The sequence below is a fragment of the Carica papaya genome, chromosome 1 (genome assembly GCF_054855325.1).
Source record: "Carica papaya isolate Zhongbai chromosome 1, ASM5485532v1, whole genome shotgun sequence".
NCBI lineage: Eukaryota > Viridiplantae > Streptophyta > Magnoliopsida > Brassicales > Caricaceae > Carica > Carica papaya.
Window position 1 is genome coordinate 16,431,212 of NC_142309.1, and position 72,089 is coordinate 16,503,300.

The 72,089-nt window shown below is 34.5% G+C and overlaps 3 protein-coding genes, 2 long non-coding RNA genes and 1 pseudogene across 10 annotated transcripts in view; 4 read left to right on the forward strand and 2 right to left on the reverse strand.

Moving 5' to 3' along the window:
* LOC110813300 (Regulator of Vps4 activity in the MVB pathway protein) overlaps positions 1 to 1,462 on the reverse strand; it is a 3,065-nt gene extending 1,603 nt beyond the window's left edge. Inside the window, exons 1-5 of one of the 2 annotated variants that reach the window (XM_022040373.2) lie at positions 1,303 to 1,462; positions 977 to 1,113; positions 351 to 483; positions 177 to 280; positions 1 to 60 (exon numbers count right to left, since the gene is read on the reverse strand). The exon at positions 1 to 60 is cut by the window's left edge and continues 112 nt beyond it. In XM_022040373.2, the coding sequence (XP_021896065.2) occupies positions 1 to 60; positions 177 to 280; positions 351 to 483; positions 977 to 1,026 (347 nt within the window). In that variant the 5' untranslated portion in view covers positions 1,027 to 1,113; positions 1,303 to 1,462. The remainder of the gene's footprint in view (positions 61 to 176; positions 281 to 350; positions 484 to 976; positions 1,114 to 1,302) is intronic. The other variant, XM_088220539.1, reaches the window with a different exon arrangement.
* Positions 1,463 to 2,906: 1,444 nt separating this feature from the next.
* ATPD (F-type H+-transporting ATPase subunit delta) lies at positions 2,907 to 3,945 on the reverse strand. Its single transcript, XM_022040273.2, has one exon. It carries the CDS (start codon positions 3,715 to 3,717, stop codon positions 2,986 to 2,988), a length of 732 nt encoding a protein of 243 aa, XP_021895965.2. The 5' UTR covers positions 3,718 to 3,945; the 3' UTR covers positions 2,907 to 2,985.
* A 24,576-nt stretch (positions 3,946 to 28,521) lies between these two features.
* LOC110807335 (transducin family protein / WD-40 repeat family protein) lies at positions 28,522 to 41,003 on the forward strand. Of its 3 annotated transcripts, none has more exons than XM_088220550.1 (12): positions 28,522 to 28,720; positions 28,811 to 28,858; positions 29,103 to 29,144; positions 29,855 to 29,974; positions 30,180 to 30,325; positions 30,404 to 30,551; positions 30,679 to 30,762; positions 31,122 to 31,237; positions 32,153 to 32,211; positions 39,174 to 39,264; positions 39,495 to 39,722; positions 40,949 to 41,003. In XM_088220550.1, the coding sequence occupies exons 1-11, from the start codon at positions 28,630 to 28,632 to the stop codon at positions 39,720 to 39,722; spliced, it is 1,173 nt and encodes a 390-aa protein (XP_088076676.1). In that variant the 5' UTR covers positions 28,522 to 28,629; the 3' UTR covers positions 40,949 to 41,003. The 3 variants fall into 3 exon arrangements, with proteins under 3 accessions (XP_088076676.1, XP_088076673.1, XP_088076670.1); XM_088220547.1 differs by lacking the exon at positions 40,949 to 41,003 and adding an exon at positions 40,684 to 40,819; XM_088220544.1 differs by lacking the exon at positions 40,949 to 41,003 and having other exon boundaries at positions 28,524 to 28,720; positions 39,495 to 39,972.
* Positions 40,852 to 42,012, forward strand: LOC110813263 (aspartic proteinase CDR1-like; annotated as a pseudogene).
* A 1,759-nt stretch (positions 42,013 to 43,771) lies between these two features.
* Positions 43,772 to 44,783, forward strand: LOC148270367 (uncharacterized). Its single transcript, XR_015821120.1, has 2 exons — positions 43,772 to 44,102; positions 44,351 to 44,783. It is a non-coding gene; the product is annotated as an uncharacterized LOC148270367 (long non-coding RNA).
* Positions 44,784 to 45,683: 900 nt separating this feature from the next.
* On the forward strand, positions 45,684 to 49,787 carry LOC148270368 (uncharacterized). Of its 3 annotated transcripts, none has more exons than XR_015819375.1 (2): positions 45,684 to 46,353; positions 49,559 to 49,787. It is a non-coding gene; the product is annotated as an uncharacterized LOC148270368 (long non-coding RNA). The 3 variants fall into 3 exon arrangements; XR_015819376.1 differs by lacking the exon at positions 49,559 to 49,787 and adding an exon at positions 47,384 to 47,604; XR_015819377.1 differs by lacking the exon at positions 49,559 to 49,787 and adding an exon at positions 47,394 to 47,604.
* The last annotated feature ends 22,302 nt before the right edge of the window (positions 49,788 to 72,089 follow it).

Here is a 72,089-nt window from a genome sequence, read left to right on the forward strand (position 1 = left end):
CATCTGGGTGCAGCGAAACAAATGCTCGATATTGCTTCTTTCAAGTCTAGAGGACATTCCCTGAATGAGAAGTCAAAAGTTTTAGAACGAAACATCTAAAGAAACAATTCAAAATACAGAGATATAAGGAGATTAGCTATACAAAGAAAATCTGTACAAGGAATCTAAGTCTTAACCTTTGTGTCTCAATAATTGGAAGGCGGACAGCAATAAGCTCGCAGAATAGCTCAAGGATCTCTTGAGCAGCCATCATACTTTCTTCTCTTATTATATGCTCTACCTGAAATAGAAAACTAATTGAGAACTTGTTTAAGAAATCTAAATGAAGTTCCTCCAAAACAGTGTTATACCCGAATACGAGCAGTTGCTTCTTGACCAGTCTCAAGAAGCTTAGCAATGTCGCGACGCATCTGCTTTATCTGAATCTCCCTCCTGTTTCTAAGCAACCTTATTCGCGGAATTGTCAATTTAAGTAGGGTTTTACTGCAAAACAGCAAAAAATAAAAAAATAAATTGACACTACTCTTAATCTTTGCAACTTGGATGATGAGGAAAAGAGAAAATTGTCCAACATTGACACATAAAGCAAGCAATTGGTCTTCATGTTTGAAATAGCATTTCAAACTCGATCCACCGTCAAATCTGTTTAGTTGCCGAGAAAACGAAAGAAAAGAGGAAAAGAAAAAGCCCTAAAACCTAATTGCTTTGATTCTCACAATAAAGAAACAAGTAATCTGCGATTATATCAAAACAACCCGGACAAGAGGAAAAAGTGTTTGATTCGACTACTACCATGGCGAGCTTTCTCTATTTGCTCTTTTTTTTTTTTTCTTTCCAACAGTTTCTCAGAAACTAAATAGAACCCTGAGAAAGTTCAGCATCCATCCAAATTTGCAATCTCAAAAAAGTAATTTAACAATTTAAAGAAAATAAAATCCATATAGAAAGAACAAAAGAATAAGGAGAGATCAATCACCATTTAGCTGCTTTAAAGCCTTTGTTGAAGAAGGAATCGAGGACCGACATGATCGAACAAGATCAGAAGACAAGCCAATCGCGCAACTTATACACCAAACAAATAAGGAGACTTTTGATTTTGAAGCTGTTAACTGTCTGTAAGCAGTGTATATTTATAGGGGAAGAAGATGACAATTAATCACTAGAAATTATTTACCATTTGAAAACCTGTATGATCTCAGGTTTAATCTAAAATGAGAGATTACTATGAGATAAAAAAAAATAATAATAATAAAATTACATAAAATATGAGATGAGGAAGAAGAAGAAGAGAAGAAAATTAACCTGCTACGCGGAGTAACATTCCTTTCGATGACAACACAGGGGAGGGAACGCTAAGGAGTTTGCTTATCCGTGAAGGATTTTTTCATTGGCTTCTTTTTTATTTTTAATTCAGGGGCTCGTTTGGGTTTGCGCGCAGAGAAAGATAGTCGCCCCCTTGACGGTTTTGCTGTTGAATGTGTCGGCATCAAACGGCAAAACGCGGCGTAACGTGGACTTCTCGTGTGTTTGGCGATGGGCTAGGAAGCCCAATGGATACTGGGCTTTATTAGATTTAAAGATAATCCGTATTAACAAAAAAAATAGATTGAATTATTCAATTTGTATGTAATAATTTTATATTACATATATGGTCTTTAATTAGCTCGAAACTGCCTCAGGCAATATAAGGATATGGAGGGGTGGTAGTCATTTCTAAACCAAACGATTGATTGTGTGGACAAAGCTGCAGGCCAGCGGAAGCAATAGACAACAACTCGGCAACCACTTACCATTCATTCGGGTCCCAAATTGTTTGAATGATTAGCAATTGAACATTCACTTGAAGTATTCAATTAGATTTTGACTATTTATGATTAGAATAATATCATAATTGATACTTTCGTATATATAACTAAATCCATTATACAACGATATATTTATATTCTCACATAATTTGATTAAAATATATAACTGGCTTATAATTAAAATTCATTTCCGTTCAAATTCTCTTTTTAAGTTTGTATTGTATTTCCATTTCATTTCGTGTAATCAAATATAAATTGAACTTAAACTTAGAGTTTTCTAAAATAAATTTCAAGAGAATTATAATTTTATCATTATAATTAAATTAAATAATTTTGTTACTTTTTGTTGTATGAGAGTTTTCTTTAAAAAAAAATGCTAAATTAGATATTTATTCATTATAATTATCGTAACTAAAAAAATTTATTTGTTATAAAATACTTTTTTGTCAAATTCATAATAATCCATCACTACAAAGTATAATTTAATTACCATAATTTTATCAAAATACTTATAACTTAAATCATATAACCATTGAATCAAGCATCAAGAATTTGACGAAAAATAATGAGCTTTATATAATAGTGAAATTCAAACTCAGTAATTTTTTAATAAAAATAAGAATTAAATCAGTATATTATTGGTTTTCATTACATGAGTCTTAGCATACCTTTAATGCTTATATTTTGTAGATAAAATGATAAAGGTCTTATTTTCTTCAATTTGACAAATTGATCACCGTCTATAATTTGGATCAATTAAAAATACATAAACACTCTATAATTTATATTTAAATATATTTTATTTATTAATGATTGAAAATATTTAAGACAAAATAATTTAAATTATTAGAATAAAATTTAAAAAATTCATAATTTGAATCATTAGTTTTTATTGCTATCTATTTTTAGCGTTTAAATATCTAGTACTAATTTGATAATATTATTAATTAAATATAAAAATTTATTTTTTAATTAATTTTATAATATACGTTGTTACGATTCTATCTGTATTCGTTTTAGCTTAAATTTACTTTTACCACTAAAAACTAATACACAATTCCCTGTTGCTCTCCAAAATTCCTTCCGAATTCTCCACACAAATTAAAAATTTTCAAGTTTATATGTAATAATGTATTTGACAAACATCAAGAATTTACCAATTGAATTACAAAATCCAAACTCACACAGCCAATTGAATGTCACCCAAATCTAGCTGAGCAGCAATCTCCTCCAGCTGCTTCTTCACGCTCATGTCAATCAACTTGGACCCGGAAGCGCCGAACCGAATGGTGAACCCAGCCACCAAGCTCGGGTCAATCAGGGTCTTGATCCTCACATTCTTTACTCCCGTCAACTTCTGCACCTGCTTCGCGATTTGCGCCAGGTGCTGCGACTCCAGCGGCACCACCGAGCTCACCACCGCCAGCTCCGTGTCCGTCAACTTGTTGTACACCATCTCGAACTCCTTCACGATTTCCTTAATGATGTCTATTCTCTTCGCGTCCACCAGGATGTTCAGGAAGTTGGCGGTGTGGGGCTGGAGGGCCGAAGATTTGGAAATTTCATCGAGCACCTGTCGCTTCTTCTCGACATCCACGGTCGGATTCGAGAAAAATTCTAGAACCTGGGGGTCAGAGAAGATTTTATCAATCTTATCAACGTCGGCGCTGGTCGATTCCATGGTGTTGTTAGATTTCGCCACTTCGGCTAATGCGGCGGCATAGCTTCCGGCGGCGGTGGCAGACATCTTGGCGCCTCCGTGAGAGCGGAGTTGGTGGGAGGAGAGGCGGAGGGAGGGGATGGTGGAGGAGAAGGAGAGGTTGATAGAGACGTTCCTCGGCATCCGTGCCGAAGTGGAGGAGGGTGGAAGCTTGGACTGGAGTGAGATTGGGGTTTGTTGGAGGGCCGCCATTGTTGTTGATTGAAGCTTGACAGAAAGAGACGGAGAGGGGAATGATCAATTGGGGGTGTGTAGAGTTTTTGTTGAAGTCTTTCAATTATGATTGGAGGATTTGGAGATGAAATTGGGATGGACGGCTGAGATTTTGGGGGAGAATAACGAACGGTGGAAAGAGAGTGAATTTTATCTTGTGTATAGGGAGAAGCGTAGCCACTTATCTGGAGGACGATAAGGTGTTGAAACGTGGATGCATTGGAAGAGAGGGCAATTTGTGAATCTATCAAGATCACTAAATCTATTAAGCTCTTCCAAAGGGCAAAGGAAATTTAGAAAAAAAGAAAAAGGAAGGAAGCAAAGAAGAACATTAAATTCTTATTACTAACATACCATTAAATTCTTATGCAAATATTGATTTATAAGTCAGTCTAAATTTTTAATTTATTTAGGTAATATTGCAATGATTTTTTTTATTTAAAAAAACCTTTTCATTTCAACATAAATAACTTATTTTTGAAGTGAGTGAGAAGGATGTAATGGTCACTACAAATACAATAATTTAGTGATTAAGATATTTGTGGTTATGAATTCAAACTTCATTAAGAACATATACATTTCTATTTCATAAGTGTATTATGGATTAACAGTAATTTACTTATAATACTTGATTTAATAATATCAAAAATTTATTTTATCAATATATTGGTGGAGTTGTAATAATCAAATTTGATTTAGTCTCTGTGAGTAATGATGTATTCGAGTAAAATAAATATTTCGTGACAGTTAGATTTCTCTTAATTGAGATAACCATAATATAGTACAAATTCAACTGAACTTTTTTTTTTCCTATAGAAAAAGAAAAGTTGTAATGGTATGTTTTTTAACAGATTAGAGAATAACTTAATCTCAATTAGTTTGAAATAATTTACAGCTAAATAAGAAAAAAATAATATTTTTTTTTTCTGTTATGCTCTTTAATGTAATTGTTGGACATTATTATAATAATTTATAATAATTTTATATTATAAATATCTAATATTAACTCGAATGTGATATAAATACAAATAGAGGTTCGATAAACGTTAAATATTATATTCTTTTGATATTTTTTGAAATTTTATCTAGTGGTTTAGCGGTTAAGATAAAAAGTTATGGTTCTTGTGCTTTACTTGAATATTACAAATTTAAATCTCACTAAAAATATATAACTCGCCACTTTGTAGATGTATTATAAAGTAGTAGTGATTGATTTGTAATGTTTAATTTAACGAGATCAATAACTTAATTTATTAATATATTGGTGAGATTGTAGTAACTAAATTGACATTAGTCTTAACAAATCATGGCATATTCAAGTGAAAAGAATATTCCGTGATAGTTAATTTTTCTTAATTAGGGTAGTCACAATGGGGTAAAACTTCAAGTTAACATTTTTATATATAAAAAAAAAAATCAAGGTTGTAATGGTATGTTTTTGAAAAGATCATGAAATAACTTAATCTCAATTAGTTTAAAAATACATTTACTACTGAATGAAAAAAAAACATATCATTCATTTATTTTTATTTTTTTTTGTTTTATGCTCTTAGTATAATTGTTGTAAATTATGGTAACAATTTTATATTTTTACACGCATTTAATACTAACTTGAATTCTGCATAAATTCAAGTAGAGGTTAGCCAAATATTAAATATTATAATATTTTGATATTTTATGAAGTTTTATTTTTTATTGAATAACTTCATGTTTTTAAATGATCTTTAAATTTTAAATAAAAGAGACTGATAATATTATTATTACTACCTATGTTATATTTAGATATACGATATACCTATTACAAATTTTAGATAAATGCTTATGTTTTTATTTTGCTTTAAGAAAAAAAAAATAGAACATTTTGTATTATTGTTGTTATTATTGTTCTATATTGTTTTTGTTACCTTGGCTAGTGACATATTTATAACAACTCTTCCCTAAAGTCCATTAGTTTATGAATTCATCATTTTGCACTATGTGGAAACAATGAAAAGAAGTTAATGAAAAAAAGAAGCATAAGAACAAGATAAGGAGAGAACTATGGAGTTATTGCACCATTTATCGTTGAGTAATATAATCAAGTTACTTAAAGGAAGATGTTTGAGAATAAGTAAAATGAGTTTACCAAACTTATCAAATTGAATAACCAAAATATGGACAATGAACTTAAGGAATAGAGGAAGTTGGTATAGCCATCCATCAATTATATTGTTGCTCACTTAAATGATTGTATGAGCAACATTCATGCTAAGGAGGAGATGTATGATGCTAAGGGCCACTATAAGAGACAATATCTTTTTAAAACTTAAAAGGTAAACTTTTAAACACAACTTGGCAAGAGAGTTAAAAATAATATTTAAGATTGACTAAAGTATGGTGTTCATTGGATGGATTCGGAGAAAAAAGTTTCGTTTTAATTTCAATATAAATAGAAGAGGATCAATTTTTTTTTTCAATATTTGAGTTTTTTTAATCTTTTTAATATCTTAAACTTTTATCTTTTTCTTTTATAATTTGATCTATTGTGGTTGGGTCTATATCAAACCAAAACAAACTAAATTTTTGATCATCTTATTCATGGATTTAATCGAATTATTAGACCAAACAGTCCAATCCATTATGGATGAAAATGTGAACAAATTTAGGTATCAATTTCTTTTTATGTTTTTTTTTTTTTATGATCTATTTAACATTTATTTATCACAATAATTTTATGTTATTCCATAAGAAGAGTTTTGTTAACATCCACTCCTAAATAAATAAGAAAATGAGAAAAATGAATAAAAATTAGAAATTGGATTTAAATGAAAGAGTTTTAAGAATTTTGGGGGTTTATTTAAATTGAAGGACTTAAATGAAAATAAATGAGAAAAAAGGGGGTAAAAACATAAATAAGAGGAAGTGGTAGAGGGCAAAGAAAATAAAAAAAATGGACGACCTAAATCGGATCGCTGGAGGAGATCAGATAAAGGAGCTTTAAAAGAAAACAGATGTACTAGATTGAGCTTGTGAGATCAAACGGTTGGGAGAACGGGTATAAAAGGAAAACAGATTAGGGTTTTCTTCATTTGGGAGAGAAGCCAGAAAAGAGAGAGGGAGAAGGAGAGAGGCGCGATCGGGGAGAGAAGGAAGAGAGGGTGTCACACGGGGAAGCTGAGAGAGAGAAAAGAGAGAGAAAAGAAGATAGAGGCCAGAAATGAAGAGGGAAAAGGTGAAGAAAAGAGAGAAAGGGAAGAAAAAGAGTGTGGCCGAGTGGGAAGAGGAGGAAAGCCAAGAACGACCGCACAATGGGGAGGAGAAGAGAGAGAGTCGCAGCGGCAAAAAGTCGAAGAGAAGGGAAGGAAGAAAAATCGCGGTCGAGGAGCACCGTGTGACTGCGGAATCCAAAACTGAGGCTGTTTGGATTTTTTGAGCATCACACCTGAACTAGGTGCGTTCTTTTTCCTCTTTCGGTGTGTGTTTTTTGACAAAACGGGTATTCACGTGAGTGTGTATGTGCAGGTTTGGGAGCTTGAGAGCCGCAGGGTGACCGAGAGAATGTGGGAGGGCAAACCACTTGCATCGAAGGTAAAATCATTTGTTTCTATGTTTTGGGTGATGGTTTGGACGGTGGTGGAAAAGGGCCAGTGTCGGGCTAGCCGCGCGGGCTCGGCCGGGCCACTCACACACTCGGGAACCGAGGGGCCTTCCTTGGGTGTGGGGAAGTCGACCCATTCGAGAAGTCGAAGGTCTTTCCTGAGCATGAGAACCCGATTCATCATTTTGGGGTTCCGATTTGCCGTATGGGAAGTTGAAAAATCTTCCTCAGAAAACAAGAATATGATTTTCCAAACAGGAAGCTGAAAGATTTTTCGAGTACGGATCCCGATAATTTTGGATATTCCGTTTGGTGGTCATTGGAACCCGTAATTTGATTAAATTAATTTTTGTTTAGTATTTAAAAGTATATTAATTAAATTACATCATGTGCGTATAGGGAATTAGGACATTCAGGCATATCTAGCAAGATGCGTAGAAGTGCAAGTATTTTTAAATTTCAACTGGGTTTGAATTTTGAAAAAATGCATGCATTTTATTAAATTATGAATTTTAAAATTTGAACGGACACTAACCCAATTTTTGATGAAAAACAAAACCAAAATTTATGACCAGTGAACCTAAGAAATTGGAAATTTATGAGGAGACGAAACAAACAACAGACCCAAAAAACTGAGAATTTATTTGGATTGTGATGAGATACAAAATTGAAAATTAAGAAAATTCCTAATTAAGTGAAAAATTAAAAAAAAAAGAAATAAAATAAAATTAAAAAATAGAAAGGAAAAGAAATAATTGAGGTTGTGAAATGATCAATTAAATAAAATTTAGAGAAAAACGGAATAAGAGGTAAATAGATAAGAATTTTGGAATGAGAGGGTAGGAGTGAATAGGGTAGGGACTCTGAATACTTTCTCATTTAGTATGAATTGAGGAGGAGAGTGTGTGTGTGTAGCTGAAGTTCAGCGGACATGGTGAACCTGCACATGGATAGAGTCTGAAACCTAATGTAGACGTGTATGAGTATTTATGAGTGTGGGTTACTTAGCAAATGTGTGATAGGGTGATCCATTTCACCTCTCCTTGATGATGACATAAACGACATCATGCGATAAAATCTTAGAAATGACTTTTCGAGTGTATATGTGATCTTTTGTGTGTGTGTGATTATGTTTCTAAATGACGATTAATATTCAGTGTATTTATAACTTTCGAGAGTATGAGAATATACAGTTGAGGTTTGTATATGATATTTGAGAGAATTCAGAAGATCGATTAGAAATATGTGAAATAATAAAAATAAGAAAATAAATTCTACACTGAAATATTTTTATTACTTTTGTTCCTTCCTGTGTGTTTTGCATGAAATTTTACCTAGATTGAAAGAATATAAATACTTATTGAGTTGGTGAAACTCATTAAATTTTACTATGATATTTTTCAGATGAGAAAGAAGAGTCAGAACCGCTGCTAGACATGTAGAACCTGTAAAAAGGGTTCTTATTTTGTATATTTTGTGTATATTCGAGAAATTTCTGTTTTGTTTTGTTAAACCCTAAATTTTGACTTTATGTTTTGTATGTATAATTACTGTATATATCACATGAGATACTAGGCTGTATGGTAAATTTGGAGCTGTGCATTTGTATATTTTGTGGGCCCATTGCATGAAATGACATAAGTAGGAATTGCGCTTCATATCGAGTTATGGGTTGTGACAGGTGGTATCAGAACCCACGTTCCTAGAATCATCCATTGTGCATGAGGTTTTAGAGTTTAAATATGATTTCTTACAACTTTTGGGATATTGAGGAGTAAGAAACATTATATTGGAATTTATGGAGTTAACTCAGGGGAACCTGTCAGTAGTTGAGTATGCTCGAAGATTTACTGAATTGACTCGTTTTGCTCCGACAATTCTGACTGATGAAAGATAGAGGCTAAGAAAATTCCAGTGGGGGCTATGCCCAGAGATTCATGATTCTCTTACAATTCTAGAACTGAATACTTATGATGAAGTCTTAGCAAAAACATAAATAATAGAAAGTAGACTGAGGGGTTCATCATCCGGAGTAGGCAGTTCTAGACCCCCGGTACCTATGAGAAGGCAGATTTCAGGGTTTAGTTCACAAGACAAGAAACTCAGAATGGTAACAGAGATACCCCCTAAACTAGTATCAGTTCTTGGTAAGGCACCTGCCTGTCGCACTTGTGGAAATAATCATGGTAATCAGCCGTGTCCTGGGGTCACTCACTCATGTTTCAAGTGTGGGAGCCGACAACATTTGATTCGCAACTACCCACTTATGAAGGAACAAACGGAAGCTCAAAGACGGGGACGAATGTACACCCTTACAGCATCAGATGTTGAAGAAAACCCAAACGTGGTTCAAGATGATAAAGATGAAAAGATTGATTTTTATGATGTGTTGGTGGTCTGTGAGTATCCAGATATATTCTTTGACGAACTTTCAAGATTACCTCCGGACCATGAAATAGAATTTTCTATTGATTTACAACCAGACACCCAACCAATCTCCATTTCTCCTTACAGATTGGTGAGAGCTGAAATGGAAGAATTAAAAAACTAATTAACAGAACTCCAAGAGAAAGGATTCATTCGCCCTAGTGTTTCTCCTTTGGGTGCTCCTATAATATTTGCTAATAAGAAAGATAAAACCAAGCGAATATGTGTTGATTACAAACAACTAAACTAGGTCACCATTAAGAATAAATACCTTTTACCCAGAATTGAGATCTTTTTGATCAATTGCAAGGGGCCCAAATCTTTTTCAAAATTGATTTACGATCTGGTTATCATCAATTGAAGATTAAATCCGAAGATATTTCAAAAATCGCTTTTAGAACCAAATATGACCATTATGAATTATTGGTCTTATTTTTTAGATTGACAAATGCCCCATCGGTATTTATGAACATGATGAATCAGATGTTGGAGCCTTGATTAGATCAATTTGTTATTGTGTTCATTGATGATATATTGATTTACTCAAAGAGTTGAGAAGAACATGTTGAACACTTAAGGCAAGTTCTGGAAACTCTTAGAAACAAAAGTTGTATGCAAAATGGAGTAAGTTGCATTCTGGCTCGAAAAGATTGCTTTTTTGGGTCATGTGGTTTCAAATACAAGAGTTTGATTTAAGTTTCTCATAAAGTGAGATAGATTACTAAAGTGTGTCAGGATACTAAGGGGTATAGGAGATGGGGGGATTAGTTTTTTATGTAACATTTAGGGTTAGGGTTGACTTAATTAAACCCCAATCATATCTTCATTTTCACTGTCACTGCTTATCACCATCTTATCCTATAGCTGTTGTTGCACACGTAACAGCCGCATGATTCTGGTTGCTGATTTTGTTTGCTTTGTTGCTTTAAAGGCCTATAAAAGGCTATTTTCCATTACTTGTAATCATCACCAAAAAAGTAATAAGAATTAACTCTCTATTTCTCTTAGACTTCGTTCTCATTATCCTTATATTTTTTTCTATTCTTTTTTCTTCTCATTTCTTTAGATAAGATCCTATGTTGAAGGTATTTGATAAGATGGTATCAGAGTAGGAGCCAGTCGAGTCCTTCACTGGAGTCGTAATGCCCACTTGGTCGAAAGGGAATGCAATAACGGTGGAAGCTGAAAAACCCAAGAGCACCAAATTCTTGGTAAAAAAGGTGGATCAGAAGCTTACCTTTTTTATGGAAGAGGTATATGAAATGAGATATGATGTGGAAGGGTATGGAAAAGATCATTTTGACTCTCAAAATTCAACACAATCGCATGCAATATCAAAACTCAAACAACCTAATTAAAACTCCTCTCTCTAATTGAAATTATAATCCTTAAAATTAAGAAAGTAATAACAAAAACTAGGAAAATAAAGAAAATAAAAGGAAAAACACAACAACTTACCTAACAAGTCAATCCCAACTCCTTGGCTCAATCAAGACTTCGGCAAGCTCACTTAGCTTGGAAGGACTTGACGAGAAGAATTAACACAAGGTTAATAAAAGCTCAAAGCTTAAATTTTATTAATTCTCAAGATCTTTGTTACAATGCTTGACTTAGGACCTTTATAGGGGCTCTTGATTACTACTTCTAGTTGGAATAGGATTTAAGATTCCTATCCAAACTTTAGGTTTTAATCTAACTATAAAGCAAATACATAATTAATTAAATAATAAATTCCTTATCCTTATCCTAATTTAATTAATTAATTAATCCTAGAGATAAGGATTTATATTAAAATATTAATAAATAATATTAAAATAATGATCTTCCTTACCCAAGTCTTTAAGAGCTTGATCTTCCTTGAACTCCCACTTTAAGGAGACTTCTTTCTTCAAATTAATCATATTTATCACATGGGATAAATTAGGTAGAATTGCTGCAGCTTTTGGAGTCTTGAGGAGGTTGGAAAAAGGAAGAAATCTAAATCTAAAGGATTTAGAGGAAAGCCGCATTGGCTGCCCTTAGGAGCTGTTTGGGTTGGGCTGAGCTTATGCGGGTCGCTCGGGTTGGGCCTGGTTCGCGCTACTGCTGTTGTTGTGTGGGCTTGGGCTACAGGTCATGGGGGCTGGGCTGTGGGTCGTGTTGTTAGGCCAAGTGGGTTATCGGGTCGATCTTTTCGGAACGAATTATGCATGCCCGTTGTAGCACGCATGTGAGGATTCTCCTACGCACTTTCGTATGTATGCGAGGTGTGCAAAATGCCTTGATTGCACATATACATGGGCTGAATGTGCAAGTGCTTTCTCGCACGCTTGCAGGCATGCCATGGACTGTGTGGGCTTGGTTGCTCGTTTGTGTTGTATGCTTGGCTGTGCAGGTGGGGAACCCATACATATGGGGCCACAGTTCACACGTGGAAAAATCCACACACGTGTAGACCACAGTACCATGACCCATATCATGTTTTGGGCTTTTTCTTGGGCCAGAATTCGTGAGTCGAATCTTTTGTTGGTCATTAGGCCCAATAACTTCCTATTTTTTCGTCTTTTTTAATGTTGCCTTTTATTGAATTGAGTTTTCGGTGTATTCAACTTTGATTTACGGTCTGGATCTTGTATTGGGTTAGACTTAGTTTAGTCACTATTTGTTCGGGAATACTTACGAATATATCCAAAAATCTCACCTTTGCTTAGCCTTCTTCTTCTATTTAGGAGTCTTATGGAGCTCCTGTTTATTGTGAATCTTTTTTCTCAGTAATTTTCACATCATCTCTTCCTTCTTCAAGAGGATTCGTCTTCGAATATGTATTTTCTATAACCTTCTAGTCCAATAACATAGAGGTAACAATCTTCAGCAAAACTGGGAACATCGATTTGCTCCTATACGAAGAAACAATTCTTAGTCCCTGTGGGGCTATTAACTCCCTTGGTCTGTCGTCCTGCAAAATCTTCATAGAAATTATTAATTTTAAGTTAGTCTTCGTACATTTCTCTCATAGGCAAGAGAGTTAGGATATGGGTGAGACCCATGCATATGGAGTACTGATTTTTCCCACCAACATGACAGACATCTCGATCATATTTACATGGTCATCTTAGTAGTAAGTGTCCTATTTGCATAGAAATAACACTGCACAGTATTTCATCTTTTATATTTTCTAACAGAGAATAGAACTTGTACATGTTTTGTGATACTGATCTCCTTATTATCATCTAACCAATGCAGCTTGTAGGGACTGGGGTGCGGAACACACTTCAATCATGCACTGTTAACTAGTAAGGTATTGATAACATTAGTATAGTTGCCCCTATCAATAATCACAATACATACTTTTTTGTTCACTAGACATCTTGAATGGAAGGTGGTCTCTCTTTGGTCATTATCCTCTGATTTGACCTAAATATTCAGGCCTCGTTGAGCCAAGAACACATCTCCTTGTACTAGCTACGTAATACTCTCTTTATTGGCTCCGAATGATGACATGTCTTCACGTTCATCTTTATAGTCACTGATGATATCCCCATCATCCTTTATGATCATAGCACATTGATTGGGACATTGGAGGCAATATGTCCAATCCTTAGACATTTGAAACACTTAATGATACTTTGTCTAGTGGCTGGTGTCTTGCAGTTACTTGTGGGGTTGGTGGCAGGTTACTTGCCCTTCCTATCCTCAATCCTCTTGACTTCATCCTTTTTGACCCATCTCTGAGTTGCTGAAGGGTTGGCACTAACAAACCCCTTGTTAGTCCCTCTTTCTTTTAATTACCACTCAATCCTAGTAGCCTTATGTACTTTTTTTTTACATCGATATAGTTCTGTAATTCCAGGATATTGACAATTTCCTCATTTATGCCTTCTAGAAATCGGGCCATGGTGGTCTCCAGGTGTTCCTCGACCCTAGCTCGAATCACGATCAATTCCATCTCTTTGTGGTATTCTTTCACTATACTAGAACCTTGAGTCAAATGTTGAAGTTTTAGATTCATGTCCCTGCCGAAGTGGGTTGGCACAAAATACTTCCTCATGATAGATCTTAATTCTCTCCAGGTGGTGACCGGTGTGTCGCCATTCTGCTCCCGGAGAGCAACTAACTAATCCCACCAGATAGAGGCATATTGATACAAAATCTAAGATCAACAACGGAATCCAAAACCCTGTATATACATCAGCAATCAGAAACTCAAAACTAACCAAGATAACTAAGAAAAAAATAAAGAACTAGAATTAAAAAGATGTCACGAACTTACTTTGATAAGTGATCCCAATTCCTAGCACAACAAGTTGGTCGAAGACCTACTCATTCACTCTTGCAAGCTTAAAAACTTAAAATAAGAATACTTGAATTTTATTAATAAGCTGAAAATTCTAAATTGAATTACAACTCTAAATTGAAGGTCCATTTATAGTGTAGGCCATGCGAATAATAAAGAAAAAATAATATTCTAATTAATGGTAGAAATTACATAGGAAATTAAATTTATACTAGTATAAAAAATTAGTAAAAATTAAGAAAATTATAACTAAAATATGATATATATAATTTTTCTATGAGGAAATTTTTTTGAATAAGTAATATCTTAATTAATTGTGGCTGATTAAGGAGAAGAAATTATGTTAAGATATTTGTCTTTTTCTCAAGTATTTTCATTTTTCGCGAGATTTGGCATTTAAGGAACTTTCATCTTTCTCAAGATAACTTGCAATTTAGGAGAAATTTTTCCTCTTGCATGATTTTTAATTGTGAAGATTTCCCACACGATTAAGAAATAAAGTCCCATGAGAATTTTTTTTTTTCATGTCTTGCAGAATTTTCTACTTTTCTTACTTATTTCCCTCTTGCACTTGGGTGAATGGTATATACTATTATAGCATTGGGTTAATGGTTTTGTTGTCTTCTTTTCTTGGCCTTCTTTAATGGGTCAAAATCTATCTTCCTCATTGATCCACGCTTGGATAAAAAGTTAGAAGGTTTGTTATAGTCTTTTAGCTTTCCCCCTTATAATGGATCAACTTGTTATTGAGATATAATTTCTGCTCACTTGATCCATGTCCATGCTTACATCATCCCCTCCCTCTTTAAAAAGATTCATTCTCGAATTTGGACTTGCATTAGAAAAGGAAAGGTAAAAAACATTAAAGGTAGTGGATACACCGCACTCACCTGAGAGATCAATTTTGTAGGCGTTGTCATTTATATGTTCTATAACTTGAAAAAGTCCGTCTCCTTGGGGGTCCAACTTAGATTTTTACTGATTAGAAAATCTTTCTTTTCGTAGGGTTCATACCCAATCGCTGGGTTGGAAAACTGCTCGTTTTCTTCCTTTATGTACGTGTCATGCATATGATTCATTCTTCTTTTGGATATGCTGCTTAGCCTTCTCATGTATGGCTTTAACAATTTATGTTATTCGCTGATCATCGATATCCTGAATTTCCTGTAAAAGTAAAGGCGTGAGGTCCAACAGAGTTAAAAGATTAAAACTATAAATAATCTCAAAAGGTGAAGACCCTGTCAAGGTATGAATGCTCTTATATATGCAAATTCTACCATAGGCAAATAATCCTCCTATGTTTTCAAATTTTGGTCAATTACAACTTTTAACAAGGATCATAAGGAATTAATGACCTCAGTCTGGGAGTGATATGCAGTAGAAAATAACAACTTAGTTTCTAATTTACTCCATAAAACTCTCCAAAAGTGACCAAGGAATTTCACATCCCTATCACTCATAACATCTTTGAGAAATAAATTTGTGATATTTGTCACATCATCAGTCTTATGACATGCAATAAAGTGTCATCTTACTAAATCTATCCACTACGATAAATATGTTATTACTACCTCTCCTAGTCCTAGGTAATCTAATACAAAATTCATAAATATATCTATCTAAGGTGCGATAAGTATAGGTAAAAGTGTGTATAATCCATAAGATAGAACCCTAGATTTGGTCTGCTTATATTCAATGCACCCACTACAAATGCGTTCAACATCTTTCTTCATGTTATGCTAATAAAAATGTTCATTCAATATATCTAGAGTTTTACAAACCCTAGTGTGCCCCATCAATCCCCCACTATGAGTCTCACGCACTAGTAATTCTCTAAGTGAACAGTTATACATACATAACTTACAATCCCTAAGGAGAAAACCATCATGTCTATAAAATTTTTAGAATACAAAATGCTCATATGTATGATAAATAGTGAAAAAATTATTATCATCAGCATACATCTCCTTAATATGTTCAAATGCTAACAATTTAGAGCTAAATGTAGAAATTAAAGCATACCTGCGAGATAATGCATCAACAATAATATTATCATTATCTTGTTTAAATTTGATTACATAGGGGAAAGATTCTATGAACTCGACCCACTTACCATGATGACGGTTAAGTTTACCTTGACTCTTCATATGTTTTAGGGATTCATAGTCTGTGTGGATTAGAACTTCTTTGGTAATAAATAGTGTTGCCATATCTCTCTAAAACTCTCACTAAGGCATACAACTCCTTACGTAGGTTGAGTAGTTCAACAGTGCGCCACTAAGTTTCTTACTGAAATAAGCCATAGGACACATTTCCTTCATCAAAACAGCTTCTATACTAATACTTGAAGCATCACATTTTACCTCAAAAGTTTTGTTAAAGTCAGGTAAAGCTAAAATAGATGCAGAACATAATTTATCTTTCAATAAAGTAAAAACATGCTCTTATTTTTCACTCCATACAAATTTTATATTTTTCTTTACCAGTTCATTCAATGGTGTTATTATAGAACTGAAATCCCAAACAAACCTGCAGTAGAAGCTCGTCAAACCATGAAAAATCCTTACCTCGCTGGCTGATGTCAGAATAGGCCATTCTCTAATTACTTTCACCTTAATGCCCTGTACACTAACTATAAACCCTAAAAGTCAATTTTTCACTACAGAAGATACACTTTTTGGCATTAGCATATAACTGTTCTTCCCTAAGGACCTCAAGGATAAAATTGATATATTGAAGGTGATCTTCTAAAGACTTTTTGTAAATCAGGATGTCATCAAAGACTTCATAAGTCTCATGAAGATGCTAGGGGCATTTAATAACCGAAAAAGCATTACTAACCACTCATACAACTTGGTTTTAATGGCAGTTTTTCACTCATCTCTAGGTTTTATCCTAATTTGATGGTATCCACTCTTAAGATCTATCTTAGTAAAAATAGTAGATCCACTCAATTCATCCAACATATAATCTAACCTAGGGATAAGGTATCAATACTTATCGTAATTTTGTTGACGGCTCAACAATCAATGCACATCCTATAGGAGCTATCATTCTTAGGCACAAGTAATATTATAACAGCACAAGGGCTCAAACTTTCTCTTATATGTCCCTTATCTAATAACTCCACTTATCGTTGAAGTTCCTTTGTCTCCTTAGAAGTGCTTCGATAAGTTGGGCGGTTGGGAATTGAAGCTCTAGGGATAAAGTCAATATAATGTTTGATCCCTCATAGTGGTGGTAAACCATTCGAAATCTCTTTAAGGAACACATCTTCATATTTCTATAAAAGAGAGAGAACAAAATTTGGCAAATGAGTGTCGAAGTCAGAAAAATTTAGATAGGCTTCCTTATACAGAAGTATATTTAAGTTTTATCTATCACAGATTGCTCTCCTCACTTCTCTCTCCCTCATATATAAACACTCTTTTCTTTTCTCTCTCTCTCTCATTTTTTCTCATTGGGTCTTTTTTATTTTTCTTTTGGGCCTCTTTTACACTTAGTGTGATTTTTTTATTTTTTTTAGTCTTTTTTCTCTAAATGGGCCATTCTTTTTCTTCGTGGCTTTTTTTTTTCCTGAATATTTTTCAAAAGATTTTTTAATTTTCATTTGATCAGCATAAACCTCTTTGGGGATAGAGGTGTTAAAATGTGTTTTAAGCTATCTACACGTAAAGAGTATTAATTCTTGAACTCGATGTGATTTACCTGTCTACATACTATCATGGTCGTCCAAGCAGGATATGACTGGTGTGCATGGAATGACATCACAACATAGCTATCTTTGTACTTACCTATGCAAAAGGGAATCTTGACTTGCTTGTGTACCTTGACTTCTCCACACTTATTGAGCCAATATAGTCTATAAGGATTATAATGTTTAGTACAAGATAATCTTAACTTGTCAACTGGTAAAGTACTGGTGACATTAGCACAACTACCTCTTTAGATTCACATGACATATAGTGTGGAAAATATTCTCTCTTTGATCATTATCTGTCTCTTTAGATTGTATATTTAGGGCTATTTGAATAACCAATATCTCACCCTGCATTGGGATTACTAAATTATCTTTACAATCATCTAGTGATGTTCTACTATCATTATCACTATTATACTCATTGTCAGTCTCTATCTCGACATCGTCTCGCAATAACATGATATTTTTGTTAGGGCATTATGACGCAGTATGTCCAACTTCAAGGCACCTAAAACACTTAATAGAACTTAGTATTTGAGTAGTAGTAGGTGGTTTAGGGTTACCTTTAGATTCAGTAGAGTTGAGCTTGTCATTCTGTTCTTTATATCTCTTTCTTTCTTCCTTTTTGGGCCATCTGGAACTAAACTGAAGGGTATGCTAAGAATTACTTTTGGAGAAACCTCTAGACTTTAGATGTTTCTCAATATTCATAATCATATGTACCATCTCATCTAGATCTATGTAGTGATGGAGTTCTACAACATTGGCAATCTCTTTATTTAGACCATTCAAAAATCTAGCCATGGTGGCTTTTAAACTCTCTTAAACTTTGGCCCTAATCATTGTCATCTCCATGTCCTTGTGAAAATCTTCCACTAAGAGAGATTCATTGGTCAGTCTTTGGAGGTTATGGTGCAATTTCCCATCATAATAAGATGAGACAAACCTTTTTCTCATAATAGACTTCATCTCTCTCCAGGTGGATATAGGTTGGTCTCCATCTCTTCTCCTGAGGGCGGTCACTTGATTCCACTAAATAAGTGCATAATCTGTGAACTCGACTGTTGCTAGCTTTACTTTCTTGGCTTCACTGAGGTTGTGGTAGTTAAAGATTAACTCTACCTTCCATTCCCACTCAAGATAGGTCTCTGCATCATTCCTTCATCTAAACGGGGGTATCTGCATCTTGATGGATCCAATGTCATCACCTTTCATCCGTGTTTTTCTTCTATTGACTTCATTATTATTGCCATCTGACTCATCATCATCCTGACAGCGTCAGCGTCAGGGATGACTATGTTTTTTCCTCCATCTATCTCATATATCCTTGTTGCTATACCTTCAATGACTAAGCTTAGTTTGTTGTATGTGTCATCCATCCTAGCTTCCATATGTTCTTCCAAGGTCATAGGTCGGTTAGTTTCACTAAGTTATGACATATCTGTAAAAAAATATTAATGAAAAAAAACAGAAATCACTCCCTCACAATCACTCGTGTTTACCTCTATTGTCTTCTTCCATCAAGTTGAGTATTGGAATTAGATATCTTGAATCAAGACAAGTAAAGTTGTCTTTTAAGACTCTGCAAAGAATCCTACAAAGGGATCTTGTTCTCTAAAAGTTCAGAAGTAAGCACATAGAAGAAGAATATATGATACTCTTATGTTTATAGCTAAATAGTTAGGATGCACTTAACCACTTACATGTATAAGGGAGCTGAAGCACTAAAGAAAGAATGAAACTAGGAGTAAAAAAAGATAATTCTGAACTTAAAGCGTCAAGGATCTGATTAATTCCTATAGATATAACTGGAATGTTATTCCTAATTATTTTACTCCAGTGACGGCTGTGATCTATGAGTCGCTTGTGCTTATGTGATGCAAATGGTATTGAACGTAATGTTGTAAAAAGAAAAGGAGAGTCACACACCTCTCTGTTTTTTTTTTCACATATTTTTTTTAGAATCTTTTTTTTATAATTATAATAACAATGTAATAAAAATTATTGAAAATAAAGTAAATGAATTAGCACTTTGTGTATCAAGTGTTAATTTTATATAAGAAAATAAACGTAAATATTAAATAGAAAAAATAGTAGACTTACCAAAGCCTAAGCTCTGATACCAATTGATGTAGAACTCGGGATCAATAACTAAATCCAAAACCTCGCATATACATTAGTAATTAAAAACTCAAAACCTTAAGTAAACTCTCCCTACTTAACCCGCACACAACATGAGAGTAAAAACCAAGTTAACTGGGAAAGAAATAAAGAACTAGAATTGAAAAAGACGCCACAAGACTTACCTTAATAAGTGATCCTAATTTCTAGCACAACAAGTCGATTGAAGATTTACTCACTCACTCTTATAAACTTAGATGCTTAAAACAAGAATATCTGAATTTTATTAATAAGTTGAAAATTCTAAATTGAATTATAACTTTGAAGGTCTATTTATAGTGTAGGCCATGCGAATGATAAGAAAAAAAATAATCTCTTAATTAATGGTAGAAATTATATAGAAAATTAAATATAAATTAGAATGAAAAACTAATAAAATTACAATTAAAATAGGATAAATATGATTTTTCTATAAGGAAGTTTTTTGAATAGGGAATATCTTAATTAATTGTAACTGATTTAGGAGAAAAAATTCTATCAAGATATCTTCCTCTTTCTCAAGTAATTTCCTTTTATGCGAGATTTGACATTTAAAGAGTTTTTCTCTTTCTCAGCTTGCAATTTAGGAGCAATTTTTCCTCTTAACTGATCTTTAATTATGAAGATGTCCCACATTATTAGGAAATAAAATCTTATAAAAAATTTTCTTTTTCTTGTCTTGTAGAAATTTTCCATTTTCTTTCTTGTTTTTCTCTTGCACTTGGGGTGAATAATATATATTATTATACCATTGGGTTAATGGCCGTGTTGTTTTTTTTTCTTAGACTTCTTTAATGGATCCAAACCCATCTTCCTCATTGATCCACGCTTGGATAAAAAGTTAGAAGATTTATTGTAATTTTTTAGCTCTACCCCTTATAATGGACCCACTTGATATTGAGATATTATTTTCACCAACTTGATCCATGTCAATGCTCACATCACATACTCTATGAATTCAAGGGTTGTTAACTTGAGCTTATTTTCCTCATTATAGTTTTGATAGCTGAAAATACAAACAACCTTTCGTTCTGATTCAAGGAAGGCTTCAAGGTCATTTTTATCTTAAAAGGCTAATACTTGCAATTTAAAATCATGAAGATCCCCATCTGTCTCCTCTCAACGACCTCCTTGTCGATTGTCAGCATAATTTCCATAAGACCCTTTCTCCTCTTGCAATATGTAGTGTCGGGCATGACTGTGATGAAATCTTCTTTCTAGACGATCCATTCGTATAGTCATGTTCCCCATTTGGACACTAAGTTGGGTATACATATCCATGATCATCTCCTCCATTGTGATGGACCTACTGTTGGCACTATGGTGAGACATTAATTAGTTCCTATAAAAATAAAAATTAATGAAAATAATTAAACTCCCCCTCACATTTACTCGTGTTTACCTCACAGTCTCTCAAACAATAGCTTCTTTTGTTGAGTTGATCGTTCAGAATTGGATTTACTTTAGATAAGATCTGCACGTTAGTTTTTCTTGACACACAAAGAATTCTAAAAGAATCTAATTTTTAGAAAAACTCGAAACAAACATACAAAAGAAGAATTGGCGTGTTCGTGTTTATATGCTAAGCAACTGAAAGTGATTAGTCACCTAGATATGTAATAGAACAAAAACACAATGAAGTAATATAAATGTAGGTTACAAAGAAAACTAGTTTGATTCTACTACGTAGGGATGTGATTAATCTCGATGGAATATAATCGGATGGTATATCCTAATTATATTATCCAATACCGTTACACTCTACAAATGGTCAAGTTTTTTTATGCCGTTTAGGCCAAAATTCTAGAATACAAAACGATTAACTAAAAGTGAGGTAGAAAAGGTTTTCACTCATAGTGGGTAAGTTAATCTTCATTTTTCCTTTATGTGAATGAATAATGCAAAAGGAGTGAGAATCAAAAGTTTTCAATCGTACCTATTGGGTGAGATACTTTGCATTTGAATTCACAAAAGTTTTATAATCTCACTTACTAGATAGTTACGCTGCTTTTGAATGCAATATGCAATAGTGTGCTAATTACCTTATGGTGTGCAATTGAGATATTTTATTATTTTTAATTTTTAAATTTTTTTGTAATAAACACGAACCACTTGAATTAAACAGATATATATGAATTCAAGCGGGATGCAATACAAATCAACAAAACAAATTTAATTTGAATTGTTAATTAATTCACAAGAATGCTAAAGCAATTAACTTAAAACAAGTTCATTAAGAGTCTAAGCTCTGATACCACATGATGCGTAGGGTATGGAAAGAATCATTTTGACTCTCAGAATGTCAACCCAATCACATACAATATCAAAACTCAAGTAACCTAATTAAAACTCCTCCCTCTAATTGAAATGACAACCATAAAAATTAAGAAAGTAATAATGAAAATTAGGAAAACAAAAACAAGAAAAGGAAAGACACCGTGACTTACCTAATAAGTTGATCCCAACTCCTTGACTCAAAAAGACTTCGGTAAGCTCACCTAACTCGAAAGGACTTGAAGAGAAGAATTAACAGAAGGTTAACAAAAACTTAAAACTTAACTTTTATTAATTCTCAAGATGTGTGTTGCAATACTTGAGCTAGGGCCTTTATATAGACTCTTGATTACTACTTCTAGTTAGAATAGGAATTAAGATTCTTATCTAAACTCTAAGTTTTTAATCTAACTACAAAATAAATACATGATTAATCAACTAATAAATTCATTTCCTTTATCCTAATTTAATTGATTAAATAATCCTAGTGATAAGAATTTACATTAAAGTATTAATAAATAATATTAAAATAATGATCTTTCCTTATCCAAGTCTTCAAGAGCTTGATCTTCCTTGAACTCCCACTTTAAAGAGACTTCTTTCTTTAAATTAATCACTATTTATCACATGGGATAAATTAGGTAGAATTGTTGTAGCTTTTGGAGTCTTAAAGAGGTTGGAAAAGGAAGAAATCTAAATTCGGAAGGGATTTAGAGGGAAGCTGCATGAGCTGTCCTTGGGAGCTGCTCGAGTTGGGCCGAGCTTGCGCAGGTTACTCAGGCTGGGCTTAGTTCACACGATTGCTCCACTGTGTGGGCTCGGGTTGTGGATCAATCGGGCTGGGCCACAGGTCACACTATTGGGCCAAATGGGTTGTCAGGTCGGTCTTCCTAGTGCAGATTGCACGTGCGTCGGTCGCTGGGCGTGCGACCAGCTATTTACACGTATGCGTATTGCTGCGTGCATGCAGGGTTTCTCCTATGCAATTTCATACGTGCGGGGATTCTGTGAAATGCCTCGACCGTGCACATACATGGGCTGAACATGCAGGTGCTTTTTCGCACACTTATGGGCATGCCATGGGTCGTGTGGGCTTGGTTGCTCGCTTGTGTTATATGTTTGGCCGTGCGAGTGGGGAACCCACAAGTGTGAGGGCCACAGTTCACACATGGGAAAACCCACACAGGTGTAGACCACAGGTACCCAGACCTATATAATGTTTTAGGCTTTTTCTTAGGTTGGGATTTGTGGGCCAAGTTTTTCGTTGGCCGTTAGGCCCAATAAATTTTTTTCCCATCTTTTCTGATATCGTCTTTTCTTGGATCAAGTTCTCAATGTATTCAACTCTAATTTATGGTTTAGAACTTGTATCAGGTTAGACTTAATTTGGTCATTATTTGTTCAAAAATGCTTACGAATATGTTTAGTTTGCTCATCTTTGGTTAGCCTTTTCCTCCCTTCAGGAGTCTCATGGGCCTCCTATTTATCGTAGATCTTTTTCTCGGTGATTTTCACATCAAGGTGTGAAAACCGACAAGAACTGGATACTATCATGGACTGGCTTCGAGGTACACCCTCGGAAGATTGATCGAAGCTAACGGATGCATGCAAGGAGGGAGGTTTGTGTCTCCACCTGAGTGACATGAACAATTTAGGATCTTAGATGCAAAAAATCAATCGAAGTTGCCTTCAGATGCATGCAAAGAATGACTACTTCCCCCCTTATCTAGAGCGACACGAATCTTTTACCCCTCCCGAACTGCGCCATTGGTTTAGGGTTTCAACCCTATTTGAAGAATGGTTCGTTGGAGAAAAATTGAGCCAGTTCTGTGGAAGAGCTAAACCAAATTGGTTTAATCCGACCCGCTTCAAACTAAACCCAAACGACTCGAACTAATTTGAATAAGTCTGATCTGAATCGAACTAATTTGACCTGAACTAGCCCAAATACAACCCAAACCAGTACGTATTGAACCGACCCAAATGACCTTATGCACCGAAAAAATTATGCCCAATTTTTTTTTTATTTTTCAAGGTGAAAATTTCACTTTTTAAAGGAGTAAGTCCTCATCAGATTCAAATGTACAAAAAATATTTTATGATCTACAACACTTTTGATGAGTAAAAGGTGACGATTGCATCGTTATGTTTAGAAAAGGTTGTTGATATATGGTATCGTTGATGACAAACCAAAATTGGTATCATAAATTAGGAATATAATGTAATAATAACTGAGAAAAAGACCCATAATAATCTGGATGATTTTGTGATCAATAAAGAGGAAAAAAGACTAAACAATAGTGAACCTCTTAAATATATCCACAAGTGTTCCCGGACAGACAATGATCAAACTGAATCCACCTAACTACAAACATAAGATAGTAAATTGAGATTAATTACATTTGGACCTCGGTCTAACAAGGGACAAAATCAGGAAAGACAGGAAATGAGAAAATTATTAGGCCTCACGACCAACGAGGGACTCGGTCCACGAATTTCGGCCCACAAAGAAGCCCAAACCGTGGTCTGGGCATGCTCAACGCGTGCCAACAGGCACGTCAAAAAAATGCCGCATGCGTGTGGCAACATGCATATGTGTAAGAGGTCCGATGCATGTCTAGCGTTTTGTGCACGCGTGCCCCAACTCTATGCGATTTAAGTACGTGACTCGCGTGCTCGCCCACTCGATCTTTCCTCCCACATGCGCCCCCCCAACTGCAACTTGCGCGACCTTAGTAAGTATCCCACACGTGCCTAGCCTATTGCCAACTTGGCAACCAATTTTTGAGTCATTTTCAACTTGTTTTTCTCATTTTCTAAGTGCTATAAGGATTCTGATGCTTCCATAATTATCTTATGTGATTAATGTGCCAAATTGGAGGAAGATTTCTACTTAAAATTAAAGTCCAAATGATGTGAGTTCAATCAACACCTACGAGGAAACTTAATTTTAAAAATCAGACGTAGAAATGAAAGGGATCCAAGACGGCCTTAGAGAGTTGGAAAAATAAATTCAAATGCCTTCTAGCCCATCACAAGGAGCCAGGCTATGAGATTCCAACTTACATTTAATATGTTGGCCCAAGAACGGAAAAACAAAGAGCAAAATCAAGGTAGGCCAATCAGCCTTGGAGAGGAAATGGGAGCACGTGTTAATCATGTGAATGTACTCATACATACGAATGAACAATCACATGTACGAGAAGGGAGTCTTACACTTATGGGAACCCCACCCACGTAAGGCATGCATACAAGGCATGCAGGCAAGCCTAGCAGCATGCAAGGGATCGTGCATGTGTGGAATAACCCACTGCACACGTGCATGAGAAGTGTGTGCATTAAGCAGGCTATATGGACATGCGACACATGCTACAGAGAATGCATGCATGGAGGTAGTCACGTGGGCGAAAGAACTGCACATGCATTGCACGCGCAACAAAGGCACACACATGCTGTATATGAAGGAGGGTCACGTGCATGGGTCGTCTACTTGCCCACGGTTTAATGCACATGCGGGCCTGCTTTTCTGCACAATTGGCATGCTTGGCGTAGAGCTACAACTAGTGGCCAAACTTTAGACTCTTTTTTACATAATTTTCATATGTTTTTATCCAAAAATCAAATGGGATAAAAGCTGCACTTATTTTAAGATTTAAATTATTATTATTTTAATGTCAATCTATCTCTTATGACTATTTAATTATTATTTTAAGTTATAATTTAGGATAAAATTTTATCTTCTAACTATTTTATTAATTTTTAAGTCTTTATATTCATTTAGAACTATTTCGAAAAATATCTATATAAAGGCCTTTGTCCATAGATTGCAAAGATACAATTCAAAAGATTAATAAAGAAAGCTTTTGCTTAAATTAGCTCTGCTAGTTTTCATGTTTTTCAAGCGTTTTCAAGGTAGGAGCTTTAGACTGTTTTGTTCAGCAGGGAGTCATAGATTGACTTATTGAGTAAGTCTGTGGCATCCTTCTCTATTTTTTTTATTTTTCTAGCTATTTGGATAAACTTTCACTTAGTTGACTGTGATTCCAATAAGGATGATTTATTTTAGGTAATTAAGTTTTGAATTGCCAAATATAATGTGTTTGAGATCGAGGTGTTTTCAATCAGTGGAGTAAACGAACTCCACCCTGCGTCATCAAGAAAGATCAAGATTCTTAAAGATTTGGATAGGGAAGAAATATTATGTTAATATTTATCTTAATTATTTTATGTATTTAAATTAAGATTAAGACAGGACTTAATTATTTTAATATTATGTATTTATTTTTTGGTTAAATTAGATCCTAGAGTTTGGATATGAATCCTAAATCCTATTCCAAGTAGAAATAGTAAAAAAAAAACCCTACATAAAGGCTTAAGATCAAGCTTTGTAACAATAACTTTGAGAATTAATAATATTGAAGTTTTGACCTTTTCTTTAAATTAGTTTTTGCTAATTTTTAGTATTTTCAAGTTCTTCGAAGGTAGAGATTTTTTCAAAATCTTATTGAGCTGAGGAGTTGGGATCGACTTATTAGGTAAGTCATGACGCCTTTTTTGTCTTCGGTTTAATTTGTCTAGTTCTTATTTTTGCATGTCATATAACTAGGTATAGATTCGAGTAGAGGGAAGAGTTAGTTAGGCAATTAAATTTCTGAATTACATGTATTGGGTTAAGGTTTTGTGAGTTAAAATGATCCTTCCCATACCCTCCCGTGTTAAAATATTTTATAAATGAACTCTGCTATAGATTTGGTGGATCATCACGAAAGGATTTCATAAAGAAAGTCACTAAACTATCTCAAATAGGTATTATTCTTGACTATTTAGAACAATTTGAACACTTACGATCTTTCATGGATGCAGATAACCCAACATTTTTAGTAAAATCTTTCATATTCACTTTTATTAGTAGCCTCAGGCCATAGTTACAACTCATGATAAGGCTCCTCAAGCCGCAAACCTTAATCAAACATTCGAACAAACTTTATTATTAGAACAATCTGTTATAGAAATGTCCCGAAGTTTAAATTTTATTGGCAAAGCCGCAAGATTTTCGGAAAGGTCTAAAAATTATGACCCACCTGCCCTGAGCTGCAGAATGGGATATGGACCGTAAAAGAGCAACGACTGCTTGCTACAAATGCGAAGACCAATACTTTTTAGGACATTGTTGTGCAAGTAAAATGGTAATGACTATAGATACTAATGGATATAAAGGAAATAATTATAAAAAGGGGGAGGGGGGGAAAATTAGTCTTTTATGTAACATTTAAGGTTAGAGTTGACCTAATTAAACCTTAATCATATATTCATTTCTACTGCTAGCGCTCATCACCATTTCATCCTGGTGGTCGCCACTGCGCATGTAAGGGTCGCATGATTTCGACCGCTGTTTTCTTTATTGTTTTAAGGCCTATAAAAGGCTATCTTCCATTGCTTATAATCATCATTAGAAAAGTAATAAAAATTAACTCTCTATTTCTCTTAAACTTGGGTCTTCTTTTTCTTCTCATTTCTTCATATCAAATCTTATGTCAATGGTATCTGACAAAGTGTTATTAAGATAGATAGATATATATATATATATATTAGTTCTTTAAATATTAAGTGGATAAAATTATGAATTATTTGTTAGAATTACGTGAGAAGTGTCAGTTTTCTTAGTATATCTAGAATTATAAGATTAACTTGGATTGTGATAATATTAATTATGCAATCTTATATGGCTTAGAGATGACATAATGGTGGGAGTCTCTTTAACATTATGTTAGAGAATGATGCTAATTATATTTGTAAATTTAATTTTTATTTTTTAAAATTTTTTTACAATTCTAACTTTTAGTTGATGATGCTTTATATATATATATATTTTTTATTTCTTATATCAATTTTTTATTTGAATTTTTAGATTAATTTGTAATAGATTGCTTATAGTTCAATTACAAAAGGTTTTTTAGGCACATATTAAAGGAAATCTTGATTATATTATTCATTTTATTTATGGAAATTTTATTAGTGATGTATAATAAATGCAATTACATTTGTTATAAGAAAAAAAAACTAGTAAATGTATTTATTTTTGGAAAGAGATATCAATATATAATTTTTTGAATACAAGAGCAAACACTACTTTTATTTCAATAAACACCCATTAGAAATGAAAAAATGCAGGTGCTTGAGTCGTACAATCATATTAAAAATCATTAATTAATAAAAAAAAAAAAAACTATTGAGATAAATATTTTAATATAAATATTGTGTTGAAATTTTAGCTTATGAACATTTCTTTCAAAAAATTATCCTTCACAGCAAAATATGATCCGACGACCCGACCGGTGCCCATCCGGTACCCGCCCATTGCAACTTTTCATAGCTACCTTCTTTTTGTGTTAGACTTGCGCTTTCTTTCCCGTTGTATGCTTCCAAAGCCCCGGAAAAACCCTCTCGTTTGCTGATATCTTTTAAAGATTAAAAGAAAAGATGAATAGTCCACCCCCGGAAGAAGACGATCAAGGCGAGGTTTTCATCGATGAATCTGATGTCATCCACGAGTTCACTGTCGATGAAGAAGGTTCTTTTTACTTTATCTATGCAATATGAAGCAGATTAGTAGACCTTATATAATCTTTACGTATATGTGACTCTCTGGCCTTGGATACAGATCTTCCTGATGCAGAAGATGATGCAAGTTCTGATGCTGAAAATATTGGTATTGCTTTGAGCTTTGATTGTAATCATTTGCGTTCTAGTTACTTTAGTTCTCTATGCAATTGATATGCTTTCATGTTCGTGTTTTCTCATGTACGAAAGAGGATGGCTTTTGGTAATTCGATTACGATCTAAGCTTTTAAAGTTAAAGGGGATGATACATCGCATTAGCTTTTTAATATTTCCGTTTGAATTGTTGTTTTAGCTGACGTAGTTAATGGTATGTTTTTGTGCTGGTGTTTCAGAGGAGCCTGATGATTCAATGCACATATTCACCGGTCATACTGGTAAAAAATCCATGTATTTTCTACGTATTTCTATGGCCGGATTATTTGTTTTTGTATTTATACACACACACAAAAACATGATGAAATCAAAATGATGGTTATGGAATAATTGAGCAGTCCGGTATAGCTTCGGAAGAAGTCTACTGAATATCAATGTTATGCACATTTGCTTTTAGATAATAGTGTAGGCCTACCCAAACAGAATCTGAAGTAGCATGAGCAGAAATTGTATGCGATCTTGAACCTTTTACTTTCCGTTTTGTATTACTTGTTGGCAAGGACTACAACCTTAGTAGGAGACTAAGAATGCATTTATGTTCAATTTCTTTTTGTTCTTCCTTTGTATTTGTACCGACTAGGAAATATTTGTTTAAGTAAAAAGTATAGTATTGAAAAACACCAAAGGGATGCAACCCATATAAAAAAGCTTTACAAGTTCATTATTAGCCAAGTCTCTTCAAAACAAAAACTTAGAGTTTGGAACTATATATCCTTGATTCTTTTGAAAAACATTATGCCCTCAAAAAGCTCTTTCGTTTCTATCCTTCTATAAAACCCATAATGTAGCCAAGGGTACCAACTATGAAACATTAGAAGGAAATGAATCATTAGTAAAGGTCCCAGCCCCAGTAATTTTCAGAAATTGATGTGCTTGCCATGATTTTGGGGCAAGGCATGTGTTTGTTGCTGAAAAGTTTATGATGTTACAGGTGAACTTTACGCAGTTGCTTGTAGCCCAACAGATGCTAGATTAGTGGCTACTGGGGGTGGAGATGACAAAGGGTTTCTCTGGAAAATTGGTCGAGGAGATTGGGGTTCTGAACTTCTAGGTTAGTGCAGTGATGTGCAGCTTCATGATTCTTTACTAATTATACTTTTTGCTATCTGTCTTCTTCTTTAAGATACAAGTATATGTTCCTGGTCGCTAAGCATTGGAAATCTTTTCTAAGAGGGATCTTTTATTTAGCTTTCAATTTGGTCTTTTATTCTCCCTTTGTTCATCGTTAACTTTATATTGCGTAAAATCTTCTACAGGTCATAAGGATTCTGTGTCTTGTTTAGCCTTTAGCACTGATGGACAGTTTCTTGCGTCTGGAGGGCTTGATGGGCTTGTTCAGATCTGGGATGCATCCTCAGGAAATATCAAGTGTGCTCTTGAAGGCCCTGAAAAGGGCATTGAGGTGAAATTACTGAATCCAACAGTATCTTTATTGTATTGTTGTTTCTTAAGATGGAATAACCAACATATGGACTTTCAGTGGGTTAGGTGGCATCCTAGAGGACATCTAGTCTTGGCTGGTTCTGAAGACTGTACTGTTTGGATGTGGAATGCAGACAGAGGTGCCTATCTTAATATGTTTTCTGGTCATGGGAGCAGTGTAACTTGCGGTGACTTCACGCCTGATGGTACTAAAACTCTCTATACTGTTGCCTTCTTCTGTGTTCCCTTTAGTTCTGGGCATATTCTAAGAGCTAGTGTTTCATATCATTTGCAATGTTATAAGTATTTTTTGGTTTTTTCCGGATATTGAAGGTAAAACAATCTGTACCGGTTCTGATGATGCAACTTTGAGAATATGGAATCCCAGAAGTGGTGAAAACATTCATGTGGTGAAAGGTAAGTATTCCAAATCCAGCTTGTTGTCCTTTTTCTCTTTGTTCCTTAACCAATGAGGTATGAGTTTTAAATGTCTCTGACATGTAGTTTGCAACTTTAGGTCCTTGTTAGTTTTTGAACTGCTTCTATGTAACTGGGTATTGAAATAATGCTCGAAACCTTTTCAGTCTTGTGGAGATAGATAGCAAATGATTCAAAGTGAAGAAACATGTCCTCGATTTATATTTTAAGTTGCATTAACTTTTTGAAATCTGTTGTTTCCTTGTTTAAATGTTCTTGATGGCTGTCAATTTGATTTTCTGATTTTATTTCTTGTGGAAAAATACTGAAGGTAATGCAAGATGGTTATCTCTTTTTAGGTCATCCATATCATACAGAAGGATTGACATGCTTGGCCATGAGTTCTGATTCAAGTCTTGCTCTCACCGGATCAAAGGACAGTTCTGTACACATTGTAAATATAGTCACTGGAAAGGTTTGTATTCTTTTTGCATTCACGACATTTATTTTCTTCTTATTATTTATGATAATTGCACTTTTTTTCAGCTTATGTTCTTCTTCAAGTGCTTTACCTTTGAATTTATACCTTAAGTTTCTCCATCTTCATTTGCTGTTGTTCTTGAATCTCGAACCTTGCAAGTATTTGATGAATTCACCTAGTTATTAAGCTTATTGTCAAGCACCTCCATCGAGCATCTACCAAAAAATTCACAATGGCGTTTAGCTTTCAAGAATTTGTTGCATGATCAGTTTCTGTGTGAATAGGTTGGTGAGATTATGACTGCTTAGTGAATCTGCAATAAAGTAAACTGTGTCTCTGTGGGGGCCTTCCATATAGTTTAATTTAATCTTACAGATTTAAGGAATTGACTTTTGGTGTGTCCATACTAGAGATCTGAGTAGTTCTGTTTAGGAACATGAGGTAAACATGGCTAAAGTAGGGGCAGACAGATATGGAGTGTATATTGGCTGTTTTCTTAGGTGTGGAATCTACTTGGGGAGATGTTAGGGCCATTTGCCAACTTGTCTTGACTTTTAGCGACCCTTACCTACAAATTTTTCATCGATAGTCGCTAGTAAATACCCTCTTCAGAAGCTATCACAATTTCCTATCATTTTAAGACAACTTATAGGTTTTATCTCATTTTCAGGGCATCTAAAAGATTGGGAAAAAGTAATCATAAAATTTCTTTCCAGTCAGAATATCCTCTGTTAAAAATACATTCTGTTGATCACCAAAGTGCCTGAAATTTTCAAGTGTACCTGCTGCTGGTAATTTATGGTTTATGCATGTTTGCTAATCTGTTTGCCACTTTATAGTTGTTTGTGCATGCGGTATGATTATTTTTATTTCTTCTCCATAAGATGCTCTAATTGCTTTCATCAACAGGTTGTTAGTTCTTTGGATTCTCATACTGATTCTGTTGAATATGTCGGGTTTTCACCTAGGTATGGTTTCCTCTCTCTCTTTCTCCACATGTATGCATCTTTTACATGAATTTTAGTTACTGGTCTGATAACATAGACAAAAGAAATATGAAAATATAAACTATTTTAATATAATGGTGGAGCAAGGTTAATATTTCTTTTCTGCTTTTGTGCTTGGCTCTTGCTGGTTTTGAGCTTTGGTGCATTCATGATTCCCGTGCAATGGCGCCTCAGTCTGAGCAGTGTTAATGATTCTTTCTATAACTAGGGTTTATGATAGAGCCATAAGGCGTTCATTGGTAACTGCTAATGAGTCTCATCCATGTTTGATGTGTAGCAGTGAGGTCCAAATATATGGCAAGATATTTTTATTGAAGAACAAGGACTCATAGTTTTGCATCAGAATATCTGATTACATTTAATGAAGGCATTAATTGCTTCATTAAAAAATGTGAAACTAGGACTCATAGTTAAAGAATTAAGAGTTTATTTCATATGGTCTTTTTATTTTAGTTTTGGACAGAACATTCTTTCGTCTCTTGTGATTGTGGTTATGTGGATGCAGTCTATTTAATCTCATCACACATTTTTTTTAGTACTTTATCTCAGCATTCAAATCTTTGATTTATTCTTTTTCTTTAAACTCTTTGAACCCTATTGAATTCTTGCTACGTCAAATATTGGATACTTCTATTTAGAGGAGCCCTGTGATTAAGTTTCATGGTACATTGGGTTGAGGGCAACTATTTTCAAAATCTTATTAATTGCTATAGAAGTCATTAGAATTTATTTTTGAAAAAAAGTCACTAATTGAAAAATCCCATAATACATAAGGTCATTTTCAGTTGCATGACGGGAAAAGGCATCTCAAGATGCACCATAAAAGCCTTCTTTTTTAAGTGTCATCCCAGAATATATCAATAAAATTCCAAAAATCATCCACCCCCGTAATGTCATGACCCAAACACAAAGAACCTAAATAATGCAGCCATCTATTCCTTAATTTCAATAAGTTGCTCTTAATCCCTTCGAATGCCCTTTGGTTTCTCTCCTTCCACACCACTCAAAAAATAGTTAGTGGTATTAAATTTACAATTTTCCTCCCCCTACAAAAACCTTAGCCAGCCCACAATTCATTTTTTCACATTACCCGCGGTAACCCAATTGATACCAAAAATACCATACACTGCAGTCTACAAACTGTAGGCCACCCAGACACCATAACAGAATATGGTTGCAATTTTCCTCAGCCCTTTTACACAAAAAACAACCATTCACGAATATATTTCCCCTTCTTTTAAGTTCATCAATGGTGCGAAATCTTTCCCTTCTTGCTTCCCATGCAAAAAAAGCAACACGAGGAGGGGCTCTCACTTTCCAAATCTGTTTTACAGGGAAATCATTCTCTTCCGAGCCATTCCGGTTAACCAGAGAATTATAAAATGATTTAACCGTGAACCTTCCTTTCTTTTCCAATTTCCATACCAGTGTATCCCTTTGCTCATTCAGAGATGTATTAGCAAGCAGCTTCAAAAAATTTTCATATTCTTCTACTTCCCAATCATTAAGGTTTCTGATGAACTTTATGTTCCGGCTTCTTTGATCAGCTCCATCTCTGTTTGCTGCTTCAACTGTAATGTCCTTAGAGCAAGCAAGAGTAAAAATCTGGCTGAACATATTGCAGAGTCTGCCCCCTTCCACCCACTTATCATTCCAAAAAATAACATTCTTCCCATTTCCAACCTTCCATTTTATGCATAACTGGAAATTCTGTTTGCCCATACTGATCTTTCTCCAAAACCCCACACCATGTGGTCTAACTATCTTCTTGCTCTCCTTCCCCGGTATCCACCTACCCCATTTTGCTTCAATCACTTTTTTCCAGAGTTATCCTCTTCCCTCACATACCTCCCCGGCCACTTTCCAAGAAGAGCTACATTCATCTCCACAAATGCTCACAAATCCAGCCCACCCGACTCCAAAGGTCTTTCGACCTCCAGTGATACCTTCTTCTTTCTTTTGTATCCCCTCGTAAGAGCCTACATTAGATAGCCTCAAGTCTTGTTGCAACTCTCACCAGAATATAGTAAGAACAGACAGGTAGTAAGTATATAGGGAGATTCTGCAGTGTACTTTTCATCAGCGTTAATCTTCCTCACTTTGATAAAAACTTTCTCTTCCACCCCGCCAATCTTTTATCAAAAACCTCTATGACGGATCCCAGACCCTTTCATCCTTATAGCGTGCACCAAGTGGAATACCAAGATATCTGATTGGCATCTCCGCAACTTTACAGCCCAAGATGCTTGCAAGGTCCTCCTGATCATTCTTGTTCCCCACCCTGATCAATTCAGATTTTTTTAGATTAATATTTAAACCTGATACTGCCCGGAAGCATAACAGAATGCACCTGAGATGAAGCAGCATGTTCTCATTGGGCTGGCAAAAAACAAGTGGATCGGCAGCGAAAAAAATGTGTTATGTCCATGGATTCCTCTTCTCTGCCAACCCTTACCCCCTTGATCAGACCCAATTCCTTAGTCCTCAATATAAGTTTATTTAACCCCTCCATGACCACCATAAATAATAAAGGAGATAATGGGTCTCCCTGCTTCAGTCCACGACTAGCCTTGAAAAATTTAGATGCACCCCCATTGATTAGCACCGCAAATAAAGTTGTTGTCATACAAGTATTGATCCATTTCCTCCATTTTGCCTCAAATCCCAATCTCCCAAGCATATAATCAACAAATTTCCAATTAACATGGTCATATGCATTTTTTATGTCTAACTTGCATAAAACACCCTCCTTATTCTGGAAAACTGATTCATCCACCACTTCATTCGCGATTAACACTGCATCACTAATTTGTCTACCCTCCACAAAAGCATGTTGGCATTCACTGATCACCTTCCCAAACACATTGGACATCTTTTTAGCCAAGATTTTTGAAACGATTTTGTAGATGCAACCCACCAAACTTATAAACCTGAAATCTTTCATACTATTAGCTCCTTTCACCTTCGCAATGAGTACCAAAAAAGCAGAATTTAGAGCTTTTACAAAGTTTCCTTTTTCATGGAATTCCCTGAACAGCTCCATAATCTCATCCCTCATAAAATGCCAGCACTTTTGAATGAAACCCATATTAAACCTGTTTGGATCCAGGGATTTATCTTTGTCACACTTCTTGATCCCTTCCCACACATCTTCTTTGATAAATTCTCTCTCCAGGAACTGTCTACAGCCTTTGTCCAGTTTGTTAAACTGCACCCCATCCAGTTTTGGCCTTTTGCTAAATTCCTCTGTATACAGTTCTTGGAAAAAATTCTTAGTTTCCTCCCTCAGACATTCACTTCCCTGCACCCTTTGATTCCCAATCATTAATTCCTCTACATAATTAGCTCTTCTTCTGGAATTTGCCAAAGCATGGCAATACTTGGTGCACCGATCTCCCTCTTTCAACCACTTTTCTCTGGCTTTGTGCCTTCAAGATATCTCTTCCGTCTTCATTTCGTTTGACAGTTCTGTCTTCGAAGAGATTCTGCAGTTGGTGTCCTCCTGTGAAAGACCAACCTCCCCCTCTTTATCATCTAAAATGCCTATTTCGTGAAGCAAAGATTGAATCTTCAGTTCTTCTCTTCTTCCTTCCTTCTTAGCCCACCACTTTATCTTCTCTTTCACCATTTTGAGTTTACTAAATACTCTGAAGCTAGCCTTTCCAACAATCTCCTCACCCTTCCACCATTTTTCAATTTTACTCAAAAAACTCTCCATTTCTAGCCATTTGTTGTCAAACCTGATTGGCACCGGACCCCATTGAACCCCATCTGATACCAAGAAGATTTGGAAATGATCTGATGTGGGTCTTTGAAGAATTTTCTGACAGATCCCTGGAAAGCAGCTAAGGCAGTCAAAAGTAATAAAAAATCTTTTGATTCTGGAGCATACCGGAGGGGACTGCTGATTTGTCCAGGACCATTTTCCCCCAGCAAGGGGGAGATCCACCAGCTCGTGTCTATCCATGTTGTCCTTGAAATCATCCGCACAGCTGCCAGAATATTGATCACTCGACCCTTCATGTCTGTATAATACAATGTTGAAATCACCAGTTACGACCCAGGGCCCTCTCCATTTCTGCCTGCATCTTTCAGCTCCAACCACAACATCTCCCACTCCCTTTTCAATCCCTTGCAACAAACTCCAGAGAAGACTCACTGCTCCTTTCCTTGACAAGCCTCAAAAAGGCACGGCAAAGTCACCTCCCCCATCATCATATCCTTACACATCACCACGCCCTTCCACCAAATGATTACCACTCTTCCTGCTGATTACCTTAAAGGTAATGCCCTCCACTCGATCTCCCTAGGTTCCTAAAGATTTTTTATTATTTTATCAGACATTGCCTCCACTTTAGTCTCCTGCAAACAGATAATGTCCGATTTCCACCTATTTAAACAGCCTCTGATGACTTTTCTTTTTTATGATCATTTATGCCCCTAACATTCCATGATATTATCTTCCTAATCATTGATCAAAATTTTTTATCAGTCCTTCCGACTGTTTCCTCCCTACCTTTCTTCCTTCATAGTTGATATCACACTAAAGCCTCTTCAATTCACGTTCACCTCCCTCCCTTTGTCGCTTTTTTCCTTTCCTCATTGATTCCTCCTTCTCACCTCTTCCTCTCCTTCGCTTCGCAATCTCCATAAACAGCTCCATCAGCTTATCCTCAACACCCTCGAAGCAGACCCCCATCAGCCAATTAAATTTCCGGATATTATGCATGACCCATAATGAAGCTTTTTTTTTCTTTTTCCAACCTAACAGTGATCTCCTCAATTCTTCACTCATCGGCTCGAAAGATTCCTCCAACCCCAAACTATGCAAGGCACCATTCTCCAAAACCGAAACAATCGCCAAATTCCTATCCTCTTCTCCCCCAATTTGAACGTCTCCACTACCCTCGGTCAAAACAATCTCCAACCCCGAAATTTCAGACTTATCTATCTTTTTCAACTCCCAACTCACTTCATTAGTTTCATCTATGACACAGTTACGTTCTTCTTCATAAGCTTCCCTTCTGACCTCCATATATCTCCTTTGGCTTTCTTCCTGACGTTGCTACTTCTTTCTTAACCTCTTAATTTGCGACGTCTAGTTTTTCTTCACTGGTCTCCACATCCATTTTACTCGTGGGCTTGATCTCCTCCTTGATTTTCTATTGATTCCAGTTCTCCTACTGGGCCTTGCTTGGTCGATCCACTTCCCCTTTTCGGCCCAAGTGAATTTTTTGGGCTTACCCGTTTTCCCCTTGTATCTTCCTTGAGTCATTTCCCGGTTCACTAATTTTGGAATCCCCTAAGGGTGTGTTTGAGTGACTTTTAGAATGGTTCATTAATGTATGATATTATATGATAATATTAGAGTATGGTAATGATAAAGTTATATCATGTTTGTAAAAATTGTGTATTAATATATGTTAATAACAATTGTTTTTGTTTGTATTGATAGGATGGTATGATTGTATATTTGATCAAATTACTTATTTTACTCATGCCTTATTGTATGTAATAATAAATGAAAAAATAAAAAGATAAAGATAAAAAATATATATAATTAAATAAATTTATATATTTAATTATATATGTATATATATAATAAAATAAATAAATTTTATAAAAAAAATTAAGTGGCAATACGGTATATATATATATGTATGTATGTATTTGCAATTAAATAAAAGAATTTAAGAAAAAAAGAAGATATTTTTTTTATATTCATATTAAATATATAATTAAATAAATAAATATATATACAGGTATATATATAATTAAATATACATATATGTATATATATAATTAAATATATAGACATGCATATATATATAAGTAAAATAAGCTGAGGGCATAAATGTAAATAACTAAAAAGAATAAGTATATAAATAGAAAAAAAGAAATCATCCAAATCATACAAAACTACCAATTCGGTGATGTGAAAAAATGAGAAAAATAGTGATTTTGAGAGCCATGCAACAACTACCAAAAAACCATATAATGTGTTTGAAAATATAAACAAATAAGGTAAAATTATGAAATTACCATACCAAACGTTAATAAACCATCATTCAAACACACCCTAAACGACCCCCATCTCCACTGTTTAAGGACTTCTCTTGGTGAGCTTTTGATCCACTTTGAATTTCAAAATCGACTCGACCTGTCTCCTTCTTGGATCCCTTCTGCCCTACCTGAATTCCTGCTCCTTCCCCATTCTTCACCACTTCTGCAAAGCTCAGTTTTTTCACCCCCTCCATGGCGAACCAAAACTCGCTTTAGCAGTGTGGCAGTGAACTTTCTCGTAGTGTCTCGACTCCACCTTCTCTTCCACCATTTCTGTATGAGATACAGTGATCTCAGCCTTTTTTTCTTATCAGGATTCTCTATACGTCGATCTGCCAGCTCGAAAACTGCCTTCATCAGTCTCCACAAACCTCCTGCTTGTTCCCCATCAGGAATAAAAATGCAGTTCATGTGCTTTCCACGTTCCTCCGACAGCACCAAGAATCTTCCATACCTATTCCATCCCGAAGCAATCCATAGTCTGTGGTTTCTTCTTCTTTTGTTCTTTCTCCAGTAAGATTCCCCCTTTCTTCAGTAGAAATCTTCAAGCGCTTCCACCAGCCAGCCCACATCTTCCTCCTCCAGTGAAGTAGTAGCCCTAAAACTTCTCCCATTTTCACATATTCTCATCCCTTTCCAGTTCTTACCTTCGCATATTACATCAAAATACTTTTTTTTCAATACAAAATATTTTCTCTGATTTGCCATTTTCTGTCCCTTACCATAAAAGCCTTCTTTACCATTAAAGAAAACCCATATGTGCATTAACTGATGCATGAATGAAACCTGCAAGATGACATAAAATAAAAATTTATTTTTCTCTTTGGATAATATGCTCATGATTTAATTGTGTATTGTAGCTCTCCTTGGGCAGCAACAGGAGGCATGGATAATAAGCTTATTATATGGGATCTCCAGCACTCAATGCCTCGTTTTACATGTGATCATGAGGTATTAGGAGATTTCTTCTGCATAATACAAAGATTACTCATTTTTCTTGTACTTTAAATCAACAATTTGTTCATACATTTGAAATCACCAAAATCTAACAAAAACCTACCCTACCAAGTAAGTCTCTTTGGAACCTAAAACCATGTGTTTCTACTTTATGTTTAGCTAGTAATTGAGGTAGGCAAAGATTTTTTATCACTGACGTAAATGAGGTTCATTTTTTTCGACAGGAAGGGGTTACATGCTTGGCTTGGCTGGATGCATCTAGGTGCCTAGCTACAGGTTGTGTGGACGGGAAAGTACGGTTATGGGATTCTCTTTCTGGTAATTGTGTGAGAACCTTTACTGGGCATTCCGATGCAATTCAGTCTCTCTCTTTCTCTGCTAATTGGGATTTCCTTGTTTCGGGATCAATCGATGGAACTGCCCGAGTATTTGAGGTGGCTGAGTTTCACTAGGTAAAATATGCCTCCATAAGTTCTATGAATCTTCAAAAGAGCACAAAACTTATTTTCATGTAACATTGTGTTATCAGGTACTGACAGTATTCAACTGGTTATGATGCATTTGCAGCATAACATATATATTTTTTCCTTTTCGTAAGTTGCATTATTTCTTCCAATATTTTTTATTTTTATACTAGTACAGTTCAAGATGAGCAACAGTGATTTTATATGAAACTATTATATAATTGTTTACTGGCCTTCATACCTGCTCTTTATTCCTTAAAAGTTATTTTAATTTTTTTAGGATCCATGTTCTTTGTAGTCTATTTGTCTCACCTGTATGAACTTTCACTTGATGTGGTTTCCTTGTCCCTTCCCACAATCTTTGTTGTCTTACCTACACGCTCTTAACTTTACAAAATGTGAATTTCATAGTCTTTGTTGTCTTACTTACCTCCTCTTAACTTTACAAAATGTGAATTTCATAGTCTTTGTTGTCTTACTTACCCCCTCTTAACTTTCATTAAAAAGTGAATTTCATTTTCTAGGAGCTATATACATTCCATAATCTTTAATTTTCTCTTTGCTTAATCTCTGTTTAAACTGGTGCTGTCTAGTGCATATTTCAACTCCAATGTTTGTGAAGCTTCTGAAGTTCAAAGGGTGTTTAACTTGATATGATTCAACTCTTGAGGGAATCATACAGAATGTTTGAATGATTTTTTTTTTTTCAAAGGGCTTATGTATTAGCTTTTAAGTTGCTTCCATGACCTTTTTATGATAGAATTTCTCTGGCCTTGCTGTTCTCTAATTTAAGAGACCTCTTCAATAATGAATCTTCCTATGGGAAACTGATGTTGATACAAGTACCCCTCTTTGGTTATGATGGCAAAGGCATTTGTTTCTTTCTCATTGTTCTTTCTCTTGATTTTCATAGCATATCCTGCTTTAACTGCAATTCAAGTTATTGCAGACATAAAAAAGCCTAAACGACTTGTTACTAGACTTTTTCATCGCGATTCCATTCTTCCTCCACATAAAAGATTACATGACACCAGGGGTGTAGTTGATCTAGTAGAAAGCTCAGTTGCACGTTTTTCCTTTTTGAAGAATATAAGGATGGAAGGAGACTTCAACACGAATGAGTTTGAAGTTGATCTTCCATTTTACCTTTTTGTTCCTGGTGAATTTCTCAATTGGCGAGCCACCAATCCCCCAACTTGCTGTCATGGACACAGGTAGCTCTCTCTTGTGGGTTCAATGTGCTCCATGTGAGCAATGTTCTAAGCAAAAGAGTCCCATGTTGGATCCATCAAATTCCTTAACATATGCTGACCTTCCTTGTCGACATAGTCTTTGTTTTCGTGCTCCTAGAGCCAGCTGCAACTCACTCGATCAATGTATCTATACCCAGACATATGTGAACGGCGTTGGATCAAAAGGGGTTCTCGCTACTGAGCAACTGACCTTCAATAGCCCGGACGGCACCACCACTGTTGCAGGTGAGGTACTGTTTGGTTTTGTGGGAATCATAGAGACAGCAGGTTCACAGGTGTTCTAGGACTTGGCAACAGTCCTTTATCGCTGGCTGTTCAACTGGGTTCGAAGTTCTCTTACTGTATAGGTAACATAAACGATGCTCATTATAGCTATAATCAGCTAGCTTTAGGTGATGAATCTGAAATAGAAGGTGACTCAACACCATTAGAGACAAGTGGTGTTTTCTACTACCTAACTCTTGAGTGGATCAGCATAGATCAGAAAAGGCTTGACATTGACCCTAGTATCTTCAAAAGGACCGATCGGCGTTTATCGGGAATTGTGATAGATTCTGGAACAGCTCTTACCTGGCTTGCCGAGGATGCGTATAAGCTATTTCGAGATGACGTTAAAAGGTTCTTGGATCCAGTCTTGACACGGTATTGGCAAGGCAATGATTTGTGCTATAACGGGAAGGTTGGTAGAGATCTTGTTGGGTTTCCTGCTGTAACATTTCATTTTGCTGGAGATGTTGACTTGGTGTTGGAGAAGGAGAGCATGTTTTATCAGTTCTCAGCTTCACCATATCCAGATGTGCTTTGCATGGCTGTAAGACCTTCCACTGAAAATGGTATGGCTCACACGAATTTCAGCATAATTGGCTTAATGGCTCAGCAGTACTATAATGTAATGTAGCTTATGATCTTGATAACCGTAAATTATATTTTCAGAAAATTGACTGTGAACTTCTTGATGATTTTACCGACCCATCTTGATCATATTGTCCCGAAGGTCAATAGTGAATAAAGTATCCACTTTCTTAGTCACATTGGTAATTTCTTAAAGGATTTCAAACAGTTAAACTAATATTACAAATTTACAATTTTGTGGGTTTACTTTTTGCACTAAAAATAAAAATTTGGTGGGTTTAGTTAGATTACGTGCACTGTAAATCAGAGAAAGTTTTTATTTTAAAAATTTTGGCATTAAAGTGTGAAGTATTAACTTATTTCTGACAGCAATCTTATCATATGGAATTGATATTAATTTATCGACTATATAAATGACGAACTGATGAAAAACAAGTGTTAAAAACTCATGTTTAAAATTGTATTTGACCCCAAGTTGATAATAATGTTCTAACCCAGAGTACGCACTTGCCGTGCTAAAGGGTCGAATTGTATGCACCTAAAAGTGCTTTGGTTTTCGTGCCAAATGAAGAATTTCCCTTCACTTGATCAAACGACATGGGACTTGTCGTATCAATGATAGTTTTTTGTAGGGTATGGAAGCATGTGTTCAAAAGTTTTACCAATTTGAAGTAAGATGAGTTTGTCTCCTATTGTATATCGGTATTCGGGAGTTTTACCAATTTACAAATGAAAAGAGTTTCTCAAGTTCAACCAATGTGAGCCATGCACAAAAAGATTGTCCATCTTACTCTGATTTTTTAAGTTTGTAAATGAAGTTTTTTATAAAATAAAAATTTAATGAGATAATATTCAAATTGGGTTGCATTAATATATTTGTTTTTGAAATATATATATATATATATATAATACCGGAAATTACCAACTGATATTTCTTCAAGTTTGTAAAATAAGTTTTTTTGAAATATTTTTCTAAAATATATTTGTTTCTTTTTGTAGATAACAACATTACAATTTGATTTTGTTGATGAAATTAACTGAAAGAAAAAAAAAAGAGCTAATATGTTCGAATTATTTAATTATGATATGGACTCAATTTTATTTTATTTGATCCACTTCAAATAGAGGGCATTAAAATAATTTTATTAGATTCGAATGTAATAATTCTTTTATATTTTTATTAATTGTTTTTTTTTTCAAAAAAAAATTATAAAAGTAATGTCCATTATTACAATAATTAAAAATGATTTCTTAGTTTTTTTTTTGTTGAGAAAATGAATCTATTTAACAAATTTATACAAAATTACTCTCTCCTTTCTCTTTTATTATTATGCCAAAACCCATGAATTCATTATATATAAATATCATTTCTTACATTGAAAAGTTTTAAACAGTGTTTCTTTCTATTTTATTTTTTTCCCATCATCTTTCGTAGAAACCCACATCTTTCTATAAATAATTAAAAATAATTTTACCATTTTTGTAGTTGCAATTCAATACGTATCAATGTATTCTCATTTCTTAGGTAACAAAAATAGTTAAAAATCAGAATCTCCTTCAATTAAAATAGATTTAAAAAAAAAAAAAAAAAAAACTTTACCGATGAAAGTATCAACAACTTTAAATAACAAATTCTAAAATTTAAATTAAAAAAGAATCTAGATACTTAAGTTAAAATTCAAACTCGGAGACAACAGAAAAAGAAAAATACATTTTGTCAAATATATATATATATATATAATATTGTTTAATTAGTAGAGTAGTCCCAGTCAGACAATTTATTTGTTTATGAGGTGAAATCCAGCTCATCTGAGCAAGAGACAAACAAAAAGGTGGTGTATGTACAATGGCAGTTTTGGGTGCGGCCGAGGAGGATGGACAGTCAAAATTCAAAACAAAACAAGTTTGCTTATGCACATGATAATAATTATGGTTTACCCATTTGCAGGATTCCTCTCCATCTCTCACGTGAATTGGGTTGTCCTTTATAACGCATATATATATATATATATACAGATTATTGCATAAGCATATATAAGCACATAATGTCAGTTACTTAATCCAACGGCTGCTAATAAGCCTTATTCAGTATTATAGAGATTTTGAACATCTTGTCACACATTTATATATTTGCTCCAAACTGTTCTGTAATAAGTACTCTCAAATACATTACAAAGTTTCTTGATAGTTGTTGTGATCCTGAAGATGAAGAAGGTCATTGCTGTTTCCATTGGGGTTTTACTCTTCATTGCCTTTCCTTTAGGTCTCTACTTTTCTCCCTCTCTCTTTCTCAGTTAATTATATATATATATATATGTAGTTTTATTATTGGCATATATACATTGCTGTTTTTGTAATTTACTAGCGCAAGAAAAGTAATTTATTTTCTACTTTGTAGTGTTTTCTTTTCTAATATTTTTGAGCTTCAGACAGTAATATTTTTGTTGTGGAAGAATCTGAGTATGTGTGCATGTATATATGTATATGCATATGTATATGTACGTAATGCAGGGGGGTTAGGCGAGGAGTACGGACATGAAGGGATATGCGAAGACAAGTATGAGATGTTGATGGAAGGTCATTGCAGTGCAGAGACATGCCGGGAACTCTGTGAATTAAGCCATTTCGAGCGTCTCTACACCGAAAGATGTTTGGATTCTCTCACTTGTCAATGCACTCATCGCTGCTCACATCATGCCTAGCGACTCCCCTTTTATATATATATATATATATGTGCCTGCACCAATATCCATATATACATATAATCATCATATATCTATAGTCATATAGATACATACAGCTAAAGTATATATATATATGTATATGTGTCTATGTTGACAGTACTACATGATCTTAATTCGCTCAAGAGATGAGTAGGTGTACTGCAGCATTAAAGTAATTATAATTAACAATATGCAATAAACGTGGGCATGGGTTTTAATTACGTGTCATTTTTTTTTCTATCCAATTAATAACTTAAGTTATTATTGAGAAAATAAATTCACAATATTCACACAATCACATAAAATATATAATAAAATAAAAAAATATATAAAATTTATCATAATTTAATAAATATATCTATATTCACAGATAAAATTAATAAAAAAAAAATTTATTATAACAAAATTTGAAAATACATCACCAATAAAATTATAAAATTATACATAGACAAAATACTGAAATTTTTTCTCATAATACTTATCAAGATATACATAAAATATTATCTAAAATAGATATAAAATCAAATCACATCATCAATTATGTATCATATATTATAATATTTTTATCATAAAATTAATTATTCCAATTCAAATATTACCAAATCTTGTATTCGAAAAATTTACAGTTACAGATTCAACGAAATAATTAATAAAGTGGTAAATTAGATTTGTTGTTTTTAATTGTTATTATCACTTTACCAAAATTTTAAATTTGTATTTAATTTACAAGTAAATTAATAATCCAAATTTAAACCATATAACTAGTATTTTCATAGAAGTAGTTGAACGAAACCATCCACACAACTAAATTTATTAATTAAATAAATTCATAATATATATGTAGGATTAGGGGTTAGATTACTTCCCCTATGTAACACCTTAGTTTGTGTAAATTAGAATTTGAATGCAAATTCACGCTTTGGAAGTAAAAATGAGTCCTAAAATATAAAAATGTAAAACGTAACCTTAAAAATTAATAAATTGGAAAAAAGACCAAATTGAAAATAAATTTTGAAGAGTCCAAGCCACTCTATAATTAAACAAGGACCTAAATGAATAAATTTACAAGATTTGGGGGTCATTCGATAATTTTCATAAACCAACCCATTTGCCTCAAAACGGCTGGGCACCGGAAGCAGATAAGATCAAAAGGACGTCGTTTTGAGGAACCCCAAAACGACGCCATGTTGAGAAACCTCAAAACGACATCGTTTTGAGGAAGAAGAAGAAGAAGAAGAAGAAGAAGAAGAGTGAGAAGAGAAAAAGGAGGCGCACTGGGGAAGATGAATCGTGCGGTCGGGTGTTACGACAGCATCGAAGCGGTGTTGTGCCATTCCCAATTTGCAGAAGTGGCGTTTTGTTCTGGACGCGGCCGGATCTGAACAGGAGACGAAGGAGGCTTTATTGACGCGCGATGCAGGGAGAACAGAAAGTCATATCCAAATCTACACAGCTGTTGGTGCGTGACGCAGCCAGGAAACACCGCCTCTGCGTGCAGCAAAAGAAGAAGATCGGCGTCGTGGCAAATCGATTCTGTCTGGTGAGAGAAGAGGCAGCGTGGACGATGGCAGCATGATCCGTTCTGGATCTCCGAACGAGATAGGAGACGAGGCGAATCTGAGCGCGTACCACACCGTCCAGGGTGATTCCAACAGTGTGTGTGTCGGCGCGTGTAGGCACAGGTGGCAGTGCACCTTAAAACGTGACGGCGTATGGTGATTCTAGTTACCTGCAGGTGGCGGCCCGCGCGGTGGTGCGTAGTGCTCCGGCGACTGGGACTGCAGGTACAAGGTAAAATTGGCTCCTCTTTTTTACGTGTGTGTGGACCATAAAAATATTATAATATGAAGTAGGCCATTACAAGAGGGAGAGTAAAAAGATTATAACAAACTTTTCAACTCTTCATTAAAAAATGGAATAATGTGGTTATGGTATTGGATCATTTAAATAAGCCCAAAACAAGAAGAAAATAAGTCCATTAATCCAAGGACATCTTGGCACATATATCTCAATGCAAGTGGAAAAGAACGATCCCATAAGGGATTTCTTCTCCCAAACCTGCCAGCAATCTTCTTCCTTAAAGGGTGAGTCAATCAAGGGGGGATTTTCTTACTAAACTGCATAGGAAATCAAGAGGAGGAAATCAGATCTCATGCCTTAATGGGACATTGAAATCTCATGGACTTTGAAGAGATTATGAGAGCAATTAATTCTTTCCTAAATAGGTTAAAATCTTTCATGATTCTCTTTTTAATCATCTCCATAATTAATTAAGATATTTTTCATTTAAAAGATGGCAGATCATATCTACTTTATTTTGATTATAATGCTATCTATTTTTAGTATTTTCCCATTTCAGTTTATATTTAATTTTTTATAATTAATTTAGAATTTTTTTTTTCTTGTATTGCATATTGCTTACTCTATAAATAAATTTTCAATTTTTAGTTGTAACCATTAAATTTTTAATCAATAAAATTATAATTTTTTTTCAACTAGTAAAGTGTTTCCATCTTTCTTGTTGAGTAAGGAGTTGGATCAATTTATCAAAGTATTCCTTATAGTGTTTTTCCTATTCCTACTTTTTTAATTTCTCAATGATCTTAGTTCCTATCAGTCTATTGATGGTGGATTAAATATGAAGAGTTTTTTTATAAGATTTAAGTTTTTGGTGCCTTAATGAGTATTGTGTGAGTCCTGAAATATATTGTTGATCCCAAGTGTCCTGAAATATCTCTCGTGTTGTGTTCGTTTCTAAAATTATTTGTTGTCTAATACACTTGTTCTTTATTTGTAAATAAGAAAACTAATCAAACAATAGTTGCATTTAGAGAACATCGTAAACCAAATCTAGTGAGGATCCTGACATATTTTCTGATCAAACTCCAGGTAAGGATACTTTAACCCTTTTTTATAATCGTTTAGCAGAGGCTTAATGTTAAGATCTTGTAAACTATTTTGAACTAATTCCACTTTCAGTGCTGATGGAGATATACATATGTTTATATGCGTATTATAAATATATATCTACTTTTGCATGTATGTTTACGTATATCGTGTTTGTGCACCTTTTTTATGAATAAAATTATAGATAATTATGTGAATACGTATAGTGTATATGTGTCCAATGTTATAATATATGTGTGTGTAGTCTATATGTGTATATTATGTTTTAATAAATAGCATAGTTGAGTAAGGACTCTCAAATCCATTCCCATAATCATTTACCAAAGTTTAAATCGAAGTATCTAATTTGTTTTTTGTTTTGAAAAAAAAAATATACATCAAGTGCCAAATGAGCCATTTGATTCCATTCTAAAATTCTATTGTGCATATTTTCCCGTTATGTGACATGTTTCATGATATTCATTTTGAATTATGTTGTAATATATTGGTGTATATGATGATTTTCAATGTGTGTGTGTGTGTATTGTTTTACAATAATCTTTATGTATTTGTGTGTGTATGTGCATTAGTGTGTTCATTGGTGTATGGTGTTAGGCGTCAATATTGATGCATATTGAAAGAGATTGAGTTGTTAGTGATGAATGATGAAACTCTCTTAGTGTGTATGTATGTTGAATAAGGAATGATAAATGCTTAATTATGGGGTTTGAAATTGGAATATAAAAATATCTTAGTTTTCAAGTTATGAGTTTATTTACGTTTGAGAAATGCTGGTACCAAAATAATAAATATAGTGATGAATAATGGACATAGTGTCACAAAGAACAAGAAATGTGAAGGAAACTAAACGAATAATTTGAATAAGTAAGATTATACTGCGAATGCAATATTTGGATAATTGTGCTCGATTATGTGGTGATTGTGTTTTGGTTATGCGGGGCGAACCTTACTGTGGATACTAAGAAAGCAGTGCCCATATGGGTTAGGGTAGGATGACGACCGACTAACTATGACATTTATACGAGTTGGGGTGAATGAGGATGGCCGGTGATAATGGTACTCATACGAGTTGGGGTATGAGGACTACCAATTGTCATTTAGTATCCACATGTAGAGGGGATACCTATAAAACCTAAATGATATCAGTAAAAAAGGCATCATGTAATGAAATCGAAAAGTTAAATAAAACTCTGAATCTCAAGTAGAAAAAAAAAAGTGATTAATTTGATGTTATGTATTATATCTGAATATGAAATTTGATATGTTATGATGGCATCTGTGAATGTGAATGAAATTATTTGAATATGAATCAAATATGATATGATGGTATTTATAAATGAGAATAAAATTATCTAAATATGAATTCGACATATTCTGATGGTGTTGTGAATGATGATGATATTATCTGAAAATGAACCTGATATGATTTGATGGTAATTGTGAACAAAGAATTAAAAGTAAAGTTGAATTGGTCTTTTAAATATGGGTACATCAGTTTAGCGGGACCAATGGGCCCTATTATAAATATGGTATTAGCCAGTCATGGTTTCAATTATCAGCACTCATATGGGTTGGGGTATGAGAACAGCTGGTAATTGCAGCGTCTATATGGGTTGGGGACGATTGATTTGTATGACATTCATACAGGTTGGGGTATGAGAACGGTCGATTATGGTAGCATTCATATGGGTTAGGGTATGAGGACGACCAACTATCGTTTAATATCCATATATAGAGGGCATCCTCGTAGGCCCTCAATAATCGGGCCAATGAATGTCGTGTGATGGAGCGTAAAAATAAATAAAGTTATAATTCCAAGGTAGGATGGTAAAGGATGAGTGATTTGACTTGATTAAACTATATGACTTTTAAAATATGAATATGCTTGAATGACTATTTTTATTGAGAATGAAACGTTTTATTTAATGTGTACGGAAAAGAAATGAAAATGTTTCTAAATTGAAAGCAATATTATTAAATTATATTAATCGATAATTTTACTGTTTTTTACGTGTTGATGAGTCATTATAGTTTTTGGTTTTTGTATCCTTACTGAGCAAGGATGTGCTCACTTAAATTACCATTTCAGGTTTTTCAGATCATGATAAACTATCAAGAGGTATCAGCTTATTAGGGAGGAATTAGTGAGCAAAGTTTGAATAATTGCATAGATATGAAGTCAGAGTAGTTTAATTTTGCTAGTACACTTGCTAAATTCTAATAATATAAGCTTATGTTCACTGTCTCATGTTTGGTACTCATAATTTACATATATAAGGGATATGTAATATAATGTTCCATTATATTGTTGTGCATTAGTAGTTCCTACACATGTGATAGCGTCAATTCTCATCAAAGAAGTCAGGTCATTACACATTAAGTCTAGCTAATTGGGTGGTGGAGTGGTAAAAAAAAGTGGCTAAAACTCTCCACTTTTATCTTATTTAATGTTTTTTGATAAATAGAAAAAGATTTTGTGTTGTTCATGGAGTTATTAATACATATTAAGTATTACCCTAAATATATTAAAACATCATCTTATAAATATTTTTTTAAATTATCTATTGATAAAAATATCCCTATTGTTATTTTTGTTACTGTTGTTGTTGCCATTATATATGTTAGTGCTAACTTTATCATTGCTACTATATATAACCATTTATACCGTGTCAACTATTACATTAATCAATCTTTGTCACTTTATTTACCATTATATTTGTTAACCACTACTACTAAAGTATCTTATTATTATTATTGTTATTATCACCTTTATTGTCACGCCTTGATACTCGATATAAGACTTAATTTCTGTTCATGTCATTTCATGCAGTGGACCTATAAAATATATACATGTATAAATAAAAAAATATAATACAATTTAACATTCCATATGATATGTATAGTAACTGTATATACAAAACATGAGGTTAGAATTTAGAGTCTAACAAAACAAAATAAAACCTTTCAACTGTGTACAAAATATACAAAACAAGAACTCTTTTTACAGGTTCTACTACTCTAACAGCGGTAATAGCTCCTCATCATCCTCTGAAAAATATCAGGGTGAAATTTAATGAGCTTCACCAACTAAATAAGTATTCCCGTTCTCTCAACCCAGATAAAATTTCATACAAAACACACAGTAAGAAACAAAAGTAATTAAAAATGTTTCAGTGCAAAATTTATATTCTTATTTTTACTATTTCATATGTTCCTGATCGATCTTCTGAATTCTCTCAAATATCATATACAAACCTCAAATCTATATTCCATTCTTCTCGCTCGACCACTCCCTTTCCCTCTTCCCTTTTAGTCTCTCTCTTTTCTCTCTCTCAGCTTCCTCACGCGACAGTCTCCTCTCTTCCCTCTTCTGCTCGACCACTCTTTTTTTTTCGCCAGAGTACCTTGACCATCAGAATAGTTTTATTCCTCAATACTCGCTCCTGTTTGTCCAATATTTCTACGGGCATTTTCTGATAGGACATATCTTATTTAATAGGAATCTCCTCATACTGAATTATATGTGATGGATCAGGATAGTATTTACATAACATATACACATGAAATACATCATGAATGTTAGCTAACTCTAGTGGCAATGCCAATCGGTAAGCATAGATCCAATTCTCTCCAGTATTTCAAATGGTCCAATAAAGCGAGGGCTCAATTTGTTTTTCCTTCCAAATCTTATAAGGCCCTTCATTGGTGACACTTTCAAGAACACATGATCCCCTGTTTTAAATTCCAAACTCCTTCTACGGTTATCCTCATAACTCTTCTGTCTACTTTAGGCAGTTTGAAGATTTTTTTTAATTAGGAAAATCTTGGAGGTAGTTTCTTCAATTAATTCGGGTCTAATTAATTTCCTGTCCCAAATTTCTTCCCAACACACAGGAGATCTACAGGGTGTGCCATAAAGTGTTTCATATGGAGCTGCACTAATACTGGACTGATAGCTATTGTTATATGCGAATTCAATCAATGGTAGATGGTCGTCCCAATTTCCTCCTATCTCTAGTGCACAAGCCCTAAACATATCTTCTAATGTCTAGATAGTTTTTTTCATTTGACCATCTCTTTGTGGGTGAAATGATTTGTTGAATGATAAAGTGGTGCCTAAGGCCCGTTGAAGGCTTATCCAAAAACTAGAGGTGAAACGGGTATCTCAATCTGAAGCTACTGATACCGAGATTCCATGAAATCTAATAACTTCCTTAATATATAATATAGCAAGTTTATCTAGAGGATCTGAAGCTTTTATTGGTAGGAAATGGATTGACTTCGTTAATCGGTCCACTATCACCCAAATGTTACAAGAGCACCCCAAAGAGAAACACTAAGGCGAATGAAATTTAATGAGCTTCACCAACTCAATAAGTATTTCCGTTCTCTCAATCCAGATAAAATTTCATACAAAACACACAATAAGAAACCAAAACAATTAAAAATGTTTCAGTATAAAGCTCATATTCTTATTTTCACAATTTCACATGTTTCTGATCGATCTTCTGAATTCTCTCAAATATCATACACAAAGCTCAAATCTATATTTTCATACTATCGAAAGTCATAAATGCACTCGAATATCAATCGTCATTTCAAAACATAATCACACACACACAAAAGATCACAAATACACTCGAACGGTCACTTTTATTATTTCATCACGCGATGCCATTATGTTATCATCAAGGAAAGGTAAAATGGATCCCCCCATCGCATGGATAGTACACATATAAATCACACAATGGTCACAACAGATACGTTTGTTAGGTGACCCACACTCACATAAATATCTATTCACGTCTGGATTAGGTTTAAGACTTTATCCATATGCAGGTTCACCATACCCGCTGAACTTTAGCCACACACACACACTCCCCTCTTCGATTCAGACTAAATGAGAAGGTATTGAGGGTCCTTACTCTATTCACTCTTACCCTCTCATTCCAAAAATTCTTAATTTATTTAAATAATCATTTCTTAACCTCAATTATTTCTTTTCCTTTTTACTTTTACCTTTTTATTTTATTTCTTTTTTCCTTTTAAATTTTTCCTTAATTGAGAATTTTTCTTTTCAATTTCATATTTCATTAGTCCAAATAGCTCTCAATTCATTGAGTCTGTTTTCTGGTTTCGTCTCCTCATAGGGTTCCAATTGCTTAGGTTTACTTATCATAATTTGGGTTTTACTTTTTATCAAAAATTGAGTCAATGTCCGTTCAAATTTTAAAGTTCATAATTTTAAAAAATGAATGCACTTATTGAGATTTATAAATACTTACACTCCTGCTTGTCTTTCCGGATCCACCTGAATGTCTAAATTTTCCTGTACACACGACATAATTAATTAAAATACTTCAAAATACTAAAATGTAATTTAATCAAATTATAGGTTTCAACAACCACCCAATAGAATACCTGAAATTATCGAGATCCATATCCGAAAAATCTTTAGACTCCCCGTTCGGCAAATCAGATTCACGTTTTTCAAGAAAGATTTTTCAACTTTTCGGACAGCAAATCGCATTTTCATTTTTCGAGGAAGATTTCTCAGCTTCCCGAACAACAAATCAAAACCCCAAAATGGTGGACTGGGTTTTCATGCTTAGGGAAGACCCTTCAGTTTCTTGAATAGGTCAGCTTTCTCCATTTTTGAGGAAGCCTCCTCGGTTCTCGCGCAAGTGGGTGGCTTGACTGAGCCCGCATGGCCAGCTTGACACCAACTCCGCCCCACCGCCGCTCAACTACCCCCAAAACTTGAAAAAGAAATCATTTTACCTTTTGGCGTGGGTGATTTAGCCTCGGCTTGGCTACCAGTCGCCTCTTCTCGGTCACCCCACAACTCCCTTGCATGCTTGCAATTGGAATGATGATTTGTTATGCCTAAAAATTGGTTAATGCAAAATAGAAATAGATTGAAAGGAAAATAAGGGAAGAAAAGACGAAAAGGACGAACCTTTACCTCGTTTGCCTCGGTCTCCACCGTCACACGGTGTCAACACCATTCCGTTTAAACATAAATGGACCCCAGTAAACCTATCACGCTCTGGTGCTTGATATGAGGCGCCATTTCTGTTTATGCCATTTCATGCAATGGGCCCATAAAATATATATATTCGTAGATAAAAAATTCATAATACAATCTAGCATCCCACGTGATATGTACAGTAACTGTACATGCAAAACATAAGGTCCAAATTTAGATTCTAATAGAACAAAATAAAACTTTTCGAATATACACAAAATATACAAAACAATAATCCTTTTTACAAGTTCTACTCGTTTGGAAGGTGCTAACTCTTCATTCTCCTCTGAAAAATATCAGAGTGAAATTTAATTAGCTTCACCAACTCAATAAGTATTTCTTTTCTCTTAACCTAGATAAAATTTCATGTAAAACACATGGTAAAAAATAAAAACAATAAAAATATTTTAGTGCAAAATTCATGTTCTTATTTTTGCTATTTCACATGTTTCTGATCGATATGATAAATTCTCTCAAATATCACATACAAACCCTAAATGTATATCCCCATACTCTCGAAAGAACATAGATACACTCGAATATCATTCATCATCTTGAAATATAATCACACACACACAACAGATTACTTAGAGACTTGAAACGTCATTTTTATGATTTCATAGTACGATGCTGTTTATGTGGGTAGCACATACACACAAATCACACGATAGCCACAGTAGGTACGTTTGTTAGGTGACCCACACTCATATGAATGCCTATCCACGTCTGGATTAGGTTTCAGACTTTATTCATGTGCAGGTTCACCATACTTGTTGAACTTCAGCCACACGCACACATTCCCCTCCTCGATTCAGATTAAACAAGAAGGTATTCAGGGTCCCTACCCTATTCACTCATACCCTCTTATTCCAAAATTCTTAATTTGTTTAAATGATAATTTTTTAACCTCAATTATTTCTTTTCTTTTTTATTTTTACCTTTTTATTTTACTTCTTTTTTTTCCTTTTAAATTTTTCCTTAATTGAGAATTTTTCTTTTTTAATTTCATATTTTGTTAGTCTAAATAACTTAGTCCAAATAACTCTCAGTCCATTGGGTTTGTTTTCTGGTTTCATCTTCTTATAGGGTTTCAATTGCTTAAGTTTACTGATCATAATTTCGTTCTATTTTTATTGAAAATTGGGTCAATATCCATTCAAATTTCAAAATTCATAATTTAATGAAATGCGTGCAATTTTTAAAATTCGAACCCGGTTGAGATTTATAAATACTTACACTCCTACTTGTCTTCTTGGATCCGTCAATTTTTCTGTACACACGACATAATTAATTAAAATACTTTGAACTATTAAAATTTAATTTAATCAAATTACAGGTTCCAACGACCACCCAATGAAATACCCGAATTTATCAGAATTCGTACCAACAAATCTTTCAACTCCCCGATTAGTGAATCAAATTCACATTTTTCGAAAAAAGACTTTTTAGTTTTCTAAATAGTAAACCGGATTCCCGTTTCCTAAGGAAGACCTTTTAGCTTTCCGAACGGTGAATCAAAATCCCAAAATGGTGATGGGTTCCCATGCTCAGGGAAGACCCTTTGGCTTCCCCAATGGGTCGGCTTTCCCCATTCTCAAAGAAGCCTCCTCGATTCTCGCACGGGTGGGTGGCCTAGCCGAGCGCACGCGGCTAGCCCAACACTAACCCCGCCCCACTGCTGCTCAACCACCCTCAAAACTTAAAAAAAAAATCGTTTTACCTTTCGGCGTGGGTGATTTGGCCTCGGCTTGGCTCCAGGTCGCCTCTTCTCAGTCACCCCGCGGCTCCTTTGCGTGCTTGCGATTAAAATGATGATTTTTACACCAAAAAATTGGTTAGTGCATAATAGAAATAGATTGAAAGAAAAATAAGGGAAGAAAAGACGAAAAGTACAAATCTTTACCTCTCTTGCCTTGGTCTCCGCCATCATACGGTGTCTCGGGCCGTTCCCTCTTCCCCCTTCTTTCTTTTGGTTCTCTCTCTCTCCTCTATCCTTACACGACCGTTCTCGGCTTCTCTTCCTCCTGCTTGGCCACTCCCTTTCTCTTTCTTTTTCTCTTATTTTTTTTCCTTTCTCCTCTTCCCTTATGGCCTCTCTCTTCTTTTCTTTCTCTTTTCTTTCTCTCAGCTTCCCCGAGTGACTAATCTCATCTCTTCCCTCTTTCACTCAGCCACTCTTTTATTTTTTCATTCATTTTCTCCTTCTCCGGCCTCCCTCTTCCTTTCCTCTCCTTCTTTCTTCTCTCTCGGCCTCCCTATGCGACCGTCTTCTTCCTCATCTCCCCGATCGCCTCTCTCTCTTTTTCTTCTTTCCTCTTTTTGGCTTTTCCTATCAAAATGAATAAAAACCTAATCTCTTCCCCTTTTATACTTGTGAAACTCAACTGTTGGATTTTCTTGACTCCATATGGACCGTCAATTTTCTTTTAAATCTCTTCTCTCTGATCTCCTCAAAGTATCCGATCTGGGCCGTCCGTTCTCTTAATTTCGTTTGCCCCCTTCCATTTCTCCTTATTTATGTATTCACTCTCTTTTTTCTTACTCACTTTCAGTTAGGTCCCTGAAATTAATTAAAAGCCCCAAATTTTAAAAATTCATTTCATTTACATCCAAACTCTAATTTTATTTATTTATATATATTTTTTTCTCTTAGGTGGATATTACAATTCTCCCCTCATAAAAATTTGGTCCTCCAAATTTGATATATATCTATAGTAGGTGGAGAAATCGAGCTCGTATCAAATCTTCATTTTTCCAAGTAGCTTCCACTGATGAATGACGTCTCCAAAGTACCTTGACCATTGAAATAGTCTTATTCTTCAATACTCACTCCTGTTTGTCCAATATTTCTATGACATTTCCTCATAAGACATATCTTCTTCAATAGGAATATCCTCATACTGAATTATAAGTGATGGATCAAGATGGTATTTATGTAACATGGACATATGAAATACATCATGAATGTTAGTCAACTTTGGTAGCAATACCAATCGATAAACAGTAGATTCAATTATCTCCAATATTTTGAATGGTCTAATGAAGGGAGGGCTCAATTTGCCTTTCTTCCCAAATCTTATAAGGCCCTTCATTGGTGACACTTTCAAGAACACATGATCCCCTATTTCAAATTTCAAACTCCTTCTACGGTTATCTGCATAACTCTTCTATCTACTTTAGGTGGTTTGAAGGTTTTTCTTAATTAGGATAATTTTGGAGGTAGTTTTTTCAATTAATTCAAGTTCAATTAATTTTATGTTCCTAATTTCATCCCAACACATAGGAGATCTACAGGGTCAACCATAAAATGCTTCATATGGAGCTGCATTAATACTAGACTGATAATAATTGTTATAGGCGAATTCAATCAATGGTAGATGGTCATCCCAATTTCCTCTCATCTCTAGTGCACAAGCCCTAAGCATATCTTCTAATGTCTGGATGGTTTTTTCCGTTTAACCATCTGTTTGGGGTAAAATACTGTGCTGAATGATAAGGTGGTGCCTAAGGCCTGTTGAAGGCATGTCCAGAACCTAGAGGTAAAAGGAGCATATCGATCTGAAACTACTAATACTGGGATTCTATAAAGTCTAATAACTTCCTTGATATATAATAATATGACAAGTTATCTAGAGGATTTGGAGCTTTTATTGGTAGGAAATGGGCTGACTTCGTTAATCGGTCCACTATCACCCAAATATTATCATGGTTCAATCTAGTTCTAGGCAAACCCATCACAAAGTCTATAGTGATGTGTTCCCACTTTCACTCTGGAATTGATAGAGGTCGGAGTAATCTCCCTGGCTTTTAGTGTTCGACTTTAATCCTTTGACATGTCAGATATTTACTAACAAATTAAGAGATATCTTTTTTCATCCTAATCCACCAATACCGAGGTCGTAGACTCCGATATATTTTGGTGATGCCTGGGTGTATGGTAAATGTAGAACTATGTGTTTTCTCTAATATGAGTCTCTTCAAGTTAACGTAATTAGGAATGCACAATCTTCCTCTAAATCGAAGCAATCCATCATCTTGAACTCTGAAGTCAGACCTTAAACCTTATTCAATTTCTTTCTTCAAGGTCCCTATAGCAGTGTCAGCTTCTTGAGCATCTTTAATTTTTTGAATTAATACTGGCTCGATTCTTAAGCTGGCTATATACATTCTCTATTTGTGAATACCCCATTGTAATTCTTCTAAGGTCTCTAGAGTCTTATATTCAGAAGCTACTAGCTTTACAATCATGCTGGAGGTACTGCGACTCAACGTATCAGCCACCACATTTCTTTTCCCCGAATGATAGAATATCTTGCAATCGTAGTCCTTAAAAAGATCCATCCATCTATGTTGTTGCATGTTCAGTTTCCTCTATGTGAAAAGATATTTAAGAATCTTGTGATCAGTATAGATCTCAAACGTCTCTCCATATAGACAATGATGTCAGATCTTAAGGGCATGAACAATTGCAACTAATTCCAAATCATGGGCCGGGTAATTTCATTCATGATTCTTCAATTGTCTTGACCCGTAAACTATGACTCTGCTATTTTGCATTAACATATATCCTAAACCCTTGCCTAATGCATAAGTATATATTGCATAACCCCCTTTTCCACTAAGTACTATTAGTATTAGAGTCATCATAAGTCAATCTTTGAGTTCTCTGAAGATATTTTCATAATCTGGGCTTCATTTAAACTTAACATCCTTTTTAGCAAGATGAGTAAGAAGGGTTGCAATCTTATAGAATCCTTTTATAAATTGGCGGTTGTACCCAGCTATACCCAAAAATTTTTGGACACCTTTTACCATAGTGGGATGTTCCAATCCCATGATAGGCTTAACTTTTGCTGGATCTACAGATACTCCATCTTTAGCAACCATATGACCCAAGAAAGCAATATGTTCGAGGCAGAATGCACACTTACTCCATTTTGCATACAACTTTTCTTTTCTAAGAGTTTCTAGAACTTGCCTTAAGTGTTTAGCATATTCTTCTTAACTCTTGGAGTAAATCAATATATCATCAATGAACATAATAACAAATTGATCTAACCAAGGCTCAAACATTCGATTCATCATGTCCATAAATAACATCGGGGCATTCGTCAATCTAAAAGGTAAGACCAAGAATCGTAATAGTCATACCTGGTTCTAAAGCCGGTTTTTAAAATATCATCAAGTTTAATCTTTACTTGATGGTAATTGGATCGTAAATCAATCTTGGAAAAGATCTGTGCCCCTTGCAATTGGTCAAATAGGTCATCAATTCTGGGCAAAAGGTATTTATTCTTGATGGTGACCTGATTTAGTTGTCTATAATTAATACACATTCGTTTGGTTCCATCTTTCTTATTGGTAAATGTTACAAGAGTACCCAAATGAGAAACAATAGGGCGAATGATGCAAACAAGGCTAAAAACACTCAAAATACTCAAAGAGCATCAAAAGGTGATTGGAGCAAATTTCAAATGACGTAAACACAAATAAAATTCCAAACTTCGAAAGTTTCAGCGGACCAGTAACAAGATCAAAGGCAAAGAAGCTTAAAGAGTTACTCCAAGTTTTCACTCAAAAACATGTGGATGATGGGCTGACCAATTGTGAAAAGTTCAAATATGAGCTTTTTGGGTAGCTCAAATTCGTAACTTTAATTGGGTTTAAATGATTTGGGGTAATTTGGGCTTGTTTGAGTCTTATTAGTAATGGGTGAATAATCTTTGTGTATGGGTTGAATTAGTTGAGTTGTTTTAAATATTTTGGATTATTTTATTTTAGTTTGAGTTAATTAAGCCCATATAGTCAAGTGTTACTCATTTGGGCTTAAGTTTTATCTTAGTGTTATTACAAGAATGAGCCCATAATTATATGGTGTCACAAACAATTAGTGGTGTTGGTTAAGAAAATTGGAGTTACAATGAGTCACAAAACAAATGATACCACATACATAGCGGATTTGTTTTTCCGCAAAGTTGTTAGAATATATGACATTCCTAAAACCATTGTGTCTGATAAGGATGTTAAGTTTTTAAGCCACTTTTGGCGAGTTTTGTGGTTCAAACTTGGGACCAAACTTTTATTTTCTACTACTTCACATTCACAAACGGATGGTCAAACTGAAGTAGTAAATAGAACACTTGGTATATTATTACGTGCTTTAATTGGAAGGAATGTTAAAACTTGGGAAGCTATGCTACCATTTGTTGAATTTGCTTATAATCGGAGTATACATTCTTCTACTGGGTTTTCTTCGTTTGAAATTGTGTATGATTTTAATCCCTTAACTCCACTTAATTTGTTGCCTATTCCTATAAGTGACATTTCTAATTTGGATGGACATAAAAAGACAAAAATGGTTAAAGCAATTTATGAAAAAGCAAGGCAGAACATTGAAAAGAAAAAATGAACAAGTAGCATCTCATGTCAATAAAGGAAGGTGCAAGATTTCACTTAAACCCGAAGATTGGGTGTGGGTCCATTTGCGCAAGGAATGATTTCCATCAAAACAAAAATCTAAGTTGGATGCTCGTGGGGATGGTCTATTTCAAATCATAGCCAAAATCAATGAAAATGCCTACGAAGTGGACCTACCAAGTGAGTATAGTGTTTCAGCTACATTTAACATATCTGATTTATCCCCTTTTGAAATTGATGCATGAATTGATTCAATGATGAATCCTTTTGAGGGGAGGGGGAATAATGCAAATAAGGTTAAAAACACTCAAGATACTCAGAGCATCAAAAGGTGACTTAGATCAAATTTCAAATGATGTAAACACAAATATAGTTCCAAATCTAGAAAGTTTCAGTAGACTAGTAACAAAATCAAAGGAAAAAAGCTTATAGAATTACTCCAAGTTTTTACTCAAAAACATATAGATGATGGGCTGGCCAATTATGGAAAGTTCAAATATGAGCTTTTTGAACAGCCCAAATTCATAACTTTAATTGGGTTTAAATAGTTTATGATAATTTAGGCTTGTTTGAATCGTATCGGTAATGAGTGAATAAGTCTTGTGTATGGGCTGGATTAGTTGAGTTGTTTTAAGTATTTTGGATTGTTTTATTTTAGTTTGAGTTAATTAAGCCCATATAGTCAAGTGTAACTCATTTGGACTTAAATTTTGTCTTAGTGTTATTACAAGAATGAGTCCATAACTATATGGTGCCATAAACAATTAGTGGTGTTGGTTAAGAAGATTGGAGTTACATTACAATTACATGTCTATAATTAGCTTAGTTATTGTTGGAGTTACAATTATAATTATCACATAATTAGCCTAGTTATTGTGGGAGTTACAATTGTAGTTATTGTATTGTAACTTATCATTGATTTCTTTGGCTATAAATACCAAATGAACTCTTCTTTGTGGACATCAAGAGTTGTAATCAAATATTTCAGAATTGAGTTAAGAGTGTTTTGACTTTCTTTTCACTTTATACACAAGGTGTTGATTTGGAATACAATTGTTATCACTTGTATTCAATTTTGATTTCCTATTTTAATTGTTCTTGGTACTTGTTTAGATTGAGTTCAAGGGATATCATTTATCTTTCTTGGGTTCAATTTAACTTCTACCATTTGAGTGATTAAACAATTTTTTTTCATTTTTACTTGTGATCTAAATTCTGTTCTAGACCGATTGAAGAGTTCTAAGGTTTAAGCAAGGGTCTTGGGGTTCTGTATCAGCGAATGAATCCTTTCTCTCGGAGTTCTGCTAATTACTTCTTTAATTCTTCTATTTTAGCTCTCACCAGTCTGTAAGGAGCAATGGAGATTGGTTGGGTGCGGGTGCCTGGTTGTAGATCAATGAAAAATTCTATTTTACAGTCCAGAGGTAATCCTCGAAGTTCGTCAGGGAATACATCTAGATACTCATGGACTACCAACACATCATAAAAATCAATCTTCTTATCTTTATCACCTATCACGTCATTCATATCCCGAATGAGAGCAACATTCCCTAAATAAGAGAAATGGTTTAAGTATAATGAAAATCTTTCAAGTGGGAAAATTTTCAATATGCAGAAATTCTCAAAATGAGAGAACCCCCAAATAGATGTACTTCACCTAACAAATTTTAAGCTTGATAGGAGCCAAATGATGATTTAAATTTTTTTGAGAATTCTCATTGTATCCCTCTAGGGAAAACAAATGCCCTCATAATTCTAAAATTCTGTTCTAACTATGTTTAGAGACTCCAATAATGGTTCTGAATCTTAGGAAAACAAATAACCAGTTCCTTAAGAAATAAAACTGTCATTCAAGGAATTAAAATCAAACAATGCCTAACTATAATCCTCCTATCTATAAGTTCTAGTACTTTTAGAAAAACAAAATTCATAGGTGAGGGGTATGGTTGTAGGAGTTATCCTCACATCCAACTACTAAAAAGATTTTCAATATGTTACTCATCAAAGTAGTACAGCGGAAGTGTGATAAACCACCATCACCACACCATATGATTTTTCTCTTCAAACTAAAAAGAGTAAATTAATGGTGTGACAAAATGGTGACTCATATCTTAAAACCATACTTAAGAAGAGTCACAGAATTCTTGAGAACTTGGAGTATACTCGCGAGAATTAGAACTAAACGTAACTGTTTACAATAAAACTAGTGATTAAATTTATTACTAAAAAAATTCCTAAGTACCTTTAAAAATAATCATCAATTCCGTAACTCTCTAAGCCAATTTCAACTAGTCACATTGTAATTGTTAAAAGTTAAAAAAATAATGAATTAAATTAGACACCGGACACTTAAGGATTGATATAGCTTAGAGAAAATAATATTTTTTAACACTTTTAACTATTTTTAAGACAATCTGAATAAAGCACAATTCTGTTTAAACTTGCAAATAGAGAAACATGTCTTAGAAACTAATCTAATGTAATGAAATTGAGAAAAATGTGAGTACGATTTCACCAAATATATTTTCACCCAATGGAAATATTGTAACAACACCACTTGATTGGAACCTAAGTTCCTGAATGACCGTGCTTATAAAATTAACTTTCAAAGAGAGATGAAACAAAATCCCTAAAGAAGTATTTTGATAACAAAATCATTACAACGATAAATTTAAAAAAATAAGCTCCCTTACACTGAGGAAGAATATAAAGATAATTGGATACAAAAACACCCTTAAACCTGCAGACTTTCATTAGTAAGAAATTGAAAAAGAAAACATTAGAAGATAAAATGATTCCATTAAAGAATATGTCATAACCACTCTAATCTGTTGACGAAAATGTCAATAGAATACATGGATGGCTGTTTCAAGTTCTCGTAAATGAAAATTTAAAAGATTAAATTTTTTAGGAGAGGAGATTTGCACACGAGAGGAATTTCTCCAAGTAACAGAGATAAACGCCTTCTTAATGAGAGAAAATACCGTACTAACAAATAAAAATTTTCCTAAGTAGGGAGATGAGTGATTCCAATTCATTGACGAGAAATTTGGAGCGCCAAATTATTTTAAGGGGGAGATTTGTAATACTCAGTACAAAAAAATAAAGAAAAAACAAAACCTATGGAATATATATATATATGTATATGTATATGTATATGGATATATATAATTAAATAAAAGAAAAAAATTAAAGAAAGAAAGAAAAGAAGAACCCAGAATGTACTCTGGGAGCAGAAGAAGAAAACACGTGGCCATATAATATATATATATATATATACGTATATATATAATTAAGTAACAGAAAAAGAAAAGAATGGAAGAAAAAAAATAGCTAGAGAAGAGAGAGGACCGAATGGCATCGACGGAAAAGAGAGAAGGGTCGCACGGTGTTGTGTGATGCTGCAATCGAAGGAGAAAGAAATATGAGAGGAATCACCATCGGTTAAAGAGAGAAAAGAGGAGAGAGAGAAAGAAGAGACGCGGTGGGTAGAGAGAGAAAAAAGAAGAAAGAATAAAAAAAATAAGAAAGAAGAAGAAGATGAAGATGAAAAGAAAAAAAGAGAAAAGAAGAGGAGTTGCAGGAAAGGAGAAAGAAGAAGAAAAAAAAGAAAAGAAAAAAAAAGGAAAGAAAAGAAAGAAAGAAAAAAGAAAAAGAAAAAAAAGGAAAGAAAAGAAAGGAAAAAAAGAAAGAAAGAAAAAAGAAAAAGAAAAAAAAAGAATGAAAAAAAAGAAAAAAGAAATAAAATGGAGGAAAAAAAAATAGAAGTGTTGCGACCAATATGATATTGGTGCGCCGCATGCGACAACACACACCCTGATTCGATCATCAACGCTTGACATTTTTGGTAACACGCGTATGATAGCGCATGGTGACGTTGGCAACTAGGACCGCGTGTCCGAAGATAAAATTCCTTCCTAATTTCACGTAATATAATTTTTAAAATTATTCATAATTTAATCTATGTGTTTTCTATTATAAACTAGAAAAATTATTCAAACAGTATTCAGATTTCTGAGAGGACTGAAGATCGAGTTAGAAAGAATTCTCAAAGCTTTTCTGGTCACACCGTAGGTAAGAATTATGTGTATTCCGTACAAAGACATAAATAATATATTTATAAAAATGTGTATGTATATATAATATGAATATAATTATTATGTCTAATTATGTGTATATAATATGAATATAATTATTATGTCTAATTTGTATTTGTACGTGTTTATATAGTGTATATATATCTATATTGTTATGCATGTGTATATATATACAAAAATATACGATATATGATATATGAATTGATGAGAACAAAATTGATAAGAATAGAGCTGATAAGAACAAATGTGTGAATAAATATATATATATATATATGGTATGTTGTGTGTGATTGTGTGTACGTGTTTAAGTATGAATGTGTATATATATCGATAGAAATTGTGTGTGTGTGAATATAAATATATATTATGCTTGAGACATGTAGTGACGATACATGTCATTATTTTATATATATGTGTGTATTAATATGTGTGTACATATGTTATACATGTGAAATGTATAATCAGTTTGTGTACGTGTGGAATTTGGGTACACTGCACTAGCTGTGTGATATAGTCCAAATGTACGGTGCACTGTATTTGCTGTGTGATTTAGTATAGTTGCGCGAGGAATGTAATATCTTGTGCTGGTTGTGTGATCTAATACAGGATGATTCAGAAAGTGTTTTGAAATTTATAGTTTTGATGTACGTAATGATATCGTGTATTGTCTGTATATTTGTGTTTTATTATGCATAGAATTGAAATTTAAGGTATGAAATGAATGAATTCGAAATAGGAGAGATTTAAAAAGAGTTTAGAGTGTAAGAATCTTGAATACATACTCATTTAATTTTAGTCGAAGAAGGGAGGGTGTGTGTGTGGCTGAAGTTCAGTAGGTGTGGTGAACCTGCATATGGATAGAGTTTGAAACTTAATCCAGACGTGGATAGGTGTTTGTGAGTGTGGGTCACCTAGCAAACGTACCTGCTGTGGCCATTATGAGATTTGTATGTGTGTGTCATCCATGCTATAGGAGGATCCATTTCACCTCTTCTCGATGACGACATAGACAGCATTGCGCGATTAAATCTTAGATGTGATATTCTGAGTGTATTGTGATATTTTGAGTATAAGTGTAATTTAAAAGGAGAAAAAGAATTAGGTTATAAGAGTGAGGATTAAAATATGTTTTATGTGATGATTTATTTTATTGTGTATTTTAATTGTGATGTTTGTTTGACATTTTCTTTGATGATAAAAAATACTATATTCTATATACTACGTGAATGTATGTACGTAAGTCTCCGTTATAGAATTTTTTTCTTACTGAGCTCGTGAAGCTCACCCCAATTTACCTACATCCAGGTCAGATGAAGTTAAAGATCAAAGAAAGATGACGAAGAAAACCTTGTTAGTTTCTATTTTAGATTTATAAATTAATTTAGATGCATCAATTATATATAAATAAATAATTATCCAGTCGCAAGGGATATGTAATAAAGTGTAGTTCCACTGCATTTTTAATATTTATCTGTTCCATTAGTTGGAAATATTGTGCTAACATCCGCACCCACCAATATTGGGATTCGAAATGTGAAAGGTGGTATCAGAGCCCATAATTGTATAATCATCCCTTGTACATGAGGTTTTAGAGTTTAAATATAATATTTTTTACAACTATTAGGGTGTTGAGAAATAGAAAATGTTATTTTGAAATGTTCTAATTCATTCTTTTCTTAATGAAGGGTTGTAAGATGAGACATGGACGGACTCCACCAGAGCAACCTCCCGATTATATGTCCTTACAGGGGTATATTGACTAGTTGTACCACATAGTAGAGGAGCTTGTTAACCAGCCTCGAGAATGGATACCTGGCCCTCTTCCAGTATCGGCTCCATACAATTCATGACAAGTCGTTATGGATCAAGACTATCACAGAAAGTTCCAGAGACTCCATCCTTCAAAATTTACTGGTACCAAGAATTTTATTGAAGCTGAAGAATGGTTGAAACAAATTAAAAAGGCATTCCGAGTTTTGGGGTTGACTTCTGAACAGAAAGGGATCCTGGCTACGTATCTGCTTGTGGGTGAAGCTGACCTTTGGTGGAAATTCAGATAAACTACTTTACCTATTCCCATCACTTGAGAGACATTTCTGGGGGTGTTCAACGCCAAATACTTTCCAGCACGACTCTAGCATAAGAAGGAGTTAAAGTTCATGCAACTCACTCAGGGGAACCTGTCAATGGTTGAATATGCTCAAAGATTCACTGAGTTGACCTGTTTTGCACCAGCCATTTTGACTTATGAAGGACAGAGGGTGAGAAAATTTTAGTGGGAGCTACACCCAGAGATCCAGAATGCTCTTATAGTTCTAAAATTGAAGACCTATGATGAGGTTTTGGCGAAAGTAAAAATAGTAAAAAGTATACTGAGGGGTTTATCTCCAGAGCAGGCTGTTCTAGACCCCCGATACCTCCGAGAATATAGATTCGAGGGTTTAGTTCACAAGATAAGAGGCCCATAATGGTAATAGAGGTATCTCCTAGACCACCATCAACTCCTGGTAGGGCACCGACCTGTTGTACTTGTGAAAAGAATAATGGTAATTAGTCGTGCCATAGTGTCACTTGATCCTATTTTAAGTGTGGTAGCCAAGAACATCTTTTTTATTTGCAAATATTACAGGAGCACCCCAAGGAGAAATACTAGGGTGAATGAATCATTTCTCTCGGAGTTCTGTTAATTGTTTCTTTAATTCTTCTATTTTAGCTCTCACTAGTTTGTAAGGAGCAATGTAGATTAGTTGGGTGCCTAGTTGTAGATCAATGGAAAATTTTATTTCACAGTCCGGAGGTAATCCTGGAAGTTCAACAGTGAATACATCTAGAAGCTCACAGACCACTAACACATCATAAGAATTAATTTTCTCATTTTTATCACCTATCATGTCAACCTTTACATGGCAGACTCAATAAATTATATAACTTAAATACTATACTATATGGTAAATAACACCATTCAATTATGAAATAAAAGTTTCTTCATTAAGGATATTAAATATAACTTTTTTGTTACGACAATCTAAAGTCATGTGATGAGCTGCTAGCCAGTCCATTCCTATAATTAAATTAAAATTCCCCAAATCTATTTTTAATTTCCTACCAGTATCTCTATTATATAATTTTTATAGAAAATATCATAAAGTAATATCTTTGTGCTTAGTGTGGATATCATCAAGATATACCCCAAATAAACAGGTGTAACACTCAATCGTGGTGCAAATGTGTGTGAAACGAATGAATGTGTGGAACCAAGATCTATTAATACCTTAGTTAGATTCTTTGAGACCGGATACGTACCTTGAACCACGTCTAAATTTGCTTCAGCATCTGCTGCAGTAAGTGTGTACACTCATCCCTATCTTTGAGCTTATGGTTGTCCCTTTATAACTGGGCAGTTACGGATCATATGTTGTTGGCTACCACACTTAAAATAGGATCGAGTGACAGGATGGCACGACTGATTACCATGACTCTTTCCACAAGTACGATAGGTCGGTGCCTTACCAGGAGTTAATGGTGGTCTATGAGATATCTCTGTTATCATTCTGGGCCTTTTATCTTGTGAACTAAACACTAGAATCTGTCTTTTTAGAGGTACCAAGGGTCTAGAACAGCCTGCTTTGGAGGATAAACCCCTCAGTCTACTTTCCACTATTTCTATTTTCACTAAAACCTTATCATAGGTTTTCACTTTTAGAACTGCAAGAGCATCCTGGATATCTGAGTGTAGCCCCCATTGAAATTTTCTCGCCCTCTGCCCTTCATCAATCAAAATGGCTGGAGCAAAATGGGTCAGCTTAGTGAATCTACGAGTGTATTCAACCACTAACAAGTTCCTCTGAGTGAGCTGTAAAAACTCCAACTCTTTTTGGTGTCAGAGTCGTGCTGGAAAGTACTTAGCATTGAACACCCCCAGAAATCTCTCACAGATGATGGGAATATGTAAAGTAGTCTGTTTGAATTCCCACAAATGGTTAGCTTCACCCACAAGCAAGTACGTAGCTAGGATCACTTTTGGTTCAGAAGTCACCCCGAAAACTCAGAATGCCTTTTTAATTTCTTTCAACCATCCTTCAGCTTCAATAAAATTCTTAGTACCAGCAAATGTAGGAGGATGGAGTCTCGTGAACTTTCTATGACAGTCTGGATCCATAACGACTGGTTTTGAATTGTATGGAGCCGGTACTGGAGGAGGGCCAAGTATCCCTTCTCTAAGCTGGTTAACAAGCTCCTCTACCATGTTGTATAACCGGTCAATATGCTCCTCAAAGGACATGTAATCGAGAGTTTGCTCTGATGGAGTCCGTCCACATCTCATATTACAATCCTTCATTCAAAAAAGAATGAATTAGAATATTTCAAAATAATGTTTCCCTTTTATACCAATTTCCTCAATCGTTGGATCTTCATGACTCGATCTGGGCCGTCCGTTTTCTTTTAAATCTCCTCCATTTGATCTCTTAAAGTGGTCCGATCTGGGCCATTCATTCTCCTAATTTTCTTTACCCCCTTCCACTTCTTCTTATTTATGTTTTTACCCTCTTTTTTCTTACCTACTTTTATTTAGGTCCCTGAAATTAATTAAAAGCCCCAAAATTTAAAAATTCCTTTCATTTACATCTAAACTCTAATTTTATTTATTTATATATATTTTTTCTCTTAGATTACTGCACCGTACCTGTCACGCTCCGATACTCGATATGAGGCGCAATTCTTACTCATATCATTTTATACAGTGGGCTCATAAAATATATACATGCATAGATAAAAAAAATATAATACAATCTAGCATCCCATGAAATATATACAATAACTGTATATACAAAATATTGGGTCAGAATTTAGAGTCTAACATAACAAAATAAAACCTTTCAAATATCTACAAAATATACAAAATAAGAACATTTTTTACAAGTTCTACTCGTCTAGCAGTGATGCTGGCTCTTCATCCTCCTCTAAAAAATATAAGGGTGAAATTTAATGAGTTTAACCAACTCAATAAGTATTCATGTTCTCTCAATCAAGAAAAAATTTTATGCAAAACACACAGTAAGAGACAAAAGTAATAAAAATATTTTAGTGTAAAATTCATGTTCTTATTTTCACTATTTCACATGTTCCTGATCAATTTGATAAATTTTCTCAAATATCACATACAAACCTCAAATGTATATTCCCATACTCTCGAAAGAACATAGATACACTTGAATATCATTCATCATCTTGAAACATAATCACACACATACAAAAGATCACTTATACACTCGAAATGTTATTTCTATGGTTTCATTGTGCGATGTCGTTTATGTTATCATAGAGGAAATGCGAAATGGATCCCCCCATCGTATAGATAACACACACACACACAAAAATCACATAATGGCCATAACAAGTACGTTTGCTAGGTGACCCACACTCACACGAGTACCTATCCACATTTGGATTACATTTCAGACTCTATTCATGTGCAGGTTCACCATGTCCACTGAATTTCAGTCACATACACACACTCCCCTCCTCGATTCAGACTAAACGAGAAGGTATTCAGGGTCCTTGCCCTAGTCATTCCTACCCTCTTATTTAAAAATTCTAAATTTATTTAAATGATCATTTCATAACCTCAATTATTTCTTTTCCTTTTTATTTTTACCTTTTTATTTTATTTCTTTTTTTTTCAATTTTTCCTTAATTAGGAATTTTTCTTTTCAATTTCATATTTTATCAGTCTAAATAACTCATTTCAGATAACTCTCAGTCCATTGGGTCTGTTTTCTGATTTTGTCTCCTTATAGCGTTCTAATTACTTAGATTTACCGATCATAATTTGGGTTTTATTTTTTATCAAAAATTGTGTCAATGTCCATTCAAATTTCAAAATTCATAAATTAATGAAATGAATGCACTTTTCGAAATTTAAACCCGATTGAAATTTAGAAATACTTACACTTCTGCGTGTCTTCCCGGATCCGCCTAAATGTTCAAATTTTTCTGTACACATGACATAATTAAATAAAATAGTTCAAAATACTAAAATTTAATTTAATCAAATTACGGGTTCTAACGACTACCCAATGGAATACTTGAAATTATAGGGATCCGTATATGAAAAATCTTTTGGCGAATCCGATTCACATTTTTTGACAAAGACTTTTCAACTTTCCAAACGGCAAACCGAATTTTTGTTTCTCAAGAAAGACTTTTTAGTTTCCTGAGCAGCGAATCGGAACCTAAAATGATGGATAGGGTTTTCATTCTCGGGAAAGACCCTTTGACTTCCTGGATGAGTCGACTTTCCCCATTCCCAAGGAAAGCTCTTCGATTCCCGCATGGGGGGTGGCTCGGCCGAGCCCGTGCAGCCAGCCCGACACCAACCCCACCCCACCGCCGCTCAACCGCCCTCAAAACTTGAAAAGAAACGGTTTTATCTTTCAGTGTGGGCGATTTGGCCTCGACTTAGCTCCTAGTCGCCTCCTCTCAGTCACCCCGCGGCTCCCTTGCGTGCATGCAATTAGAATGATGATTTTTACACCTAAAAATCGGCTAGCGCAAAGTAAAAAAAGATTGAAAGGAAAATAAGGGAAGAAAAGACGAAAAGGATGAACCTTTACCTCGCTTGCCTGGTCTCCACCGTCACATAATGTCTCGGGTTGTTCCCTTTTCCTCCTTTTTCCTTTCAGTTCTCTCTCTCTCCTCTCTCCTTGCACGGTCGTTCTCGGCTTCCCTTTCTCCCTCTCGACCACTCCCTTTCTCTTCTATTTTCTCTTTTTTCTTTTCCCTTCCCCTCTTCCCTTCAGGCTTCTCTCATCTTTCCTCTCTCTTTTTTTTCTCTCAACTTCCCCGCGCGACAGTCTCTTCTATTTCCTCTTTCGCTCGGCCACTCTTTTTTTTTCTCCTTCATTTTCTCGTTCTCTGGCCTCCCTTTTTCTTTCTTCTCCTTATTTCTTCTCTCTCAGCTTCCCCGGGCGACCGTCTTCTTCTTCCTCTCCCTGATCGCCTCTCTCTTTTTCTCCTTTCATCTTTTCGACTTCTCCTCTCAAAATGAATAAAAACCCTAATATCTTCCCTTTTATACCCGTTCCCTCAATCATTGGATCTTCATGACTTGATCTAGACCGTTTGTTTTCTTTTAAATCTCCTTCATTCGATCTCCTTAAACGGTCAGATCTCGGCCATCCATTCTCCTAATTTTCTTTGCCCCTTCCACTTCTCTTTATTTATGTTTTTATCCCCCTTATTTTTACCCACTTTCATTTAGGTCCCTAAAATTAATTAAAAGCCCCATATTTTAAAGATTCCTTTCATTCACATCCAAACTCTAATTTTATTTATTTATAAGTTTTTTTTCTCTTTGGTGGATATTACAATTCTCCTCTCTTTATAAAAATTTGATCCTCCAATTTTGATATATCTCTACAGTAGGTGGGGAAATCGAGCTCGTATCGAATCTTCAGTTTTTCAAGTATCTTCTGCTGGCGAATGATGTCGCCAGAGTACCTTGACCATCAAAATAATCTTATTCCTTAATACTCGCTCCTGTTTGTCCAGTATTTCTATAGGCACTTGCTGATAGGACATATCTTCCACAATAAAAATCTCCTCATACTGAATTATATGTGATGGATTAGGATGAAATTTACGTAACATGGACACATGAAATACATCATGAACATTAGCCAACTCTTATAGTAATGTCAATCGGTAAGCCATAGATCCAATTCTCTCCAATATTTTGAATGGTCTAGTGAAGCGATGGTAATGTGTTCCCACTTCCACTCTTGAATTGGTAGAGGTCAGAGTAATCCCCCTACCTTTTGGTGTTCGGCTTTAGTCCTCTGACATGTGAGACATTTACTAACAAATTTGGAGATATCTTTCTTCATCCCAATCCATTAATACCGATGTTGTAAACTCTGATACATTTTGGTGATGCCTGAGTGTATGGTAAACCTAAAATTATATACTTCCTCTAATATGAGTCTCTTCAAGTTAGGGTCATTTGGAACGCATAATATTCCTCTGAATCGAAGCAAACCATCATTATGAACTCTGAAGTCAGACCTTAAACCCTGTTC

Coding starts and splice junctions, on each gene's coding strand:
- ATPD (XM_022040273.2), bottom strand. CDS start 3,717: ATGGCGGCCCTCCAACAAACCCCAATCTCACTCCAGTCCAAGCTTCCA.
- LOC110807335 (XM_088220550.1), top strand. CDS start 28,630: ATGAATAGTCCACCCCCGGAAGAAGACGATCAAGGCGAGGTTTTCATC. Junction 30,326..30,403: donor GCCCTGAAAAGGGCATTGAG/GTGAAATTACTG, acceptor ATGGACTTTCAG/TGGGTTAGGTGGCATCCTAG. Junction 31,238..32,152: donor TAAATATAGTCACTGGAAAG/GTTTGTATTCTT, acceptor TTTCATCAACAG/GTTGTTAGTTCTTTGGATTC.